The following is a 72,089-nucleotide window of genomic DNA, read 5'->3' on the forward strand; positions in this document are numbered from 1 at the left end:
CCCCAGGTCCAGGTATATTCTCTGATTATCCTGACAGGTCCTGGAGAGCTGGGGAGGTCAAAGGCGTGAAGGGGTCTCGTAGGACATAGCTCTCATATTTTGTAAAGAGAGAGGACAAAAGAAGCTGTGATCCATGGAGTTGTGAACAGGCTGCACTGACTTCCACAAAGGACCATCCACTCAGTGAGCAGCAGAAGGTCCCCAGGGGAGAGGAAGCCTGCGGTGCATTTCTGAATCCCAGAATTTACCCATTTGTAGGAGTCAACTTTTTAAAGGTTTCAATCCACAGAATTCTTACTAATATACTTGTTTTCAAGATGCTTAGTAACAGAATCATGGAATAATGTAACTGGCAGGATTTTATGTGTACATAAATGTCTTAAAATCAGTAAACAGAATTGAATCAGTTCATTCTTTCCTGAGGTTAGTTCTGAAATCACGCTTTTAAATGCAGTATAGAGAAAGGTTAATAGTGATCCTTTTGATGATGTGATATACTCAAGTTACTTTGGGGGATCTTGGTGTATATGCCTGATAATTGGAAAGCCATTTGATGGTAAAATCACAGGTCCAGCTGAAATTATTCTGAACCTATGTGATTAGCAATAGAAATAAATATTAAAAAACAGGTAAAAATAAATTACCATCATTAAAACAAAATTCCTAAAATTTAAATAGAAAATTAAAAACACTGAAATCTAATTCCTCAAATATAAATGATGAAAATGCTTCACAATAATATAATCAGAAAAAAATTTAATAATTTTAAGAATAAAATGTTCATAAATATAAATTTAAATTCAGAAACCATATGCATTTTAGGACATGTAACTGAAAACACATTTAAAGGCAAATTGACACTGAATATACACACATATTTAAAGGTAATCACTAGATTTTGACAAGATAGTGGTAGTTGTTTCCTTCCCAGATAAGACTCTAAACAAAGGGCAATGATCAGTGATCAGATGGAGAAACAAAATAGAGAAGAACGAGTGCAGCAGAGTTAGTGAGACTGAAGACCCAAAGTTAAGAGTGGATGAAATACAGAAGCAAGACATACCAAGAAGCAAACTGCCATAGGTTTTAGTATTGCCCAGAAATAACAGGAGACAGGGACAGTTTAGGTAGGGAAAGCTATCCTGAATCATAGTAATGTCTACAATATTGAGAAAAAATTCATATAAAATGAACAATGGGAAGAATATTCATGGCAACTTCCATGCAAAATAATATGTGGGAAAAAGTAATAAATGCAGTGTAACAGCATTACAAATACATGAAATGTCTTTATCTTGCTGTTATATACTGTAATGAAACCAGTTATGAAAGTCTCTCATAAACCAGATAGAAGAACCTTTAAAAATGATAGTCTTAGCTCAGGAAATCAGAAAAAATAAAATGAAAAAACCCTTGATAAAGGAAATGTAAACAAGAAGAAACAAAGTGACAACATGATACCTTCAGGAAATATAAGGTGAACAAGGGGACAGTATTAAAGATATCAAACATAGTTTCTAAAAGATTGAGAAGAAATGCCAACAGTTGAAGATAGGACTAGAACATCCATTATATGAATGATTGGAGTGCCTAAAAGAGAAACCCAAAACAGAGATATGAGAAAATATTAAAAATTACAATTCAGTTTTTTTCTGGAAGTGAAAATGCTTTAAGCTGCATATATGAAATGGACATTAAGCATTGACTAAGAATGAATAATGGCATGGAATATCTCAATAAAATTACTGGATATTAAAGAAAGAGAAAAATCCTTTGTGCATGTAGAATAAAGCAAATGGCCTAATGGAAATAACATAAGAATCTCATCAATGATTCTGAGAATAATACTTTGTGCCGGAAGAAAATGGATAAATATATTTGTGTAATGGAACTGTGGGTCATGACTTTTATCCCCAACAAAACTGACCTTTATAGTAAGTCAAACAGGCATTGACATCCAAGTAAACTTGTTAGACCTTGTTTAAAATTGTTCCCAATATCCCTTCCAGATAAGTGAGCAGATGCAGGCACAGAAAAGGTCTACAAAGACATTGGCATAAGGACAGATTCTAATACTAAATTGGAGTCATCTGTTCAACAAAGAGAAAATGAAGGTTCTTATGAGAGAGGCAGTGACTTGGTTGTAGCCACAAGGGGACAGCCTTACAATCATTCATTAAGATCTAATTGTGTTCATGGTGCTTTCCTATTTATGTGTTTATTTCATGGAAAAATATTAAGAAAAACAACTACTAGCAGCATAATAGTGTTTACTATACTAAAACACTAAATATAAAACTTATTTCTAAAATTAACACTCAATTTATATGATTAAAAACTAAACTCTTATTTAATTGTTTAAGTAGGGAATGGGATATAAGGGAATGAGCATGAGGTGGCTGTTTCCTTTGGATGGTGTCTGATGCCAACCACCATATGATGTTAAGATGGTTGAGGGCTTAGACTGACGTCTCCAGCTCACAATCATTCCCATTTTCGATAGTTGGATCTGCAACACAAACAAAGGTTCTGGAATCATTGGGGTGGCAGAGATGTTGTTGGAGGAGGAGGCTCACAGGGTTGGGTTGCAGGACCCAGTAGGCACCTCAGACTCTGGAGAGGTGACACTGGGCCCCTGAGTTCCCCAGGAGTGGGATCCACAGGGCATCGAGGCCCCTTTGCTGCTCTGGGCTGAGGGGGTTGTCTTTTGCATAGACTGGCTGTAAATGCTGCTTGGCTGGGCTGCCTTAGGGTAACTTTCCCCTGAAGAGTGAAACTCATGCAGAGGAAAGGGGAGAGCTCTAGAGTCTGGGATGAAAGGCAGATGCCACATACTCAGGCTGTGTGATGAGCAGGAGTGTGAAGGCACAGGGCGGAAGTGGTGACCCTGCCCCTCCACCCCTCCCTTCAACACAGTCCACTCATGACATGTCCACATGAAAAATGCACAGCTTCCCAGAGCTCCTCCTTTTACTCTTTTAATAATCATTTTTCTTTCTAAATCCACTACCAAACTTGGCCTGTGCCTTTATATTTAAAAAAATCATTAAGTTTGATAACAAAAATGAAAAAATTAACTTTACTATATTCCAAGGTATAAAAGTTACAGAAGACAACCCTTCTAAAAGTATAATAAAAGCCATGCAAGCACTAGAGTCCTCTCCTCCAAATTAAGGAGCCAGTGGAGGGCATGGCTGAGCAAGCTTAAGGGGCTTATATTGAGTAGGTTTCTGGTGCCAGGAGAGAGGTTCTCAGAACATCATTCACTTGCCTGCACTTTTTATAACTATCCAGGTCTTGTCTCCACATCCACATTCCTGCTCAGTGGTGGCCACCCCTGTGAGCTCCTCATTAACGCTGATTTTCCTGAAGTGCCAATAAGAAAGTAAGGATTCAGTGGAGTGCATGTGAGCTTGTCTCCCTTCCCCTCTTCCTCCTACCCACTCCACACTCACATTTCCTCTTCTTCATTTTCCTCCTGTTTCTCCTGGTTTATGTTCTCCTCCTTCTGATAGAGAGTGGACAGCTGTAGGAATGAGAACTAACTTGCATGTCAAAAGCCAACATGTGTAGTAACACGCTTGTAAGGGGGAGCCCAGCCCAGAATGAATACACAGGTGTCCCCTCTACTGGGTGTGGCCCAAGGTATGTGACTTGCAGCAGAGCTCCTTCCCTGATCCATTCAGGATTACATGAGAATATTCAAGGGGTAAAGTAGATTTGGAAATCAGGGCAACACTAGAGAAGTAGGAGAGAAGGGTGGAGAAAGTTCTCATATATATTGTCATTCCCATGACCTAAATTTCTTGGTGAGGCCATGACATTCAAGGTGACCATCAAATAAATACAGGAAGATGGTGTAGGGAAGAGATACAAACAGAATCATAGAGATAAGAAACAGAGTGATTAATAAAGAGACTGAAAAAGGAAATAAATTACGTGGAAACGGTCTTCTCCATCAGAATCCTCAGAATCGGTAAAGAATGCCTCCGAATGGATGAGGGCAGTAACCGTGATGGGGCGGCCTTGGAAAAGGAAAGAGTTGAGTTAGAGTTGAGGGGAGAACTCAGCCCTTTTGTTGGTGTCAGGGTGTGATCAGATCCCAGGAAATAATTCTGTCCTCGCCACTACACTCCTCTCCCAGGGCCTTGATCACTTCACCTCTGCCATGAGGGAGTGGGTCTAGGGTCTCCACGTCCCTTTTCTGGCCTTGAAGTACAATAAATGTGGACAGGAACAAATGCCTGTGTCTTCCCTTTTTTCTAAGCTCACAGACACTGCCTCCATATCGTTGTGTGCATGATGGAGCCTTTCTTCCTTCTTTCTCTCCCTCAATACCACCTTGCTTCTCCTTTCCCTCCTAAGTACTGCCCATATCCTTTCTCTTTTCCCACTTCCATTAATCAAATTGTTCTCCAACATGAGATCATTAGAGGAGCAATCAAGAGTATACTGTGAAACTCTCCAATTAATCAAGTGATCAATTATCTGATCCATTGTTACACAGAGCAACTGTCAGAGGCCTGGAATTGAATCAGGTCCTCAGAAGAGAGTGACCACCAACCCCAAAATCAAGTGATTGTCCTGTACCTGGTATACCCTTAGGTTCATGGGAGAAACTTTGTCCCCACAACATCCCTATAGGTTTTCTAGCCCATTAGTGAGGATGAGCACAAAGTTAGAGATAAAGTAACTTTCCCAGATCCCTTTATCTTCAATTCAGACAATAATTGTACAGGAGTTATGATCACTTAAGTCAGTGGAAAATTCCAGGATTTTATCAAGCCATGGAAGAATTGGGCAGGAAGGGCACCTGGACAAGACTGAGGAAAGATAACAGGAAGAGGAATGGCTGGAGTGTGGGAACAGGGCAGAGCTGTCTGGCTGGTTCTGTGGGTCCTGAGAGGAGAAGTGTCACCCTGTCCCTGCTGCCCAGAGGCGCAGTCCTGGGCCTGGTCAGTTCCAGGAGGCGAGGTCCATTGGACAATGTGAGCCAGTGTGGGAAGCAGGCCAGCAGCCCCTTCTCACAGGCCCCCCAGGAACCCTGCCAGGCCTTGGAAGGTATGGAGAGGCCAGCTAGACACAAACCACTGTCAAGTGGAAGAAAATTCTGACTCAGCCCTAATCCCAGGATTTATATTTGGGTCATAACTGGAGACAACAAGTTTGCTCAAGCCTATGCTTCCCAGCACACCTCTCCAGGATATGGGGACAAGGGCAGTCAGCCAGGAAAAACAAAGGCTCTGAGATTTAGTGGTGGTCAAGGCATGAAAAGAACAGAGCTAGTGGGAAAGCAGAGTAAGAAAAGATGAGGGCAAACACAAAACCCAAAGCCCCGGGTCCTAATACCTCTATTTATGTGCTCAAAATATGAAAAAACAAAGCAGCCCTCCAGGTATATTTCCTCTACTTTGAGATTTCTCCTCCCTTTGTTCAGTCTACAGATTAGCAGGTGGAATACAAACAGCAGGTGCTCCTGGACCCCTTTCCCTTTGGATCCTTCCTTGAAAATTGTTACCTACCTGGATTGTCTTCTTCTTTGCTGCTGGAATATATTTTATCTGCCATCCAATCTTTAGGAATGCAAAGATCCACAGAAAATTATTAGAGTGGCACACCCAGCCCTCCGTTATACACTTGAGGCCTCACCGGCCAGTGAAGATCACTGCGCTTTTCCCCTTTGACCTCAGACCTTCCCTGGGCTCTGTGCAGTCAGAGGCCTTCAACAAGACACTGCAAGCAGTTTCCAAATGAGAGGAGGTAAAGGAATCCCCCTCTCAACTTCCCACTTCCCCATTTAGCTGGACCATCACAACACTCGTGTCCTATCTTAGTATGAATTTCTGAGTGTTGTGGACACGCTCTGTGTCAGGTGAGTTCAGTGAACAGACCCAGGGCCAGACTCTAGGCAGCTGCCCAGGAGCATTTTATGAGGATGGAAATGTTCTCTCTACATTGTCAGAACCACAGCTAACTAGTAGAAAAGCCTACTGGGCTTTTGAGAAATGGCTACAACTAAACTGTGCTGCAGATGCCCTGTGTGGTGCTCAGCAAGAGCAATTTAAATCACACTTTCCCCAAACATTAAACACGTGCACATTGGGAATCACATCACACACAATCACATATGGATGCTCACCTCTGACATGTACACACACTCCCGCTGCCTAAACAGAACCCAGATACTCAAGGAATAGGACCCTGGTTCTTACCTGCAATATTGGTTTCCTTCACCAAATCCCAATTCTCATTTCCCCCAGGCAGCTGAAATGGGGAGTGGAAGTGGGGAAGAGCCTCTCTAGACTAAAGCCAGCAAGGAAGACCCACCTTTCTTATCATTTAGGATTGTCCTCAGGAAGTTATGATCTTGAATACCTACCATTTTCATCCATTATCCAGACCACCTGTAATTACAGAAAGGAAAACCATTTGAGAAAGAGTGGTCAACTCAAGGAAATACAAAAGAAGGTGAAGGAATATTTGTGGAAAATACATGAGCTTTTCTTGGATGATGTATCTCTGATCAAGGAGAAAATACTGCTGCTAAGGAAAATACACCCTACCATAAAATATTAGTGCTGCTGCCATTTGTAATTTCCCTCTTGAATCACAGATCAGTCAGTAAAAGACTCCCATTGAACACTGCCCCCACCAAGGAAATTCTATGTATCAGCTATAATGTACATGCTCATATTTCCATATCTGAATTGGATTGAAAAAGAAGGAAACCAAGAAAGGAACAGTGTATCTCAGACAAAGAAAAGCAACCTTACCTCAGAATTCCATGGGGCCTCCTCTACTGCTCTTGCCTGAAGAAGTTCTTCCAGCAGGCCCTCAGGGGGAGCTGGGGGGACACAGATTAACAGTCAGGACATTGGATAACTCAGGGCACATTGCTTGATTGGGACAAGGTCAGAGCAATGTGGAGATGGGTAGTTAAGGGGCATAGAAGGAGCTTCTGTGGGATGGAAGGAGGCTGGCAAAGAGGAGGAGCAGAGAAAATGAGAGGTATTCCCTGGTTTTGTAGCTAAAGATATCACAAAGCAATGAGAAATAGTCTACATATGTTATGAAAATACATGCTATTTTTCAATGTTGGATTCTTATCACTCCTCCTGCCCATTCTGAAGCCCAAGTAAAATGCCACTATCTCCGTGACATTTCTAAGACCATCTCAGCCTCCATAACTATTGTGCTATGAAGGTGGGAAAAAGCTTCTGGGGAAACAGACACACTCACCCCCAACACCATCTTCACAATCGCACCACACCGACTCACATATAGACACTTCCCAATTCCTGTACACACCAAAATTCACCACCTAAATGAATGCAGCTGCTTATGAGAACTGCAGAATGTGACCATTTTTCTTTACCTACAACATAATCACATCCCATCCTCATTCCCACCTGGAAGCTGGAAACTGGGTGCCTCTCCAGCCTAAGGCAGGCACAGGAGCCACGGTTATATTTTTGCTACAAGTGATTCCAAAATACATACCATTTCCACTCGCCTGTGAGTCCACCTGAAATTAGAGAAAAGAAAACCCTCTGAGGACCACAGCACACTGTGCTGTCTTTGCCTTTAGACAAGCAGTTGAGGAACAGTGGTTGAGTCAAACACGCCATAAGCAATTGTAGCAGACACATGTGGGAATGCACAAGTTTTCCCTGTGTGATGTGTCTGTTCTGTTTGGGAATTAAAACATTCTTAACCCAAAGAGGAAAACCTGCTGCTGAGGAAAAGGCCCCATGTCATAGAGCTGACTCCCTACTGCTGCCCTCTTGAATCAGGGATCTGTAATTGGCTCCCAGTAAACATACCCCTGACCTTGGAAATCATATATATTTCTGTAATTACATAGATCTTTCTATCTGAATTCATTTGGAAAAAAAAAGCAGCAATAGATTTCATCTCAAAGTAAGGCAACCTTACCATGGAATTAGATGGCACATCCGCATCTGCCTTGTCACCATGAGGCTCCTCTAACAGGCACTCAGGGGTTTCTAGGACACAGAGTAAGTGTCAGTACATCAAGGGGTAGCTCATGGGTTATTTGGGGAGCAGCACATATCTTGGGAAGGGGCAAGAGAATAAGGAGGCAGGTGGATAAAAAGCCTGGAATGATCTTTTGCTGGGCCATCCTCCTTGGAGGAAAGGATGGCAAAGGAGAGGGGCAGGAAGCAAATGAGAAAAAAGATTCTCTGGTTGTGATGCTAAAGGCATTTGTATGCAACCTGAAATAGCCCATCTACAAATGGTACTTAAATAGATGCTGCGATTCACTGACATAGTCCCATCACTCATCCCACTTCTCTTGAAGTTAGGCTAAGTTTCAGGGTCCTAATGAAATTTCTCAGATCATTGCAAACTCCATGAATCTGAAGAGCTGCTGTGTAGTACTTTTCTCTTTATTATAAGCAACCTTGTTTGCTGGACTGGATTTAATTCTAGGAAAATTGTCTTCTACTGAGTCATTAAAATTTGTGATAGATAATAATTATACAGGTTTCCATACTACTGATGCATTATTTCTTAAAAAACCATGTTCACAACATAATATTTTTCCTTTGTCTTCCTTTTCATTTCCACATGTGTACTCATTGAGTGGTGTGACTCTCCGTGCTCACAGTAACGAGCCCACAGTGGGACACTTCTTAGGACAGAGGAACTGGTTGAGCAATGAGGCTGTGAGGCAGGTCTATGAGAGAGATGCATGACGGTGATGAACTTTAGGCTAATGACTAAGTTGGCATTTCAGATGTTTACTATTTAGGTTCTTTTTTTGTCAGTGACCCTAGTATGTGTCACTCCAGGATTTGATGATCTCCAGTGTTCATGGTGATGATGTCATCAAATGCAACAAATTATCTCCCTGATGCCATCTGCTTTGGGTGAGCGGCTGAACTGTGCCCTGAGTCATGGTTGTTGACCAGGTTCTCTTACATGATGCCACAGCTCAGGATTTTGACCTGATGGAAGTATGTGGACGGTCTCCATGTTGTGGCACTGGAAACTGCCAAAGTCTGCACTAATCACACACTAGCTGCCCTGGGACATGGTACCACTGAGGCTACCTTATCATGATGGATAGTTTTGGACTCTGTACGCTCAGGGAATGCCAAATACATACAGAGATGCTGGAACACCCAATGTATGGCGTCTAGTGACCATATGGCTGAGTGATGAGGGCATCTACACTGGGGCTGCAAGCCAGAGTTCACATTTAGGACCTTTCCCCTTAGCAACACAAGAGCTTGGGCTGTTCATCTCTGCACCACAATTTCCCCATCTGTTTCATGGCAATGGTAGGGAAACCACAGAGACAGCTGTGGTGAAGTTAGAACAAGCTAATGTACATGAAATGTGCAGTGGGAATGGGGTATATTTCAGAAAGTTGTTACTGGCAACTGCACCATGTAAGAAGGACCTATCACACGTGGAAATGCACAGTCACCCCCACAAACTCACATACAACCTCACAGTTACACCACAGAGACTCACACGTAGACTTCCCCAGGCCCCCACACACTCACACCTGCACCACCTAAAAGGAGTCACAGCTGCTACCAGGGACCAGAGAAAGAAAGACAGGGATTTTAATGGAAATTTTTCTGATAAACCCATTCTTCATTCCCCATGACTTGAATCAGGCTGGCTCTCCAGAAAAAAGCTTCTATGAAGACCCCTATTTTACCTTGACTTCTTCCCACAGCAGCTGGATGAGCCCAGAACACCTACCATTTTCACTTACTTTCAAGGTCACCTACAATTGCAGAGAAGAAAACACAGTGAGGCTCAGACCATGCTGTGTCATGTTTGCACAGATCTTGATATTTTATAAAAACAATGGGAAACAGTAGTGAAGTGAATTTCCCATGAATAAGTGCAGCAGTCTAATGGTGGAAATGTTCGAGATTCTCCCAGAAGATGTGTCTCTCAAGTCCATTTTGGTGGTAACTACAAAAGTCTTAATGAGGAGGAAAATGTCTGTTGAGGTAAAAGTCCTCTCACATATGGTTTATAACCTGATGTGACAATTTGTTATGCTCTCTCATACCAGGGATCTGTTATAGGAGGTTTCCCTCCCCCCACACAGCTAAAATGTATATGTACATCATATTTTGAGATCTATACTTGGTTGATGAAAATAAATATGAGAGAGGAACATTTCTATCTAAGACAGAAACAGATGTCCTTACCTCGGCATCCGGCAGGGACTCCTCACCCACCCTGTCACCAGGAAGCCTCCTCTGCCAGGTCCTCCAGGGGAGCTCGGGGGACACAGAGTAACCATCAGTACAGTGGGGTGCAGCTCACACATTACCCAGGAACGTTACTTGGCTCATACAAGGGGCTCCAGTGTATGGGGCTGGTTGGTTAGCAAGTGTGGACTGTGGTGCTCTCAGCCTTCCTTTGTGGAAAAGGGACCAAGGACAGGAACAGGAAAGTGGTATGAAATAGAGTCCTTGGTTTTGAAACTTAACATAATCTAAATTAATATGCAGGATTTCATCTACAAATGGTACTAATATACACTGTATTCAATGACAGAGCCCTAACTCTTCTGTCCGTTCGCAAGCCCAACTCAATTGTTAGTGTCTCCTTGGCATCATCCAAGACCATTTCATCCTTCTCTGATATTTGTCTGCTGTCACTGAATTTCTCATCTGTTCTACAGGGTTTTTGAAAAATGTTTTAATCATGTAAACATTTATATATTATAAAATTTGCCATTTTAACCATTTTATAGATACAGTTAACTCAGTACCCTTAATTGCATTTGCAATATTGTGTTTTCATCACCACCATTTATTTCCAAAACTTTTTCTATAACCAAAACAGAAACTCTATATCCATTACCTACTAATCCCATTACCCATTCCTCCTAGCCCCTTGTAATCTCTGATCTCATTTCTGTCTCTATGAATTTTCTTATTGTAGATATTTATACGACTGGAAACACAATATTTGTCCTTCTGTGTGTGGCTTCTTTTGGGCAGCATGATGTTTTCAAGGTTCATCTATCTAGAGGCATAGATCAGAACTTCATTACTTTTTTTTGGTTTGTTTTTGTTGTAAGTGGTTCACTACCAATTACTAATGAATTAGCTTAATTACTTTTTATGGGTGAATAATTGCTTCCATTGAGCAGATATATCACTTTTTTTTAACCCATTTATCTGTTGATGGACACATAGGTGCTTTTGATATTTTGGCTAATAGGAATGATGCCACTATGAACATTAGCTTCCAAGTCTCTGTTTGGGTCCATGTTTTCAATTCTTTAATATATATACCTAGTGGTTTCATTTCTGATCATATCATAAGTGTATGTTTAGCTTTTGAGGGACTGCCAAACTCTTTTCCATGGTTGCTGCTCCATTTCAATCTGTACCAGCACTGCACAGGGAAATGGAGAGGTCAATGGAAGGGGAATGCATTGGAGAGATATAAGAAGGAAACTGACTAATATTTTAACAGGGTTTGCTCCTGTAAAATAGGCTACAGGAAGGCGAAAAAAGAAATTTAGATATTTATTCAATGGCTAATTATCAAAAGATACTCAAGTTAATGGAAAAGATTTTATAAAAAGTGTAATGAATAAGTGTTTATCATAAAATTTCAGCTCTCTTCACCCTAATTCCTTGATCCCATATGATTGCTGTTCTTATAGCAAGACCCAGTCACAAAAGGTAGAAGTCCATGTGAAGCTGGAGAAAGAAACTGGACTCAGGCAGCTATGAGCCATGGGTCACCAAAGATTGCTATCCTCCTCCAGAAGCCAGGGAAAGTCAAAGGAGAACACCTCCCCAAGAGCCTTCGGAGAGAGCCTGGACTTGTGACATCTTGACTTCAGTCCACTATGCTCCAGAACTGTAAGAAAATAAATTCCTGTTGTTTTTTCCTCAGCCACCAAGATATTAGTACTCACTATGGCAGCCCTAGAAAACTAACACAGAACCCTTCATGGTATCAGGTGCTGTAGTACAAATGTCCATCACTGCTTATTCACCACAGATTTTTCACTGAATACATAAGTCAGGTGGCTGATGTGGTGTAAAACTAATTATAAATGGTATCATATTATGCACAGTGCTTACCTAAGTGACGGGGGTGTTTGAAGAGGTGTAGGAGGGAACAGGTTATACTGTAGTATCCTAAAAGGCATCTAGCTTGATAGAAAAATAAGAGAAAATATAGATTGAAAAGAACAATGAAAGTAGAAAAGGGGCTTGTACTTCTGAGTACCATTTGGAAGAGAACTGAGAAAGGATTAGGAAGCATGTTAAGAAAGATGTTAGCATCCAGTTGGAGGAGCAGCATTCTCAGGACTGTGTTATGAACACAGTACACCTTTCCCATTTTTGGAGAACATGTGAAATGAAGTCAAGGATGACACTCCCTGCAGCCTTCTCTGTTTAGTCACGTAAGTGAAGACTACATGAGGAATTATAGGTAAGGCCTTTAGAAAAATGGTGGTGCAGTGTCTTATACGAACATTGAATTACTAATTGTGGAAAGATATGCAAAAACTTAGCAGTTGTTCCTTGAAAGGCAGAAAGTAGAGGGCTGTGGAACAGGGAAGGACGATGAATCAGATTTCAATGTACATTCTAGAGTACATTTTACCATTTTCAACAAGTGTGTTATTCTTTCTGCTATTAATATGTAACAAACCCTATTTTCAATTACTGGCATAAAATAGCCTTTTTACTTTGTTCCTTTTGCAGCAAGTTTGGTATCTAAATATGGCACAATAGGACCAGCCATTTGTATTTTGTTGTCTGGGGTCTCAATGGGAAGATTCACTGGCTGGAGGTGTCTTGACAGCCAGGAGTTGGAAACATCTGGGCTCACTTCACCCATGTCTGAACGTTGAAGCCAGATTTGGGCTGGAAGTCCTACATGAGACTTCTCCCTTTATTTGCTACAGTAGCACCTCATTTATCGTTACCAAATCCTGTATTGCTTTCCAGTGGTTGCCATAATAAATTGCCACAAATTGGGTGGCTTAAAACAATAGAAACTTATCCTGTCTCAGTTTTAGAGATAAGTCCAAAATCAAGTCACTGGCAGCACCATGCCCTCTCTGAAGACTAGAGCTAGGAATCTTTCCTTACATCTTCTGGGCTCCAGGAGTCCTGGGCTTGGGGCAGCACAACTCCCATCTCTGCCTCCTCCTTCACATGGCCATCTTCTCCCTACCTGCTTCCATCCTCACTCAGCCTTCCCCTCTCTGTGTCTGTATCTCTTCTCTTCTTATAAGGGCAACTGTCATGGTAGAATAGAACCCACCCTGTTTCAGCATGATGTCATCCTGTTTACATCTTCAAAGACCCTATTTCCATATGTGGTCATATCAATAGGTACCATGCAGTATATTTTTTGGGGTACACAAAGAAAACCATGACATACTGTCATGGTGAGTACATGACAAGATTCATTTGTCAATATGCACAAAGCTGTATATCACAAGGAGTGAGCCCTCATAAAAATGTATCAATACAGGCCCTTTAATTGTACACACATAGCACACTAATGTGAGAGTTTAATAACTGAGGAAACTGCTGGGAGGGAATGGAAGGATGGCAGGGAAACATATGACAAATTTTATATTATCTGTTCAATTTTATATGACGATAAAACTGCTCTAAAATTAAAGTCTATTAATTTTTTCAATATTTAGCAGCACTGTTTGGGGAGAGATCTATTTCAGTTGATGTTCAACAATAGACTAACCTCCAAACCTTACCTTGAAATGTTGTCTACCATTAAATGTGAATGAAACTTGATTTGTGAAAGCGTCTTTAATTCTGTGGTTGTGGCACTACTGATTAACTCAGTAAATTAAAATTTTCACATCAGAAAAACTGAAGAATATGTCTTAGTATTTCTAGGGATTTTCCTAAATATGGGACACCGAATAAATTACAGTTGTTATTCTTGAATCATCATCATAATTCCATTTCCAAAGAACCTTCTGTGGAGCAGTTGCCTGTGTTTATCTGACGTTGCTCCCTCTTCTTTGGCCAGTTGGTGACTTCCATGTTGGGGATCGACTGGGGGTGGTGGACCTGAGATTTGTTTGATTCATGAACAAAGTTTATTTTTTATTCTTCAGGCAGGATCCTGGGAAAATCATTCACAAGTGAGAGCCCTTGTCTTGTTTCTGGAAGATCATCATAGACATATTATTAATAATGTTTTATAGTTGAAACTTTGCTCCCCTTATTTTCCAGCTGCCTAGGGAACCCACCTGAAGCAATGTCAGGTATTATGAAGATATTATAGATTGTGATGACACAAAGCACTCAACAGACATGTATGAGGGGAAAAACCATTATGTATATGGGACAGTGCAGGAAGGCAGCACAGCACAGTGAGAGAGCATGGGAGCTGGGGCCTGATGGACTGGGTTCAGATCCTGTCTAGAGGCCACATGAAAGTTATGTCCTTCCTATGTGCTCACTTTTCTCATCTGTTATATTAAAATTTTAATAAGGCCTTTTTATTAGTGTTACATTATGACACTATCAATGAGTAAGTGAAGGTAAAGCCTTAAGGTAAATGTATGATTTCTCATAAACACCCTATCAGATTTGAACTACTAAAGGTGTGGAAAAGTAAGGAAGAATCTCTGTAGTGGTCGCCCCCTGAGAGTGTGCCTGATGGTCCAGACAGGGGAGGATGGACACTGACCTTCAGCCTCTACATGGGTGTGATGTTACAGCTCATGGAGAATACACACGTGCTGCGACCTCACATCAGCCCTGTGTGGTCACAACAGTGATGAGTGTGTGATATGGGGCAGGAAATGTAGTTGATTCCCTGGGGACAGAGACCACTGGATACCTGAGACCTTTACATCACTCCCTGGACCCCTGGAACAATAGCTCCCCCTCACTGCAGTTTCAAAAGCCTCCTGCCCCAGGGATGCTTGGGAGAGAGGTGATGCCCTGTAGGAGGTGCCTAAGACAGGATGGAAGGAATTACTGTCCAACTACAAAATCAGAAGAAACAGTCCTCATAAGACTTTCTGCAATTCAGACACCAGCCACAAATGCAGGAGTCCCCACAATCACCGCAGTCTTGATAATTTGCTAGAACGACTCACAGAATTCAGAGACACACACTTATAAATTGCATTTTTTATAGAAAAATACTCAAATTAGAGCCAATAAAAGTACACACATAGAGTGAAGACTGGAAGGTTTCCAAACGTGAAGCTTCCATCATCCCCAGATATGTGTTACCTTCCCAGCACTAAAGCAAGACTATATTCTGGGAGTATTGCCAACAGGAAAAGCTCATCCCAGGTTTACTGTCCATAGTTTTTTTGAGGCTTCATTACATACATGTGATTGAATCATTTGATGTCTGGTTATATCACCAACTCCTTTCCCTTTGACAGAGATGGTCTCAAAGCCCCAACCCTCCAATCACGTTTTGGTGTTTCCTGTTCATGAGGCAAGTCATTAGCATAACTATCGAGGGGCTCACCCTGATTCTCCTCCTTAGCATAAATGACCAGATGTGGTCTTAGGACCCCATCATGAATAACAAAAACCAACCTAACACTTAGGAAAGTCTAAGGATTTCCAGGTTATCTCCCAGGAGCTGCGGACAAGAGCAAGCCAAACACGTTAGTACAGGGAAGGGAAGGACTCAAATCCTCACCCAGGTTCCTGCCTGAAAGTTCATTCCCAGAGTAAAAAGATGACAGATTCCCCCAAATTAAGCTCCGTTGAAGGGCCAGCAGACATGAAAACTTGGAGTCATCTTCCCCAACAAGTTCACAGTCAGCTGCCTTGTGTGAGCCTTCCTGTGGTACCATTAACCAACCCAAGCAACCAGGAGTCTGCTTGGCTCTCAGGCTGGCTCAGAACCTCTTCCCAAACAACTGCCACATGACAGCTCTGCAAAGAATGAGCTTCACATAAACTGACGAACCCTTGATGAGCAGTTAATGGTCATCATCTGAGAAAGGATCTGCTGGGCACATACTTTCATGGTTTAAGGGATCAGGCTGCAAACCTTTTATCTGGGTCACTGATGAGCTGAGAAACTGACTCAGGAGCCAAGACTGAGGCTGGGCTGAGCATTGCCAGTGACTACCCTGGCACTGAGCATGTCCATTCTGCTTAAGTTCTTTCTCCCCAGAATTCAGTTTCTGCTCTTCAAACTCCTCCTCCCTCCCTATGTCCTGCCCTGGACAGGTAGAGAACCCCTCTAAAGCCACAGTCTGGAGACCCAGCCCAGGATATCCTGAGCTCCCTCCAGGCCCTCCTTCCCTCTGGTACCACTTCTGCATCCACTAAGCTTCTTTCCCTCTACCCACTCTCCCATGCTGCTCTCACTAGCCAGGGTCCTCTCCTAAACTCCCTCAGAAATCCCACCTTGACATCCCTGTTTCTTTCCTTTCTAAATCTCTGGATCCAGATGGCAGATATCTGTTGTGTTTCAGCATCTAAGTCCAAAAGAGTTTGGCCTGTAATTTCCTCTCCTGTCATGTCCTTTGCTGGGTTTGGAATGGAGATTCCCTTGTTTGGATGAAAGTTGGTTCCCCCTGTAACTGTACCTGGAAATGTGTGTATAACTTTGGCACTATTTCCATCTAGAAATCAGAGCAAGCTATCAGGCCCTGGAGTTTGCTTCTATGGACAAATTTCCTTTTTGTTTTTCTTTTGTTTAAATTGACATCCACTTTACATATTTTAAAGCACATATATGGTAGGTGCAGAGCTTGATGGCTCTGTATAAATATAAACAAGTGTATTGGTGACAACCAGATGAATATACAGAACATGTCCAGCCCTTGGCCTCCTCTCATTTGCTGTTTCCCATCAGGAGGCCCCAGAACTTATTCCCATTCTGACCATTATAACCATACTTTAGCTTTGATTTTTTTTTAACAGGATATCAATGGGAACACACAGAATGAACTTTTTTTCAGTTTGGCTGGATACTATATCTGAATATTACAGGAATATCATGTATTAATGTAGGAATCAAAAGTTAAATTCACATTGCCATAGAATTACTTAACATTGTAAGCCTATAGCATGATAATTTTATTGCTTCTATACTTTTATACACTATATTGCTTCCAGGAGGGATACCCAGAATGATACGACTTTGAATGAGTTTGCAGAGGCCTTTGAGGGGACATAAGCATTCATGTCTCATTTAGGTTTCCTGGATCTATGTAACCAGGAGAGTGATTTCTGGGTCAGACATACAGATAACTGTAATCCACACTGGAAAACTGATTCCCAGTATGGCTGAAACAGTGTCCACCCCACAGCATCATGGAAGAGTTCCATTCCTCCACATTCACACCTACCCCTGGTGTTCATCTTTATAATCATGTCACTATGTTGGGTGTCGGAGGCATCCACATCATACAAGAGACACACACCATGTCAGTAAATCTTGTGCAAACCACATAATGTGGTGACAGCTTGTAAAAATGGAACCTGTACCTTGGACACATATGTCAGGAGTATCTTTTTAGACCTGTCTTTTATAGCCTTATAAATTTAATACAAAATTCAGAGAACAAGACTTCCAAAGCTAATGTGTTAACTGCATTTGTAGGCTGGCAATAATTCTATATGAAAAAAACTACCTGTTCAATGAATAAATTTTGTCATGGAACAATCTCGTGTTTAACACTACTAACAAAGCAAAAATAAAAAATAATAATCCTGATCAGCACTTCAAAATGTGATGAGAAAATTGCATGGACTTGTATGTGAATATAGAGAATCCATTAATCAGAAAGACAGTGAAAAAGAACCCTTCCATTTAAGATCGGTATTTATCTTACTTAGCCTGCATTGTTGCCTAACCAATGAAACACCTTATACATCTACTGTGTGTTACTATGGATTATTTTGGTATTTCTTGTTCAAGAGTATTAAACAAGATTTAAACAAATTTGCAATGATAAACACAAAGAAAAAAGTGCATCATTATTGACCAATTTGACAAATACAAAAAGAGAGGGAAAGCAGAGGATCAAGAAAGAAATAAGAAACAGATTCCTCGACTTTCCCACCATAGCAAACTATAGTGACATGAAATATTCAATCTACAAATTGGAGCATACTATAATATACCCTGTGGTACAAAGACTGAGTGTCTTCATTTCTCCTCCCCGTTTGGAGGCTGAGCCTAAATCCCTGTATCTTCTTTACATCTTCCAAGGATCCACATATGTTGCCCCTATGTTTGTCATCTCTTGTATGGGATTTTATACTCTTGAGTGATCTGACTGAATTGTAGACAAAATATGCTGTTGTATTTAAACACTAATCTGTAATTATAAAGGTAATTGTTGAAAATTTGCATACAGTTCAAACCTACTATTTAAAAATATCCACTGTGAAACATATAATGTTTTCTTCTAGTGTTCCTTTCTATTCCATGTGTGTGTTTTCATTCAGAGAGCTGTTTCTCAGTGCTTGTACTAAGCAGCTCACAGTGGGAGAGTTCACTAAGGAGAGCCAGCACTGGTTGAGCACAGAGGCTTCTAACCCAGGTGCACAAGACTGTTCAACAGGGATGACACAGGCCAAAAACCAAGAGGGATTTTGAGTTCCTATTGGTCACTGTCCATAATGTGAGCAACTTGCAAGATTGGAGCATTTCTAGGGCACATGGTAATAATGTAAGTCAAATATATTAAAGTTTCTCCCCAGTTCTAATCAGATACTGGCCGGGTAATGAGGAGTGATCCATCTCTATCAGATTTAGACCTCATTGTTCAAAGTGGTGACTTTGAGTTTGCAGGTCCATGACTGACCTCAAACATGTGGAAGTTGCAATAAGATGAACTGATAGGTGCCCTGGTGATGTGACTACTGAGGTTATCTTCTGAAATGTCCGGGAACTCTGTAAGCTTGGGAAATGTTAGGCACATGCACAGATGCTAGACGTCTAATGTACATTGTCTAATACTCCATGGCTGAGTCGTAAGTGCAGGTCAGTTGTTCAGAGGATCAACATTGGGCTCACATGATTCGGTATATATGTTGTATCTTCCACAAAGAAGCACATAAGAGTGAGGACATCCAAATTTATGCCTTCATTTCCCCATGAGACTTGGGTTGATGGTAACAAAACCCACCACATATGGCTATACTGAGGATTGGATAAGCTGTTTTATGTAAGTTGTGCAGAATGGTATCATTTTCTTCGCATAGTTGACACTGGCAGTTGTCCTGTGGTAAATAGGGTCTCTATGCAGGATAAAGACACACAAGCACTTGCACCCCCCCACACACACACAATCACAATCACACAACTTTGACTTACCGATTGAAAAGTCCCAACTCTAGTTCATGCTAACCTACACCACCAAAAGAGAACCCAGCACCTTCCATGGGTTGTAGAAACGGACAGAGTTTTTACCTTGAAATCAATTTTTCTCACCACAGCCCCCATTCTCACTCCCACATAGAATCAGGAATCACTGTGACTCTCTACACTAAAGCTAGCATGGAAGCCCCACCATACTCATCTAGATTTCTTTCCACTGCCACTGAGTGATTCCAGAATACGCACCTTTTCCTCTTCTTGCTGCCATCTGTAATGAAGGACAAGGAAAATTGTGAGGATCAGATCATGCTGTGCACTGTTTGGACAGGTCCTTTGCCCTCTCAGTTGTCCTGGAAAACTATTTGGGAAACCATGGTCAAGTCAAACAACACAAAAGCAGGAGTAGAAGTCACCTATAGAAAACACAGGAGCTTTCCTAGAGGATTTTACTTTCAAGTTCATTGTGATGGCAGTCACTAAATTCTTAATCCAAAAATTAAAAGAATGTTACTGAGGAAAAGTGTCTACTATACATTTTCCAGATGCTACCAACACTGAAGGCCCTTCTGGAACCAGTTTTCAGTTAGTCAGAGATTCCACAACACCCCCAAACCAAGTAAACAGTACATAAATTCTATAATCAACCTGATCAAGTTTTCAAATCTGAAGTGGCTTGAAAAAGAAAGAAACCAAGAAAACAACATATTTATTTCAAAGAAGGTAATCTTACCTTGGTTTTAGATCATTTCTCCTTATGTGCCTCATCATAAGGAATCTCCCCCAGTGGGTCCCCTAGGGTTGCTGGGAGACAAGGAGTAAGTGTCAGTACATTGGTGGAGCTGCTCATGAATTACTCAGGGAACTTTACTTGACTTGGACAAAAGGCCTCTGTTTATGGATGTTGTTGGTTAATAATCATGAACTGAGTTGCTCCTGGGCCATCCAGTTCATGAATTTTATTACTCTTCTCATCCATGTACTTTAACTATTTTTCTGTGTGTATAACTGTCTATGTACTTGGTTATCTCTGAGTCCCTGGAAGTTCACTGACCTATTTTTCTGTCTATGGCTGTGTGTTGAAGATGGGATCCTCATTTAGTAATTGAGAAAAAATGACTATTTTCCTCATTAGGTGAAATTATACATACAAATTGGAATTTGAGTAAACATTATGTGTGAAAATACATGTTTGTTTTGGTTTATATTTTGACTATAAGACATTCTCATTCTTAAGATCATTTGGAAAACTGGCCCCCAAATATAATGAACTAAATACACATTTCAAGATGAAAAACAGCAGGAAGGTATGACAAAAAGAAAGGCAGAAAACCTTAATTATGTGAAATGCCACCCTACCCATCTCTATCAATATGGATTCACTCCAAATTTCTGAAATTAATCATTTATTATGTCCTGAAAAAGTTCAAAACAGCAGTAAAAGAGTCATCACCATATGCTCCCTAGTGAATGCCTAATGGGGAGGGAGTGAGGGGTGTACGACATCATTAGATAAACCAAATTTTTCTAAATGGAGTTTAATTGTTAAACCAACCACTTTGGTAGAAAAAAGCTAAAGACAAATTAAGGATTAAATAGAACAAAATATAAAACACATCTAAAACTGTTACAAATTTGAGCGCATAAACTGAAAAAAAACAGTGAGAAATAATTTGAAAAGTGTTAACTTAGCCTACTCGGGGGATTGAATTAATTAAGCAGCTCAACATGAGCATACCTCTTGAGCAGCAATTGAGATTTCCCATCTCTATGGGCTGAAGCTGAGAGCTTCTCCATCTGCTACCAACTTTGAATCTCTCTGTGCACAGAGTGACAGAACCGTGAGCCACATGTGCATTGTCAGATACTATTGCGATGGGTCATCACTGAATTTTCAGAGTGCATGCGCTCTCCATATTGCAAGGTCCAACTGCCAACATCTAGACATGTGTATTTTTATATGGACATGTGTCAGTTATGAGGAAATGTTTTATTTTAAAAACTGATTCCTGGATCTACACATTACTATTTTCTGTTTTTGAAAATAACTTATATGAGAGAAAATGGCATGCTCTCCCTCCCAATATAGTCAATAGTTTGACTGCAGGATAAAGAGAAAGAAAGCTCACATGCTCAGAAAAAACAGAGGTTTCATTCTTTATTTGAAATACCACCAATTATCCATTTCTACCATTCCCAAGTCAACAAACATTTCCAGAAAAAATAATATAAACTGTGTTCTGGATTAGATAAAAACAGCATGAATATAAATTCAGTTCAAAAGGTGTTATTTACCTATGAATTTAATTATCAAATTATATATATATTTCTCTCATCATACCTGTATATTGCCTAGTTTTCCTCTTTCTGCAACTAACTATGTACTTAGCTTTCCCTCAAGCTGTGAATTCACTCTATCATTGTGCATGTGAAAGGCTGGCTTTTCACCAAGTAATTAAGAAAACCCTCACTATGTTTTCACTGGTGCATCCATGTTGTGGATGAACATGTTGGATGAAAACATGTTATTAAGTAAATGTAGGATTAGTGTGAGTATTGGCTCATATATTGACATCCAATCATACACATTTTTAGGATCTATGAAAATGAACTAGATGAAGTGATATGATGTGCTCTCTAATATGTGGGGAAATTGAAAATTTTAGAATGAAGAGAAAGCTGCAATGTCTAAAACAAAGTATATACCCCTCATGGTTTAAAATACTACTCTACAAATGACCATCATTGCTGATTCACCTCAGATTCTTAGAATCAATAAATCAAATAGGTCACTCATGAGGTATAAAAACTGCATTATTACATAAAATGTTGTCATATTTTCTCCAGTGATTTACCCAACTGAGGGAGGTGGTTGAACATGTGTGGAAGAGAACTGGTAATGTTATATTGTCTTAGAATTTCAAAGGTCCCCAACTTGGCAAAAATTTATATATGATTTGTTGAAAAACATGACAAAACTAGAAATTGGGTACACATGTGAACATCAAATTAGAAAAGAAAATAAAAATAAATAGGAAACATGTAAGAAAAATGTAACCATTCTTTTGAAGAAGCAGCTTTTGAAAGGAATTCATTCGGGCTTCCCATTTTTGGAGAACATTTGGATGAACATGAGGACTTTCCTTCCTCCTACCACCTAAGTGGCCACATTAAGTGAAGAATTAATGAGTGAAGATAGGCGAGTCCTTAGAAAAATGTCTGATACTGTGTTGCTCCCAGAGGAATTGTCAATTAATATATCTGGATGGATGTGCAGAAATATAATGGTTGTGACTTCCAGAGGCATACCGGGATAGCTGCAGACAGGGAAGGAAGGAACGATGGATTTTAATATCCATTTTTTGTACCTTTTCACTTTCATACACGTTTTATTCTTTTCGCTGTTACCAGTCAAAAACATTACTTCAACTCCTGAATCTCAGTTGAGGCGTTAGATGTTCCTTTGGCTGGGCCATATCTTCGTGTTTCCTGGTGTGGCTTGTGATTTTGTCTGTCTTAGGCCTCTGGTTTTTATGATCGGTTTATTCTGAAAGTTGGTTTCAGGTTCCTTGTAGGTTCTCTTTGAGCTTTATCTTTATTTTGTTTCTCTTACTGGCCAGTTGTCAGATTGGCTCTGCCCACTGACAATATTCACAGAGTATTAAAACTTCAAATTCTGTGTGAGAACAAGAAAAAAATTGCTTCACAAAATAGTAGGATAAAATAACCATTTTACATTCCTCATGGAGGAATCTGGCAGAGCCCAATGGGGATGACCGTTTGTGCTTTATGATGACTGCATTTTGGAGGTGTGGTATGGGATGGGTACATACAGCACAAAGCCACCATACAATGCAATCCCTATCTAAATTCCCATGTCCTTTTCTGCAGAAATGGGAAGTTGATCCTATAATTTGCATAGACTTGAAAGTAATCCCAGATAGCTAAAACAATCTTGCAGAAGAAAACAAAGAAAACTACTTCCCATATCAAAATTTACTCCAAAGCTACAGCAATGAAAACACTGTGGTACTGACACTGCATTGACATATAGATATATGGATTTATGGAATGGATTTGAGAATTCATAAATTAATTTCTACATCTATGGCCAATTAACTTTTGAGAATGTTGCCAAGACCATTCAGTACAGGAAAGAATAATGTATTCAACAAATCAGGCTGGGACTACTGAATATCACATACAAAACTGAAACTGTACCTTTACCTCAAATTTAGACATAAAGTTGTATAAATCTATCAAATCCATAGTATAAGTGCTAACATTACACTCCTCTGGAATGAAACACAGGTGTACATTTTTTCTTGAGTAAAAAAGAGCTTCTAATGTATGACACCAAATACACAAAAACAAGTGAAAAAATAGGAATATTGGATATCAACAAAAAAATTAACTTACTATATCAAACAAAGGGCATGATCAAGAAAGTGAAATGACATATCCCAGAATTGGAGAAAAGGTTTTGAATGTTAATAGTATATTAAACAGAATATATAAAGGATTTCCTCAACTCAATAACCAAAAATAACAACTTGAGTGATGTCATCAACATGACAAATGTAAGATATCTACTGAAGACTTCTCCCCAGAGATTCAGTGAATAAAAGGACAAATCTCACTTGTCCAGCACTGTGTAGGAAGGGAATGACTGCAGAAAGATACCACAAATGCTGAGTCAAAGAATGAGAAAACATCAGGTAGGAAACTTCTGTCCCAAACCAGCCAGTCCTCTTCTCTCCCTGTCACTCTTTCTCACAGAGCTTGGGAACTGCCCAGAGACAGAGGCCAGGATCCCACCCACCTCCCACCAGGGCCACAGGCTATGAAATCTCTTATACGACTGGGACACATCCCACCTCTATCCAGGCACAGAGACCAAGTCCACAGGGACCCATGACAGGTCTCAGGCCACTGGGGAGAGTGCAATACACAAGTTACCAAAGAGGAGTTTCCAAAATGGAGAATTAGGGAGGGAACAGAATTGACTACTTTCCCCAAATCAGCAAGTAGCCAGGAAGAAAGTGTCTATATCAAGTGTTTGTGGACATGGGAATCAGGGAAGGACATTTCAAGGCCCAGGTCAGTATGGAATGAGGGAACTGAGAAAATGTGTGCAGACCTGTAGCTCTGGCCATGGATCCTGGTGCCCACACCCACCTTTGATGGATGCAGCATTGGGAGGCCCAATCCTTGTCTGGGGGATAGCTGCAGACTGGGGCAGCTGCACGAACCTGCAACCCAAGTACAGAGAAGGACACAGCCCAACACTGAGCCACAGCTTGGTTGATAAAGTGAAAGCACAGCAACACTGCAGTTTTAGTCCCACCTGTTCAGATGCTGCTGGCTCCCTCGGTTAAACACCTTCTGAGGATGAATAAGTAACTGAAGAGCACCTTCTGCTGGAAAGTGCAGGGGAGAAAAACCAGGCCTTGTCAGAGCCTCTCCAAATGTTATCACAGGCCCAGTGGAGCTGGTCTACCACCTCTGCATGGGTACTCAGTCATGATTTGGCTGGGTCTTACTGCAGATACCACTGTGAAAGGACTGCCCTAATCCAAATCCAGGCAACAACTAAATTCTTGACAAGAGAGACAAACCAACCTTCAGAATAGACCCATGATGATAATCAGATGACCAGGTAACAGGAGAAATGATAAGGCATAAAAAACACTGGAACTTCTGGGAAGGTGGTGAAGTAGGTGAGGCCGACTGGGTGGAATGGCCATAGCTGAGGAAAACTTCAGAACTTACTACATGACATAAATCTGCAAATGAAAGATGCCCAAGGGACTCCAAATAGAATAAATTCAAATAAACCTACTCCAAGACATATACTGATTACACTGTCAAGTGCTGAAGACAGAGAAACTTCTGAAAGCAACAAGAGAGAAGCAATTCACCATATACAAGGGAAACAACATAAGACGAATACTGACTACTCAGCAGACACCATGGAGGTAAGAAGACAGTGGTATGACATGTTTAAGATTCTGAAAGAGCAAAACTGGCAGCCAAGAATTCATTATCCAGCAAAGCTCTCCTTCACAATTGAGGCAGAGTTTAAAATTTTCACACGCAAACAAATGCTGAGGGAATTTGTTAACAAGAGACCTGCCCTGCAACAGATACTAAAGGGAGCTCTATCAGCTAAGAAAAAAAGAAAGGAGAGGGAGGTCTGGAGAAGAGCACAGAACTGAAGAGTTATTTGTAAGGGTAATTTAAAGAAAAATAAGAGAGAGAGGAAAAAAACAAACAAGTCAATCACCAGCAAGGAGATCCAATTAGTCTTCAAAAATTTACCTACACATAAAAGCCCAGGACCAGATGGATTCACAGGGGAATTTTACCAAACTTTCCAAACAAGAATTCACACCATTCCTGCTCAAATTCTGACAAAGAACTGAAGAAAGAGGAACACTACCTAATTCATTTTATGACACTAATATCAATCTGATACAAAACCAGATAAAGACACTACAAAAAAGGAAAACTATAGCCCAATCTCCCTAATGAATATAGATGCAAAAAGCCTAAACAAAATACTTGCAAATCAAATTCAAAGGTGCATTAAAAGGAGTATACACCACGAACAAGTGGGGTTCATTCCTGGCCTGCAAGGTTGGTTCAACATTAAGGAAATCAGTTAATGTAATTCAACACATTCACAAATTAAAAGGGAAAAATCAAATGATTGTCCCAACAGAGGCTGAAAATGCATTTGACAAAATTCAACATCCCTTTTTGATAAAAACCCTTCAAAAGGTAGGAATTGAAGGAAACTTCCTCAATATGATAAGGGGCATATTTAAAAATCCCACAGCCAGCAGAGTAGTCAATGGTGAGAGGCTGAGATCCTTCACCCTAAGATCGGGAAGGAGTCAAGGGTGCCCACTGTCACCTCTATTATTCAACCTTGTGCTAGAAGTTCCAGCCAGAGCAAGTGGCCAATACAATATAAAAGGTATCCAAAGTGGAATGGAAGAAGTAAAACTGTCATTATTTGCAGATGATATGATCTTATATTTGAAAAATACTAAGAATTCGACCACAAAGCTACTTGAGCTAATAAACAAATTCAGCAGAGTGGCCAGATATAAGATTAATGCACATAAGGCAGTAATGTTTCTATATAGTAGTAATGTCCTAACTGAAGAGGTAATCAAAAAAAAAATTACATTCACAATAGCAACTAACAAAGTCAAGTACCTAGTAATACACTTAAACAGGGATGTAAAAGACCTCTACACAGAAACTTACAGTATTTTACTAAAAGAAACAGAAAAGGACCTAAATATGCGGAAAAATATTCTGTGCTCATGGATAGGAAGACTAAACATTGTTAAGATATCAATTCTACCCAAACTGATCTACAGATTCAACACAATTCCAATCAAATTCCAACAACCTACTTTGCAGACTTCGAACAGCTAGTTATCAAATTTATTTGGGAGGGAAAGGGGTCTTGAATTGCCAAAATATCCTAAAAAAGAAGAACAAAGTGGGAGGGCTTACACTTCCAGACTTTGAAGTCTATTATAATGCTACAGTAGTCAAAACAGCATGCTATTGGCATAAAGATAGACATATTGACCAATGGAATTGAATTGAGAGTCCAGAAATAGAATCCCAGATATACGGTTGACTAACTCTTGATTAGGCCCCTGAATCCACTGAACTGAGACAGGACAGTCTCTTCAACAAATGGGGCTAGGAGAACTGGATAGCCATAACAAAAAGATTGAAAGAGGACCCTACCTCACACTGTATTCAAAAATTAACTCAAAGTGGATCAAAGACCTCAATATAAGAGACAGTAACATAAAACTCCTAGAAGATAATGTAGGGAAACATCTTCAAAACCTAGTAATAGGAGGTCACTTCTTAGACCTCATACCCAAAGCACAAACAACAAAAGAAAAAATAAATGGGAGCTCCTCAAAATCAAAAGCTTCTGTACCTCCAAGGAATTTGTCTAAAAGGTGAAGAGGCAGCCAACGCAATGGCAGAAAATCGTTGGAAACCATAAGAGACTGCTATCTTGCCAACATAAAAAAAAATGCTGCAACTCAACAATAGTACAAACAGATCAAGTATAAAATGGGACAAAGATATGAAAAGATATTTCTCCAAAGAGTAAATTTAAAATTACTGCCTTTACAGTAATAACAGTAAATGTTAATGGATTAAACTCCCCAACTGAAAGCCACAGATTGGCAGAATGGATAAATTAATATGATCCATCTATATGACATTTATTAGAGACTCATCTGAGACCCAAAGATACAAATAAGTTGAAGAGAAAGGATGGAAAAAGATAGTTCACCCAAGCAGTAAACAAAATAAATTTGGGGTACACATGCTACTATCAGATAAAGTAGCTTGAAATGCAAAAAGGACATAACAGACAAAGAAGGACAGTATACATTAATAAAAAGGGAAATTCATGAAAAAGAAATAACAATAGTAAATGTTTATGCAACAAATCAAGGTACCCCAAACTATATGAGAGAAACAATGGCAAAACTGAAGTGAGTAATAGATGTCACTACAAGAACAGTGGTTGACTTCAATACACAACTCACTTCAATATCTAGAACATCTAAACAGAGGATCAATAAGGAAACAGAGAACCTGAACAATATGATAAACTAGAGCTAACAGATATATAAAGAACACTGCATCCCAAATAGCTGACAAACATTCTTCTCAAGTGCTCATGGAACATTCTCCAGGACAGATCATATGTTGGGGCATAAAACAGGTATTAATGAACTTGCAAAGACTGAAATTGTACACAGCAATTTCTCTGATCATAAGCGAATGGAGTTAGAAACCAAGGAAAACCAAAGAAGCATTAATTTCACATATAGGCAGAGGGCAAACAACATGCTCATAAGCAATCAGTGGGTCAAGGAAAACATTATTCAGAGAAATCAGCACATATCTCAAGAGAAATAAAAACGAGAACACTACAGGTCAAAACATGGTATGCACAAAGACAGTGCTGTGAGGACAATTTAATCGCTAAATACCTCCATTAAAAAGGAAGAAAGAGCTAAAACCAACAGACTGAACAACTGGAGAAACTAGTGAAAGAACAGCAAACTAATCCCAAAGCAAGTACAAGGAAAGAAGTAACAAAGATTAGAGTGGAAATAAATGAAAGAGAATAAAAAACATTTGAGAGAATTGATAGAACTGAAATTTGGTTCATTGAGAAGATAAATAAAATAAAAAATACCCTTAGGTAGACTGACAAAAGAAAAAAAGAGAGAGGGTGCAAATAAATAAAATCAGAAATGGGAGGTGGGTATAACCACTGACCCAGAAATAAAGGAGATAATGAGAGGAAACTTACGAATAGCTATGTGCTAGCAAACTAGACAATTGAGAGGAAATGGTCAACTTCCCAGAAACACACGAGCAACCTACAGTTACTTGAGAAGAAATAGAAGATCTCAACTAACCAATTACAAGTTAAGAGATTGAATGTGTCATCAAACACCACCCACCCCCCACTCCAGGAAAGAAAGGCCCAGGAACACATGGCTTCCCAGGTGAATTTTAGAAAGCATTCCAAAAAGAATTAGTGCCATTCCTGCTCAAAACTCTTCCAAAAAATTTAAGAAGAGGGAACAGTACCTAATTCATTCTATATCGGCAACAACACCTTAAAAACACAGCCTGATAAAGGTGCAATAAGAAAAGAAAACTACAGACCAATCTCTCTAATGAATATAGAGGTAAAAATCCTAAACAAAATACTTGCAAATCTGATCCAACAGCACATTCCAAGCATTATACACCACGACCATGTGGCTTTTCTTCCAGGTATGAAAAGGTGATTCAACAGAATAAAATTAATTAATGTAATATGCCACATTAAGAAATTGAGAGGGAAAAACCACATGATAATCTTGATTGACACTGAAAAAGCACTTGACAAAATCCAGCATACTTTCTTCATAAAAACACTTAACAAGGTAGGAATTGAAGGAAACTTTGTTGACATGATAGAGGGCATATAGGAAAACTGCACATCTAACAACGTACTCCATAGTGACTATCACCACTATTATTCAACATTGTGCTAGAAGTTCTAACTAGAGCAATTAGGCAAAAAAAAAAAAAAAAAAAGAAGAAAGAAAAGGCATCCAATAGGAAGGAAGGATACAACTTTCAATATTTGCAGATGACTTGATTCTATATTTAGAAAATCTAAAAAAAGAAAAAGAAAGAAAGAAAAACCACAATGAAGCTCCTTGAGCTAATAAACCAGTTCTACAAAGTGGCAGGATGGATACAAGATCAACAGGCAAAGATCACTAGTCTTTTTATACACAGGTAATGTGGTACTGGAGAAGGCAATCAAGAAAAAAATCCATTTACAATAGTTACTAAAAGAACTAAATATTGAAGAATAAACTTAACCAAATATCTGTAAGACCTGTACATTGAAAACTACAGAACATTGCAAAGAGAAATCAAAGACCTAAATAAATTGAAAGACATTCCATGTTCATGGATTGGAAAGCTAAATGTCATTAAGATGCCAATTCTACCCAAATTGATGTACAGATTCAATGCAATATCAAACAAAATTCCAACAGACAACTTTGCAGAAAAGGAAAAGTTAAATATCAATTGTAGTTGGAAGGGTAAGGGGCCTCAAATAGCCAAACAGAACTTGAAAAAGAAGAAATAAGTGGAAAGATTTACACTTCCTGCCTTTAGGGCATAATAAAAAGTCACATTGGTTAACACAGCATGGTGTTGGCATAAAAATAGACACATCGATCAATGGAACTAAATTGAGAGGTCAGAAATTGACCCTCAGATCTATGGTAAATTGATTTTTGGCAATGATCCCAAGTCAATTCAATTGGGACACAATTGTGTCTTCAATAGGTGGTATTGGGAGAACTGAATATCCATATCCAAAGTATGAAAAGGACCAATATCTCATACCCCATACAAAAATTCACCCAAAATGCATCAAAGATCTAAGTATAAGAACTGGTACCATAAAACATCTAGAAGGTAATGTAGGGAAACATCTTCAAGATCTAGTGATAGGCGGTAGTTTCTTAGATATTACACTGAAAGCAAAAGCAACAAAAGGAAAAGTGGATAAATGGTACCCCCAAAATTGAATACCTTTGTTCTTCTAAAGACTTGGTCAAAAGTGTGAAAAGATAGCTTCCTCAGTGTAAGAGAATGTTTGGAAACCACACATTTGGTAAAGGTTTTATATCCAGAATATACAAGAAATCCTACAACTCAACAATAAAAAGACAAGCGACCAAATTAAAAAAAAAAAATGGGTTAAAGGAATGCATAGATAGCTTCCCAAAGAGGAAATACAAATGACTAAAAAGCACAAGAAAAGATGCTCAGCTTCAGTGGCTCTTAGGGATATGAAAATCAAAACAACCATCAGGTATTATTGCATGCCTACTAGAAAGTCTTCTATTAAACAAACAGGAAAGCACAAGTGTTGGAGAGGATAGGAACACTTATTCGCTGTTGGTGGGAAGGTAATATGGTACAGCCACCATGGAGGACGGTTTGGTGGTTCATCAAAAACCTAAGTATAGAGGTGCCATATGACAGGGCAATCACAAACTGGGTAGATACCCAGTTTAATGAAAGCAGAAATGAGAACAGACATTCACACACTGAAGTTCATAGCGGCATTATTCACAATTGCCAGAAGACGGAATCAACCGAAGTGTCCATCAACAGATGAATGGATAAAGAAAATCTGGTATAAATATATGATGGAATATTATTCAGCATTTAGAAGGAAGACTCCTGAAGCATCTTGCAACATGGATGAAACTTGTGGAGATAATGTTAACTCAAATAAGTCACACACCAAAGGACAAATATTGTATGATCTCACTAATGTGAATTAATTATATTATGTAAACTCATAGACATAAAATCTAGAAGAGAGGTTGCCAGGGCAGAGAATATGGCTAAACAATGAGGAGTTTTTGATTAATATGTGCAGAATGTATCATTAGGTTTAATTTACAGATTTGGAAATGGATAGAAGTGATGTTAAGGTGACTATAATTAAAGGTTCTGAGATGTGGGAGAATGTGATGGAAAGGGGAAGTTTAGACTCATGTATGTCAGCAGAAGGAAAGCTGGAATTTAAAACATGGGAATGTATTATGCAGTGTATCTTGTGGTGGACAATGCCTATAATTAACTGTACAAAAATAGAGTTTTTTAATCAACTAGAACAAATATCTGACACCATTAATTACTGAGAGAATTATGGGGAAAATGTACCTATTGCAAAGAAGGGGAACTACTATTAACAGTAATATCTTAATATTCTTTCATCAACAGTAACATATATAAAACACCAACACTAGGGTCAATAATAGGGGAGGATAAAGGGTATGGGATGTTTTGGGTTTCCTTTTTATTTTTTTGTGGAGTAATGAAAATGCTCTAAAATTGATCATGGTGATGAATGCAAAACTGTGTGACTATTCATTAAGCCATTGATTTGTGTACTTTGGATGCATTCTCTTGTATGTGAATATCACATAGCTAATTGTCCTGGAGCTAGGAAGGTGGAGCGGTGTGAAAAGGGGGAAATTAGCACACCCCATACAGCCATCTTTTCAGCAGGCTGGGAACACCACTACACGGCCCAGTGGCCCAGAACTACCCTCGAGGGATGGCGCACACTTGTGATGTAGCACAGCCTTCCCTCAGCAGAGGCCCTAGAAGGGCACGGCTTGGAAGAGGGACCCACTCGGACATCCCAGAGACCATATGCCAATACCAAGGACTTGTCGGTCAGCGGCAGAGACGATCTGTGGTGAGACTGAACCGAAGGTTTACACTCTTGCAACAGCCTTAAATCTCCAGGAACACCTGGGAGGTTTGAAGATTAAAGCCGCCCTCCCTCCCTTACCACTCAGACACACGCCCCACATTCAGGGCAGACAGCACCAACTACACATGCAAACCTGGTGCACTAATTGGACCTCTACAAGAATCAGACCCCCACAGACCACAAAACCAAAGTTGGGGAGAACTGGCTTGAGGGGAATAGGTGGCTTGCAGATGCCACCTGCTTATTAGTTAGAGAAAGTATGGCACCAAGCTGTAGATCTGACAAATTAGAGGTAAGTTTTTGAATTAGCATACATATACTAAAAGAACACTAACAAGTTAACCAAATGCCAAGAGGCCAAAAACAACAGAAAATTTTAAACATTATGAAAAAAAAAAACAGATGATATGGATAACCCAAACCCAAACACCCAAATCAAAAAATCAGAGGAGACACAGTACTTGGAGTAATTAATCAAAGAACTAAAGACAAACAGTGAGAGCATTGCACAGGATATAAAAGACATGAAGAAGACCCTAGAAGAGGATAAAGAAGAATTTGCAAGGGTAAATAAAAAAAATGGATGATCTTATGGAAATAAAAGAAACTGCTGACCAAATAAAAAAGATTCTGGATACTCATAGTACAAGACTAGAGGAAGCTGAACAATGAATCAGTGACCTGGGGGATGACAAAACGGAAAATGAAAGAACAAAAGAAAGAATGGGGAAAAAATAAAAAAAATTGAAATGAACCTCAGGGATATCATAGATAATAAGAAACATCCAAATATAAGACTCACTGGTGTCCCAGAAGGGGAAGAGAAGCATAAAGGTCTAGGAAGAGTATTCAAAGAAATTGTTGGGGAAAATTCCCAAACCTTCTACACAACATAAATACACAAAGCATAAGTGCCCAGTGAACTCCAAATAGGAAAAAAACCCACTCTGAGACATCTTCTGATCAGACTGTCAAATACTGAAGAGAAGGAGAAAGTTCTGAAAGCAGCAAGAGAAAAGCAATTTACACATATAAAGGAAACAACATAAGACAAAGTAGTGACTACTCAGCAGCCACCATGCAGGCGAGAAGGCAGTGGCATCACGTATTGAAAACTCTGAGAGAGAAAAATTGCCAACCAAGAATTCTTTATCCAGCAATGCTCTCCTTCAAATTTGATGGAGTGCTCAAATTTTTCACAAACAAATGCTGAGAGATTTTGCTAATAAAAGACCTACCCTACTTGAGATACTAAAGGGCGCCGTACTGACAAAGAAACAAAGAAAGGAAAGGAAGATATGGAGAAAGATTCCTTACTAAAGAGATTCAGTATTGGTTCATTAAAGGACAAAAAGAGAGAGAGGGATAAAATATGTCTGACAAACATACACCAAAGGATAGAATGGCTGATTCAAGAAATGCCTTCACAGTAATAATGTTGAATGTAAATGGATTAAAAATCCCCAGTTAAAAGATATAGATTGGCAGAATGGATCAAAAAATATGAACCATCAATATGTTACATACAAGAGACTCAGACACAGGGACACAAAGAAATTCAAAGTGAAAGGATGCAAAAAAATATTTCATGCAAGCTACAGCCAAAAGACAGCAGGAGTAACAATATTAACCTCAGATAAAATAGACTTTAAATGCAAGGATGTTATGAGAGACAAAGAAGGCCACTATATCCTATTAAAAGGGGCAATTCAACAAGGAGAAATAACAATCATAAATGTCTATGCACCCAATCAAGTTGCCACAAAATACATGAGAAAACACTGGCAAAACTGAAGGAAGAAATTGATGTTTCCACAATAATTGTGGGAGACTTTAAGATATCACTCTCTCCTATACATAAATCAACCAGACAGAAGACCAATAAGGAAATGGAAAACTGAAACCATCTGATAAATGAATTGGATTTAACAGACATATATAGAACATTACAACCCAAATCACCAGGATATGCATTCTTCTCTAGTGACCATGGAACTTTCTCCAGAATAGATCATATGCTGGGACACAAAACAAGCCTCAATAAATTTTAAAAAAATTGAAGTTATTCAAAGCACATTTTCTGACCACAATGGAATACAATTAGAAGTTATTAACCATCAAAGACTTAGAAAATTCACAAATACCTGGAGGTTAAACAACATACTCCTGAACAATCAGTAGATTAAAGAAGAAATAGCAAGAGAAATTGCTAAATATAAAGAGACGAATGAAAATGAGAACTCAACATACCAAAACCTATGGGATACAACAAAAGCAGTACTGAGGGGGAAATTTATAGCACTAAACACATATATTAAAAAGGAAGAAAGAGCCAAAATCAAAGAACTAATGGATCAACTGAAGAAGCTAGAAAATGAACAGCAAACCAATCCTAAACCAAGTAGAAGAAAAGAAATAACAAGGATTAAAGCAGAGTTAAATGACATAGAGAACAGAAAAAACAACAGAGAGAATAAATAACACCAAAAGTTGGTTCTTTGACATCAATAAGATTGATGAGCCGCTAGCTAGACTGACAAAATAAAAAAGAGAGAAGACCCATATAAATAAAATAATGAATGAGAAAGGTGACATTACTGCAGATCCCAAAGGAATTAAAAAAATTATAACAGGATACTATGAACAAATGTATGCCAACAAACTGGATAACGTAGAGGAAATGGAGAATTTCCTGGAAACATATGAACAACCTAGAATGACCAGAGAAGAAATAGAGGACCTCAAACAACCCATCACAAGCAAAGAGATCCAATCAGTCATTAAAAAGCTTCCCACAAATAAATGCCCAGGGCCAGATGGCTTCACAGGAGAATTCTACCAAACTTTCCAAAAAGAACTGACACCAATCTTACTTAAACTCTTTCAAAACATTGAGGAAATGGGACACTACCTAACTCCTTTTATGAAGCTAACATCAATCTAACACCAAAACCAGGCAAAGATGCTACAGAAAAAAGGAAAACTACATGCCTATCTCCCTAATGAATATAGACACAAAAGTTCTCAACAAAATACTTGCAAATCAAATCCAAAGACATATTTAAAAAATCATACACCGTGACCTAGTGGGGTTCATTCCAGGCATGCAAGGATGGTTCCACATAAGACAATCAATCAATGTATCAGAACACATTAGCAAATCAAAAGAGAAAAATCAAATGATCATCTCAAAAGATGCTGAAAAAGCATTCGACAAAATCCAACATCCCTTTGTGATAAAAACACTTCAAAAGGTAGGAATTGAAGGAAACTTCCTCAATATGATAAAGAACATATATGAAAAACCCACAGCCAGCATAGTACTCAATGGTGAGAGACTGAAAGTCTTCCCTCTAAGATCAGGAACAAGACAAAGACGCCCACTGTCACCACTGTTATTCAACATTGTGCTGGAAGTGCTACCCAACGCAATCTGGCAAGAGAAAGAAATAAAAGGCATCCAAATTGGAAAGGAAGAAGTAAAACTGTCATTGTTTGCAGATGATATGATCTTATATCTGGAAAATCCCTGAGAAATCGATGATACAGCTACTGGAGCTAATGAACAAATTTAGCAAAATAGCAGGATACAAGATTAATGCACATAAATCAGTAACGTTTCAATATGCTAGAAATGAACAAACTGAAGAGACACTCAAGAAAAAGATACCATTTTCAATAGCAATTAAAAAAATCAAGTACTTAATAATAAACTTAGCCAAAGATGTAAAAGACCTATACAGAGAAAACTACATAACTCTACTAAAAGAAACAGAAGGGGACCTTAAAAGATGGAAAAATATTCCATTTTCATGGATAGGAAGGCTAAATGTCATTAAGATGCCAATTCTACCCAAACTCATATACAAATTGAATGCAATCCCAATCAAAATTCCAACAACCTACTTTGCAGACTTGGAAAAGCTAGTTATCAAATTTATTTGGAAAGGGAAGATGCCTCAAATTGCTAAAAACACTCTAAAAAAGAAAAATGAAGTGGGAGGACTTAACACTCTATGACTTTGAAGCTTATTATCAAGCCACAGTTGTGAAAACAGCATGATACTGGCACAGAGATAGACATATTGATCAATGGAATCGACTGCCCGGACAACAGTCATTCTTGCTCAGGGTCCTCCCTTCCTCCACAGTGGCTCCCTTCCAGCATCACCACAACGAATTAGAAAGTATGAATCAGGACTCAAGATCACTGAATCTTCTTTTCATTTAGATAAACACCCATCCCTCCTATCTCTTCTCCATGATCTATCTGCTTCCCTCCCTGCCCCTCTCATCTCCACCCTCTCCAACCTCATTTCCATAGCTTCTTTCTGATCTTAAACTGGACAATGGCTTTACATCAGGACTTGAGCAGCATGTCCCTATATCCACAACATCAACCCCTGAAGCTCTCCTGCGTTTGTCACCTTCCAGATCACCATGCCTGCTTTCTTTAAGAATTAGATACAACTTGCTACTTCAAAATAAAGATCTTCTAAGCATTGTTTTTGCTTGTTTCTGTTTTCTCAGATAAACCTCACTGGTCAGAGCCAGTGTGTTTCTCTTGAGCACTGCATCTGCAGCCAATCAGGGACAAAAGTTTATTGAATGAGTCAAGGGGGGAGAAGGCGGCTGAGTGTCTCCATCCCAGTGTGAGACAAATGGGGGATTTATATGAGAACCCCAGGTCTAGTGGTGATAAATGGCAATGACCTCTTTTATATGCTTCATTCATCCATTTGGTAACTGGGAGCCTGAAGCTCTATGGCTCACAAGAAGGAAATGACTGTGGGACTTCACAGGTCCACAAAGAAAAGCCAGCCTGACAGCACCACTGTGACTCTGGAGGCACCAGGACCATCCTATGCCCTGCAGTAACAGATCTGGGGTCACTTGAAATGACAGGTATGTGTACCAGACCACACTCCCTTTCATCCCTTTCCAGAGACACAGTGCCCAGTCCAACCACACTGGGTATTTCCCAAGCCAAAGTGATCCAAAAAACAATACAAATAAGATCCCAAAGAAGACCCCTGTACTGGCTTGAATGGCAGGGCTGGGGTCCTCACTTTCTTCCCACTCCTGCCTGATTTCTCCACCAGGGAAGGATCCTCACCCATCTTGCTCTCCCCATCTGTCCTGAAGCCTGACTTTCTTCCCAAGCTCCCACCCTTGGAAGCAGGTGCCAAAATCCAGCCCAGACCAGATCAAATAGGCCTGGTTCCAGCACCGTGGGGCTCCCAATGGATGTGAACACGAGGCCTGATGATGAAGGGGCTCAGGTCGGGAGACCCTATTCTGGTCCCCATGTGCCCCCTCTCCCAGGTCAGCATCCCCTCTAGCTGCACCACCCTGGAACCCACCTTGGCCCACACCCCATGGCACCTCACAAGTTCCTGGCTTTCTGGCCAGGGTGTGACTCTGAGAGAAGAGATTTGTTGGTGAGGTAAAAATAAGACAAGAGACACCTGAAGTAACTGTTAGGGTTGTGGGAGGCTGAGTAGAGCAAGGCAGGAAATTTTGGCTCATGTGGAAGCTTAGGAAGAACAAAAATCCAGGGGGTGGCTGCTCTAAGCGCATCACTGCTAAGAGAGGGGTCTGCCTCTGCTGGGGCAACAAAAATGGGGTAAAGAACAACAAGCAGCGGGTGTCCATGCTGGCCAAGGGTGGGTGACCCCTGGAGGAGGGAGAGGGACTCTGGGATTGGCCCTTGCTCATTGCAGGCAATCTCACTTCACCCCCCACAGACTAAGCCCTGTACCCCAAATCTGAGTGAGAAAAGTGTTCACCAATAGAGTAGGACATATTGGTGGGCCCTGCTCTTGTCCTTTCCCACCTCATCCCAGAGCCCTGCAATTTGGTGTGTGTGGTCACAGGGGGAGGAGCTCACCCCCCAACTCCCAGCCCCCATGCAGGCCCACAATTCATGGCAGTATCAGGCCCCATCCCACACCCAAGGTGAAGCCAAATCCCCTCGCACCATCCCAGGCCCAGTTCCTCCTCCACCTTAGCACCAGCCAAATACTCTCCCACCACCCTAAGCTCAGTTCCTCTCCCATCCCAGGATCAGCCCAGTCCCCTTCCACAAACCCAAGCCCAGGTCCTCCCCAACCTGAGGACCAGGCAGGCCTAGTCCCACCTCACCATCTTCACCCAACATTTAAAAACAAAAAGATTTGGGATAAAAATAAAATTTCTAATCTGGGAGCACAAGTAGAAAAAATTACATGTAAATTCATAATCATCTCAAAATAAAAATCGAAGTAAAAATTTTTTAAAAGTGGATCACAGATGTATATTTAAGACTAAAACTATAAACCTCTTCTGTGGAAACATAGGAATAAATCTTCCTGACCTTGTGTTAGGCAATGGTTTCTTAGCTATTTCACTGAAAGCACAAATGACGAAAGGAAAAATACATAAACTGAACTTCATCAAAATTTAAAAATGTTGTTTCAACAGACATCATCAAGAAAGTACAGAAAATCCACACAATGGGGTAAATATTTGCAAAATTTATATATGTGATAAGAGACTTTTATCTAGAATATATAAGAAACTCTTACAACCAAATAAAAAACATAACACAATAAAAATATGGCTAAAGGATTTGAATAAATAGTTCTCCAAAGGTGACATACAAAGAGTCATTAGGTACATGAATAAATGTTCAGTGTCACTAGAAAACTGTGAATCAAAATCACAATGAAATTCTACTTCATGCTCACTAAATGGGCTGTAATAAAAAAGATGGACAATAACAACTGTTAGCTAGAATATGGAGTAATTGGAAGCCACACAGACAGCAGGTGAGACTGTAATATGGTCCAGCTGCTCTAGAAAAGTTTGCCCATTCCTCAAAAGTTGAACAAAGAGTTGCCATGTAACCCAGCAATATATACATGCAAAAACTTCTATGCAAATATTTTTAGAAGCAGGCTTTATAATAGTCAAAAAGTAGAAACAACCAAAATGTCCACTAATTGATGAATGGATAAACAAAATGGAATACTATTCATGCAATGGAATATTACTCAGCCATAATAAAGGAATGAGATGTGTGCTAGGACATGGGGGAACCTTGAGAACATTATGCTAAGTGAAAGAAGCCAGCCATAAAACACTACATACTGTGTGTTTCCATTTATATGTAATGTCCAGAATAGGCATATGCACAGAGATTGAAAGCGAACTAGTGGTTGTCATGGTCTGGGGGAAAGAAGGAATGGGGAATATGGTAGGTTGAGGACAGTCCCCCAAATCCCTGAAACCTGTAAACATTACCTATTGGAAAAATGGTCTTTGTGGATGTGATTAAGTAAAGGATCTTGAGATGAGGCAATAGCCTCAATTTTCCAGGTGGGCCCCAAATGTACTTATAAAAGAGAGGAAGATTTCCAGAGGCTGGAATAGGAAAGGAATCAATTCTTCCCAAGAGACTAGAAGGAGGATGGCTCTGAGGAAAGATATGATCTGATTTTCTTATGAAAAGGATTCCACTGGCTACTGTGTGAAGAACACAATGTAAAGTAATGGTGGAAGCAGGAAGACAACTTATAAAGATATTGGAATGACACAAAAAAGATAATGGTGTTATCAATAGCATAGAGAAATGGCTGTACAAAGAATACGTAAGGTTCTGAGCCAAATCTTGTAGGTATAACCGACAAAACTGATTGATGGATTGGATTTGGAATGTGAAAGAGAGGAGGTATAACCTTGTACACAAAAGGTGATGCTTAGAAGGTAGATCTATGACACCAGAGTTCAGGCAGAGGTCTTGGATAGGTATATAAATTTTGGAGTCTTATATAAATAATATATATTTTAATATATTATTTGAAATACATTTATTTTAAATAAATATAGCACTATCTAAAACACAAGACTGGAGAAGATCACCTAGGGAAAGAGTTAGAATGAGAAAAAAGAGCCCTGGAACATGCCAGCAGTTAAATGTCAGGGTGAGAAGAAGGAAACAGAAGAGGAGAAAAAGAAGGAACTCAGAGCTGCTGAGATAGGAGGCATCCTGGAACACAAATGAAAGATTATCCTGAAGCAGGGGAAACTGAACTCTAACAAATGCTGTTAATAGATCAAATATTCTGAAAACTAAAAATGGATCACAGGATAAACCAATATGAAATCTGTTGTTGACATTGACAAGAGTGATTTTCAAGAGTGAAAAAAGTATTGGAGACCACATATACAGAAAACCAAGAAATTTTTCTGCAAGCACAAGAAAAGAAAAATAAGCAGGATAAGGATGTGTCATGCAAAGAGGGTCATTTAATGAGAGGTGATATGATAATCAATATGTTTCCTGATGAGATGATCCAGAGAGACAGAATACTTAATAATCCAGGAAAAGAGGAGACTTCACTGAATGATATCCTTGAATAAACAAGATTATTGGAGTTAGTATAGAGGCAGTGGGTTTCACCTTAGCTGGAAACCAAATAAATCATCAATAGTAATGGGACAATGCCTGAGACTTTATGGAGAAATGTTAGAATGGTGAATAAATAGCTGTGGTAGACAGTCCCCAATATGCCCCACCACCACCAATGAATTCCACCTCCTGGTCTTCATACCGTGTGGAGTTCTCTTTCCCACTGTACCAGGGTTGGTCTGTGGGACCAATCACATATGAGAGAAATGATGTCATGTCAATTCCAAAATTAGGTTATGGAAAGACTCTCTGGTTTTGGTCATCTTGGTTGCAAGATCGCTCCCTTGGAACACTTTCTTTTGGGGAGAACATGACAGGAACAGCTCCAGGGAGATGTTCAAAGGGTGAGGAAATGAGGCCTCTTGCCAACAGTCAAGTGAGTGCGCTTAAAGCAGATCATCTAACCTAGCCAAGTCCTCAGAGAGTGCAGACCCAGCCAAATTCTTGTCCATAGTCTCAGGACAGACCCTGAGCCAGAATCCCCCAAGTTAAACTGCTACAGAATCCTGACCTTCAGAAACTCCATGAGATAATAAATGTTATTTCAGGGTTCCAAATTTTAGGATAATTTGTTACACAGCAATACATAAGTACTGAGCTGTACCTTAAATGTGTTGGACAAGTATTCACCTATAATCTCACCAACTGACATGTAATGAATTCAGAAAGCCCCACCCTGTCCAGTTGCATGCAATTACCTCAGGAAACAAAGACCTAAAGGAAAGGTTATAGAAGGAAACAAACTAACCCCATGTGACTCTTTTTGGGTTTTTTTTGTTTGTTTGTTTTTTTGGATTAACAACAGGAATTCGTTGGCTCATGGTTTCAGAGGCTAGAAGTCTTGCTTCCTCTCAGGGTTGATACCTTCTGTCTGGTCAGAATCCTTGGGGCTCCTTGGTTTTCCATCACAACCCCATGTAAATGCTTAAAAAATACACATTTCCATTGAATGAACTACTTTAATTCTTTAACAGAAATCTTAGGGTAAAAACTATATATATCAGCCCATTTTAGCCCCAGAACATGGTAAAAAAAAAAAAAAAAAAGTCAGAGCTTTACTTAGTTTTCATCTTTCTGGTACTCTTAGTTACTCAGTTTTACCCTTCAAAAGATTGGGTGATAGAATGCCATCGTTTTTTTTTTTTTTTAAGGAAGCGACTTAGAGTGCTCTGGAAATATCTGGATCAATGAGTGGCCTGAATTCTGATTCCTACAGGAAACATTGCATAGATAGTAATATTCTAGCACAGAAGCATAAGAGAGGAAAAAACTGAAGAATGGAATGTATAACCTTGTACCTTATTATAAAAACCTCTTTCACCTTACCTCAGGTGTGCACTGACACTTCTAAAGCTCTTTAGATATTTCAGGCAGAAGATCAGATCCTAGAGCCAATCAGAGCTAAGGAATATGAATACTTAACATTATCTGGTGATATTTTACAACACACTACCTAGGTGGCACTGTCATTTGGTTGCTGTAGCAAGCATCTCACACTTAGCTGAAAAAAGAATTGACCTCAGTTTCACAGAAACCTGTTCCTCCAATCTACTAGAAGTCAGTAAATAAAACACTCCACCTTTGAACCACCCACATCAAAACTCTGGTCCTGGGTTGCAAGGGCTTCATTAGGGACGAGGAGGGCTGCACTAGAGTTGGGGCCAATACACGCAGGAAACAAACAAGAAAAAAGAAAAAGGAAAGTATGCAGTTGAGGAAAGAGATTAAGAAATGAACTTTTAAATGTTTTAAAACACATTAAACGGTCTGGGCCAGAAGGGTGCAGAGTGGAGGCCGGAAGGATTATAAAACCAGTTTAGGATTTTTAAATGCATTAAGCCCTTCAAGAGACCACGAGGGGCCCACTGGCTGCTCAGGAAAGCCATCTTTGCGTTGTTCCCCGGGCGGCTCCCCGCTCCCGCAGCCACCTGCACCCCGCGCTGCCGCCACCGCGGACCCAGCACCTTTATCGCCAGAGCCCTGAACTCTCGCCTTCTTTCTTATCCCTTACATCAGATCACGATCATGCCCCAGCATGTCAGACGCAGCCATGGATACCAGCTCTGAAATCACCACCAAGGCTTAAAGGAGAGGAAGGAAACTGTGAAGGAGGCAGAGAACAGAAGAGACGCACCTGCTAATGGGGACACTAACAGAGAAAATGGGAACAGGAGTCTGACAATGAGGTAGATGAAGAGGAAGAGGGTGCGGAGGAAGGAGAAGAGGAGTCAGAAGGAGATGGTGAGGAGGAGGCTGAGGCTGCTAGGGGCAAGCGGGCAGATGAAGATGAGGAGGAGGAGGATGCGGAGACCGAGAAGCAGAAGACAGATGAGGAGGATTAGACAACAAAAAAGGAAAATTAAACTTAAACATAAAAAGGCCGCTGTGACTTGTTCAGCCCCCACTTCCGGCCTGGGAACCGACACGTGCTCCCCCCGGGTGGAGAGGCCGCCCCCACCCCCCGCGGGCAGCGCCCCCCGCAGGTGACGCGCGCTCTCCGCACCCAGCCAGGACCACAGCGGGGATTTGCAACAGGGGAGGAAAACAGAACCGAACCTCCCAAGGCCCAGCTTTTTCCTTAAAAGTACTTTAAAAAGGAGAATGTGTTTGTATTTTTCATTTGCATTTATATTTTCATACATATTGTTAGGGGTCAGCCATTTTTAACGATCTCCGATGACCAAACCACCCTTCGGAGCGTTCTCTGTCCTACATCTGACTTTACTCATGGTGGGATCACGTTCATTATGATCTCAAAGGAGAAAAAAAGCCTTGTAAAAAAAGCAAAAACAACAAAAAACACAATCTTATTCTGAGCATTCCCGTAACATCTTTGCGTATGTACTGAGCTGTAGTGTAAGTAGTTGGCTTGTATGAGATGGTGAAAAAGGCCAAGGGTAAAGGTTTCCTTTTTTACCCCTTTTTTTTTGTTCTATACAGTGGCTATTTATTTTTGGCCCATTTGATGTAACTGTGAAACAAGGTTCTCTAACAATAAACCAGAAGTTTATTTTGTGGAGTTGTTCTATCAAAAAAAAAAAAGAAAAAAAGAGAGAGACCACAAGGGGGTCGGGGCGGGGAGGGAGGGCACTGAGGGCCTGGCGGGACCAGCAGACAGTCCCTTCAGAGCCCCACGGCGGGGACAGACCCCTCGGGCTGCTCAGGACCAGGAGCTACATCAGGACCTGGGGATCTTCGGCCCCGAATCCCTCCTTCCTCCCCGAGGAGAACACTTGGGGCGATTCTAGGTGCCGCACACCCCAGGCCGGAGTCCTTACCGGTCCCCGTCCTTGCCAGTCCCAGAGCTGCGTGAAACGCAGCAGGCCCAAGGCGCGCCCCAGCCAAGCCCGCGACAGGGAAGCCGCCTCAGGCCTCAGGGGTCGCGGTCGCCTAAGCGAGCGCTTCCCGCCCTGACCTCTGATTGGCTGCCAGGTCCTAGCCCGAGGCCAGGCGCGGGTTGGGTGCATGTGCGCGCTCTGGCGCCCCTAGCGGCGACCTGGTGCTGCTGCAGTCTGGCAGCGGGGAGTGGAGTTAGCTGCAAAGACCCAGTGTCCCTGGAAGGGCCTGGGTGGCTGAGGTTCAGTCCCTCCGGGAATACATTTCCCCTCCTACAATCCAGCTCTCATAACCTCAGGTGTGTCACCTTTTCCATAAAAGCAGTCGTGCATGCTCCATGGTTTTGGAGCTTGACAACGCAACTGGGCCTTGAACCCCTCCCTTGAGGTTGCATCTGGGAGCGAATCCAATCCTGCCCCCCACCTGGTTTTGCACAACTTGCAGCTAGTTAAGAATGGTGGTTACAATTTTAAGTGGTTAGGGGAGGAGGTTAAACGGGGAATGTCGTTTTGGTGATGTGAAATTTACATGAAAATCACATTTGTATCCATAAGTAACTTTTTTGTTGGAACACAGACCTGTCCGTTCCCTGCGGTATTGTCTCTGGCTCCTTTCCTGCTACATCACCAGAGTTGATTGCAACAGAGACTGGGCTCACTGCACTCAAAGCCTGAAATAGTTACTACCTGGTCTTTAGAGGAAAAGTTTGCAGGTCATTTGTTTACTTGTACTTTATTTCTTTAATTTATTGACCAGTTCTGCCAAAGGTTTTTCTTAATAATCCTGTGAAAGAACCCGCTTTTTATTTTGTTAATCTTCTCTAAAGCTATTTTCTTCTGTACTTCATTTCTATTTTCCCCATTCTTTCAAATTTCTTTATTCTTGACCCTGTGGGTTAGCTCTGTTGCTACTCTTTGCAACTTTTTAGAAAGAAGTCTAGCTCATTGTTCATAACTTCCTCCCATATGTTGAAACAAAATTGGCTTTAATACTCATTTAGCTTTGTTTCACAATTTTTGACTGTAATATGTTCATTATCATTCAATTCCATGTATTCCCTCATTTCCCTAGTGATTCTCTTGTACCGCAAGGGTTATGTGGTGATATTTTATGATTTTCCAAAACTGCGGGATTTTTTTAAAAGCTATTTCTCTATCAGTTTCTAAATTTGTGGTATTATGGTCACATACAAACCTAACAACTTTTAACATTTCGCTTTTTCAAGGACAAGCCCTAAAAAATATCTTTATTCCCACAGCTGAAAAGAATTTGTTCTTTCACCTTGAAAAAAAAATGAAGTGCTAAACATGGTTAATACGTTACAAGGTGCATAAGAAATGATTAGAAAATGTTATAAAAATTGAAATTTTTCTAACCTTCTTTTGGTCACTAATCTGTATAAGAATAAACAACAATATAGTACTGCTAGTTATGGTTTCAATTATTTTTTATAATGTTCTATGTCACAGAAACAGCCAAATTTCCTCTGTTACATTCTTTGACTCTGATACTTCTCTGAAAGTGCTTGCAGTTAGCTACAAGTCAGAGCTCCATCTTCAAAAATAACAAAGAAAGACTTTTTAAAAGAGGCAAGTATATAAATTATGTTCTACCCATTATCTAATACAACCCTATTAAAATGTAAAGAAAGAAACAGCCCTCTGTTGTAACTGAAGTGCTTGCATGTTCACACAGGCTCCTAGTACTGTGCCTGCCTGCTCTCTCCCCGTCGGAGTTACTGCCGAGACCCTCTTCTGTGGCCCCTAGAAGTATAAAGGTGTCACCCACATCACATGGACATGCTCCAGGAGCACATGGGAACATGCTGTTCCTGAAAACACCTTTTACTACAGACACCTTTGCTCTGCCTGCCAGGAAAGACTCGGTGACTTTGGCCCTTCAGTGTGCACTGCCTCCAGACGGGCTCTGTTGCCTGGTGCTGGAGGGCACATGAGACATTCCCATGGATCCCCAAAGTCCACCGACCTCTTCCCAGAGGACCAACGATGCTGCACTAAATCAACTGTACAAAGAACATACCTCCCAGAGCTGTACTTGCCAGCGTGATGCGGTTGAAACCTAAAAACATAATTAACACTGTTACCATTAGAAAACACGGTTCAAAATAGTTAGGCCCGCCTGATCCAACAAGAAACAGAGAAACAAGTCTCTTTGCTTTGGTGAGAATGTGGGTTTATTGAAGATCCATCAACAAGGAACTGGAGGGAAAAAAAAGCTTTCAAAGACCAGTTCAGAGTGAGAAGACTTATTTGGGCTTTTATAAACTCGAGCAGAAAAATAAATGACCAGAAGCCAGAAGAAAGCAGAAAGGAAAAAAAAAAATAGAAGAGCGAAAGCTGTTTGGTCAGCATCTTCTTGTTCTCTTCAGGTTCCCCCCTCATTCAGGCTTGTTTTTCAAGGTCCTGGTTATGATCCTTCTCATGGTGGACACAACATAGAGATGCTTATAACACAATTTAATCCTCCCCCATGGGTCTTTTCCCTTCTACCCACAAAGGATAAATCCAAACCACTATCTCACGCTGGAATGCAACTTCCAATGGAAGGGCCAGATTTGGATTTGGCCATGAAGGTTGAGGGTGTTGACATTGGATGAGGGGCATTGGTGGTCTATGGCTCAGTATTGAGGCCCCAAGAATACCCAGAACTTTCAGAGCAGAGTCCATACTCTGACCCAGTTGTCTTCTTTAGAGTGTAAAGGATTGTGAGTTCATGAAAAGCAGATGGACTTGGAGTTGCAAAAGTTCTCCCAAACCAGAAAGCTTATAAGTCGGTCATTTTTAACTGTGAGGAAGCACTTGAAAACAAAAAGACAAATTCTAAAGGAACCATGAGTGTTACTGGCAATCTTTGGAAAGAGGTCTCTGAGCTAAAAGATGCAGAGTGTGTGAGCAAGAAAACAAATGGTTGCTGCCAATTTCCCTTCTCAGCTTGGTGAACCCAGGAAGGACAGGATTTAAAGAACATCCTCAAGATCCAGTTCTCCCTCAGCCCATTAGCTGGTGATAAGAAGAATTGGGAACAAGTTCCAGAGGAATCCGAGGGCTTGAGGATGGTCATGCTGAGTGAGGGAGACCTTTAAATCCTTAAGGGTTCCAGCTCACACACTCTGAGTGCATCATTTAACTCAGAGACTTCCCCCAACAGATTGGCAATAACGCTCATGGTTGCTCTAGCATTCAACTCCAGGTGATCAAGTGCTTCCTCACAGTCCAACAATGACTTTCCTACAAGCTTTCTGGTTTTGCAGATCTCTCGCAATTCCAGGTCCATCTGATTGTCACGACCTCACCATCCTATCCAAGCTTTAAATAAGAGAATGCCGATGGACAAAAGGGCTCTGCAGAAGTTCCAGGAGTAGGACAGCAGTGTGGACTGAGTCCCCTGGCCAAGGTCTTCTGGCCAGGGGAATGCCATCCCCTGTGCAGGGTGACTCAGAGGCAGAACTGCACTGTGAACACTTCTGGCCACTGCCAGTGCCTCAAAACTGGTCCCTAAACCATCAATATTAACTAGGTCACCTTGTCCTGGGTTCTTCAGCAGGCAGGTGTCCCCAGAAATCTGGGTATCCATTTTCCATTGGAACAGCAGTGGCAGGAAGATGGAGGATTGTGATGAGGGTTCCAGAGGTGGGAGGAGTTCCATGGGGCATCGATCACAGGTCTCTGGCTGCCAGTGGAACTCTGCGGGCTCAAAGGAATCTTGGGACAGGGGTTCTGGAAGCAGGAGGGGGTCCAAGGGGAATTGGGTGTGGAACAACGGCTGCTGGTGGATCTGTTGGGGCTCAGTGATGGAGGGTTGGGACAGGGGTTCTGACCACAGGAAGGGGTAAAAGGGGCATCGAGTGGAGATCCGTGCCTGATGGTGGATTATCAGGGACTGGAAGGCAGAAACCTGGGTCAAGGGGTCCAGAGGCAGGAGATTGCCCACTGGGTGTGAAATGCAGGTCAGCAGCTGCCACTTGATCTGCGGGATCTTGATGATGGCCAGTTTGGACAAGGGGTCCTCAGACATGGTGGGGATGGAGGCTTGGACCAGAGGTTCTTCAGGTGGGAGGGCGTCCAAGCATTGACGTGTGCGGGTGCGAGGCTGCCGGTGGATTGGTGGTGGATGAAACGTGTTAAATTGCGACATAACCTGAGCACAGTGAAAGTCACCCAAAGGACACTGATCATCAGTCCATGTCTTCAGGATGATCGGTGGCGGCTTGAAGTTGTCCGGTTGACACACTGGTTCCACAGGGAGTGTGTGTTCCAAGCCTCGCCGATTGTTGCTCTGCAGCTGCGGATGTGTTGGCGTCTTGAGAGTGCACAGTATTGATAGCCGTGGTGCACACAGGCTGTCTTCCGAGGACCAGTGTGTGTTGTCCCACCACTGCTGGTGGATCCACGTGGGCTGGAAGCTGGGCGGTTGGGTCAGGGGTTGTGCAGGTGGTTGATCTCTCCAGGGACCTCGATTGTGGGTCCACAGATGTCGGTGGATCATCGAGGACTCAGTGGTGGGTGGTAGGAACCGGGTTTCCCCAGGCAGGACGGGAAATGTCGGGTGTCGAGTGCAGGTCCAGGGATTACCTGGCCCACAACAGGAAGTGACGCGGGATGCAATCCAGGGAGACCCCACTGTTTGGATGGGGATCCTGGTACGGGATGTGTGTGTGAGGGAGGACCCCTCACCTGACCTGAGCAGGTCGGCCAGAAGGAGCAGCAGCAGCAGCAGCGGCGCCATCTCGGCTCACTCAGGCTTTCTGCTCAGCCTCAGTCCTTGGCAACTGCCTGGTATCCAGGCCCCGCCCCCAAACCCACCCACCAATCAGCCGGCAGGACTCAGCTTGCTTCTTGTGACATCGCCGCATTCCCTCCCAGTGACGTCACCGCTCTCCATCCCCACCAGCCCCCTACTCATGCCCTGCTGACTCCCTGCCCAGGGGACCTTCCCCACGACCGTCCTCCCTCCATGCAGGCCCCACCTCCCTCAGTCTGTCCTGGATGTGGCCATTGGGTCGGGGGTGGTGTCCAGCACTCGGCCTTCACTGAACGAACTGTGGGCAGTCTGGGGAGCTGCCACCACGTTTCCTCAGGGACCCGGAGGACTCTGGGATGGGGCAGTGAGGGCGACTTCCAGTAACATGGTGTGGTTTAGCCCAGAGCCCTGCCCTGGCCCAAAGCCATGACCAACTCACTGCAGGTGGGTCTGGGTCCCCAGGGGAACATGCACATCCCTCACCTGCCAGTGCTGCAGCCACTCCCTTTGCTGGTGGAGCTTTGGGCTCTGACACTGGGTCTGTGGACTGAGAACTTCAGGGGAGGGGAGACACCAGTGCAGGGGAGGGGAGACCCTAGGGAGAGGTGGGTGCAGGGGAGGCTCCCACACCAGGAGGGCCTTGAGCTCAGGAAATGCATGTCTGGCCCAGTCCCTATCACCCCTCCTGGGCTAGGCCGGGAGCACTTCGGGGTTGTGAAATTGGCTCCAGGTCTCAATGCTTCCCCCTAACAGCAGTTCACTGGGATCTTCAGGTCCTGTCTAATGGAGCAAGGCCTCCCCACTCCCTGACCCCTCGGGGTGATCATGTGACTGAACCCTTAGCAGAGGAGCTCTGCAGGGTTTCCACAGAAGGTCTCACAGGGAGCAGCAGCCCCATCACTGCTGTTCCAGGGGAAGCTCTGCTGGCCTCTCCCCCTGATGAGCCACTGGGCTCCCAGGAATGGGCTCCTCACCCCCTCACACCTGCCAAGGTCCCTCCTCTTCAGCCACTGGGACATTTTTCCAGTTGTGGGAACTGGGTGTTCCCACCCCCTGGCCAGTCCTGCTGTCATTCGTGTCTCTGTGGTCACCTCCCTGGCCCGAGCACTGGGACCCACACCCATGGCTTCCTCCTCTTTGTCCTCATGACCCCCAGAGTGATGCCTGTGTGTGCTCGTCAGGTTCCTGCCTGCCCTTGCCCATGAGGGGCACACGATCCCCTTGGCCTTCTCTGGGTTCTCTGGGCCCCACTCCTGAGCACGGCAGCAGCACAGGCAGGGCTCAAGCATGTCCCTGCCCCCCACCTTATATGACTCTGCTCCTGTGGGGCCGAGACATTCCACGTCAGCAGATGCCACCCCGATAAAGCCTGGGTCCGACCACTCAGGGCAGAGTTTCTCCCCATCCATGTCATTCTAGTTTTGTTTTGTTCACACTAACACTTGGAAACCCCACACATGTTTTACACTCTCCACACACCTCATCTGGGAGGTGCCACATGTGAAGGGCTCCGTGGCCACCGAGTCATGGCCACAGGACTGCACAGAGCAGGGGAACCCCTTTACCTCCCACACTCGGCTCTGAACAGTCACCTGAACCTCTGCCTTTTCCTCCTGTTTCCTGCAACAAGGCAGCTTCTCTCCAGCAAAACTCAATGGCCAGAAGCTTCCCTGATCCAGGTGATGCCCACAATGGCCCCCTGGGCTTCAAGACTGTCTGACCCATGTCTGCTCATAGGGGGAGCTTCTAACCATTGGAGGCTGTGTGTGGGGTATCAAGCAGTATACACTACACTCACACTCACACACACACACACACACACCTTTAGAAGGTTAAAAACAAGAGTGAACAAGGCGACTGCAGATGTGTGCACAGGGGTTGGCTCAGGCTCCCTGCCCATCCTCCAAGTGGGCAGCAGGCCCCACCTTGAACCCCACAGCCCAGCTGCTGCTCCTGCCCAAGACGGAGACTGGGGTTTCACCCTGGCCCTGCCTGCTGTCCTGTGGTCTCCTCACCATCAAGAAGAGGGCAGTCCCACACGTGGTTGCCAGGGACAGAATGGAACATGGCCTCTGCAAAGGGTGCAACCGACTCCCCAGAACAAACTACCCTCCCCATGGGGGTTACCTGATCACCGTGGGACCATGCCACAGAGGGTACCAGGAGTAGACGTGTGCAGCCCATGTGTCCTCTGTTGTTTGATTTTTGCTGGAGTTTGGGGCTCTGCTAGAAATGTGGAGACACATCAGAGTCACCCTGAAAGAGGACACATAAGGTGACAGAGTCAGTCGTTCAGCGGGGGAGAGGCCCCAGGCCATGCTGCAGGCTGGAAAGGAATCTGAGAGCGCAGTGCCCTGGGCTGCACTGGCCATGTGGGAAACTCCCGTGTCCTGCAGGGAGCCCATCTTGGAGCTCTTATACCTGTGGTTAGACAGGTGGAGACTGGGGCCCAGCTTGGAGCCCATAATCTGGTGGTGTAGACAGGTCAGGGCAGGGTCCCAGCTCAGAGACTATAACCCCAAAGTGTAGATGGGTGTAGTCTGGGACCCAGCTTGGAGCCCAGATACCAGTGGGGTAGACAGGAGAATGCTGAGGCCTGGCTCAGAACTCACATACCCACAGTGCAGACAAGTATAGGCTGGGGCTCACCTCTGAGACCATATATCTGTGGGGTAGACAAATGCAGAGTGGGGCGCAGCCTGGGGCCCATTTACCTCTGGTATAGACGGATGGAAACTGGGACCTGATTTGGTGCCTAAATTCCCACAGTGTAGACAGATAGAGGCTGGGGAATATCTCAGGGTACATATACCTGTGGTGTGAACAGGAGTACATTGTTGCCTGGATAGGAGGCCAAATAGCTGTGGTGTGGACTGTTGGCATCATGGGGCCCAGCTTTGAGCACATATAATGCTGCGGTAGGTGTGTGGAGACCAGAGCCATTCTTAGAGCCCAAATCCCCACAGTGTAGATGGGTGAAGGCTGTGGCCTGGTTCATAGCCCATATACAGCAATGTAGACAGGTAGGGCCTGTGGCTCTGATTAGAGCCCATATATATGTGGTGTAGACAGGAGGAGACTCGGGCATAGCTTGGAGCCCATATCCCAAAGTGTAGATGGGTACAGGCTGCAGCCCAGCTAAGAGCCAATATACCTGTGGGGTAGGCGGGCTGAGGCTCAGACCTGACATGGAGCCAATATTCTGGCAATGTAGATGGGTGGAGACGAGGTCCTGGCTTGGTGCCCTTATCCCCAGTGTAGAAAGGTGGAGGATGGAGCCCAGCTTGGAGCCATACACATGTGCAGTAGTCATGTGGAGGCAGAGGCCGGGCTTAGAGCCCATATAACCAAAGTGTAGATGGCTAGAGGCTTGAGCCCAGTTTGTTGCCTATATCCCTACATTGTAGACAGCTGGAACTGTGGGTCCAAGTTTGGAGCCCATAAACCTGTGTTGTACACAGGTGGGGACTGCGGCCTGGCTCTGAGCCCATATATATGTTGTGGAGATAGTTGGGGGCTGGAGCCCGCCTTGGAGCCCATATCTACAGTGTGGAGCAGCGGAGGCTGAGGCACACTTGAAGCCCATGTAATTGTGGGGTAGACAAGTGTATTCTATGGTTCGGCTCAGAGCCCACATCCCCACAGTGTGGACAGATGGAGGCATAGGTCCCAGTTTCGAACACAGATAGCTGTGGTGTAGACAGGTGGAGACTTGGCCCACTTTAGTGCTCATATCAACAACATTTAGACAGGTGGAAACTGTGGGCCAGTTTGAGCCCATATCTCTTTGGTGTAGAAAGCTGAAGGTTGTGGCCTGGCTGTGAGCCCATATCCAGTAAGTAGATGGTTGTAGGCTGGCAGCAGCTTAGAGTCCCTGAAACAGTGGTGTAGACATGTGGAGGGGGGCGCTAAGCTTGGAGCCCATATTCCCACATTGTAGATGGGTGGAAGATCAGTCCAGGCTATGAGCCTATATTATTTTTGGGTTAGAGAGTTGGGGCCTAGGTTCTGGCTCACAGCCCATATCCCCACAGTATAGACACATGGAGCCTGGGATCTATCTTGAAGCCCATAAACCTATGGGGTATAAAGGTGGAAGCTGGGGCCCACGTTGGAGCCCATAAACCTGTGTGGTAGATAGGTGGAGTCTGGGACCTGGCTCAGAGCCCATATCCCCACGGTGTAGACAAATGTAGACTGGGGCCCAGCTTTGAGCTCATATACCTAAGGTGTAGACAGGTGGAGGCTGGGGCCCAGCTTGGAGCCCATGTGTCTCTGGGCTAGAGAAGTGGATGCTTGGTCCTGGCTCAGAATGCATGTTTCCGTGATGTAGACAGGTTGGTGTCATGGGGCCCAGCTTGGTGCCCATATAACTGTGGTGCAGACAGGTGGAAGGTAGGCCTGGTTCACTGCCCCTATGCCCACATTTTAGACTGTTTTAGGCTGGGGTCCAGTTTGGAGACCATGTACCTGTTGGGTAGACAGGTGGAGGCTGGGCCCAGCTTCGAGCCCATATTCGGATAATGTAGAGGGATGGTGGCATGGGGCCTGGTTTAGAACACAAATAATAGTTGTGAAGCTAGCTGGAGGCCTAGAAACAAGTTTGGATCCCATATACCTGTGGTGTAGATAGGAGGATCCTGGGGTTCCATTAGGGCCCAGAAATCTTGGGGTACACAGGTATAGGCTGCAGCATGGCTCACAGCCTATATGCCTACAATGTATTTGGGTGGAAGCCAGTGCCCTGGCTCGGTGCCCATATACCTGCGGTGTAGACAGGTGGAGGTTGGGTCTGTCTAGGAGCCAAACTAACTTTGGGGTAGAGAGATGGAGGCGTGGGACCAAGCTTGGATAACATATACCTGTGGGGTAGGTTTGTGGAGGCTGGGTCATGGCTTGGAGCCAATATTCCCACAGTGTAGACAGGCAGAGGCTGGAGCTCACATTGGAGCCCATATACCTCTGGTGTACACAGGCTGTGATGGGTCCGGCTTAGAGCCCATATACTTCTGGGGTAGACAAGCTGATGCTGGGGACTGGCTCAGAGCCAATATTCCCACAGGAGAGACGTGTGGAGGCTGGGGCCCAGCTTTGAATCCATATAACTTTAGGATTGAAAGGTGGAGGCTGGAGCCCAGCTCTGAGACAAAATACCTGTGGTATAGACAGATAGAGGCTAGAGCCTGTCTTGGGGCCAAAATAACTGTGTTGTATGCTGGTTGAGGCGTAGGGCCTAGCTTGGGGCCCATAGACCTGCAGTGTAGATGGGTGCAGGCTGGGGCTGGCTCAGAGCCCATATCCACACAGTGTAGATGGCTGTTGGCATAGAGTCCAGCTTGGAACCCATATAACTGTGGTGTAGACCGGTGGATGCTGTGGTCTGGCTCAGAGACCTAATTACTTTGCTGTAGATATGTGGAGGCGTGGCGCCCAGCCCAAAGCCCATGTACCTATGGGGTAGATTGCTGGAGAATGGGGCCTGCATCAGAACACATATCCACACAGTGTAGACAAGTGTAGGCTGGGGCCAACTTGGTTCCCATATACCTGTGCTCTAGACAGGTGGACACTGTGGCCCAGCCTTGAACTGATACACTTGTGGTGTAGACAGGTGGAGGTGGGGGACTGATTAGGAGCCCATATACTTGTGGGTAGATGAGTGGAGGTTGGAGTCCAGCTCAGACCCATATCCCCACAGTGTATGCTGGGCCCAACCTGGGGCCAAGCTTGGAGACCAAGTAACTGTGGGGTAAACAGTTGGCAGCAGGGGGCACGGCTCAGGGTCTATATTCCTGCAGCGTAGGTGGTTGGAGAATGGGGCCGAGCTTGAAGCCCATATCCCTATGGTATAGACTGTTGGTGGCATGGGGTCTTGCTCAGAGCTCATTTCCCTGTGTTATGGATGGTTGACGTCTGGGTTCCCACTCGGTGCCCGTATACCCACAATGTAGACAGGTATACCTGGGGCTCAGCCTATAGCCCATATCCCACAGTGTAGACGGTGGAGCTGTGGCACCCAGCTTGGAGCCTATATATATGTGGTGTAGACAGGTGGAGACTCGGCCCTGGCTTGGAGCCCATACCCCAAAGTGTAGATAGCTACAGGCTGGGGCCCAGCTCAGAGCCCATACACCTGTGGGGTAGACAGTCTGCAGCTTGGACCTGACATGGAGCCAATATTACAGCAATGTAGAGGGTGCAGTCTAGGTCCTGGCTCAGATCCCCAGAGGGTAGACAGGTGGAGGATGGGGTCCAGCTTGGAGCCCACATAACTGTGGTATGGACAGTTGGAGGCTGTTTCCAGCTTGGAGTAATACACATTGGGTAGACGTGTGGAAGCAGGGGCCTGGCTTAGAGCCCATATACCCAAAATGTAGATGGGTAGAGGCTTGAGCCCAGTTTGTTGCCTATATCCTCACATTGTAGACAGGTGGAAGTGTGGGTCCAAGTTTGGAGCCCATAAACCTATGGTGTACATAGGTGGGGACTGGGGCCTGGCTCTGAGCCAGTATATAGGTCATGGAGATAGGTGGGGACTGGGGCCCCCTTGGAGCCCATATCTACACCGTGTAGACCGGAGGCTGCTGGGGCACACTTGGAGCCCATATACTTGCGGGTAGACAAGTGTATTCTAAGGTCTGGTTCAGAGCCCACATCCCTACAGTGTAGATGGGTGGAGATGTGGGGCCCAGCTTTGAGCTCATAGACCTGCTGGGTAGACAGGTGGAGGTTGACCTGCCTCAGAGCCCATAGTCCTGTAATATGGAAGGATGGAGGCTGGGGCCCACCTTGGAGCCCATAAACCTGTGTGGTAGATAGGTGGAGGGTGGGAACTGGCTTGGAGCCCACATCCCCACGGTGTAGACAAATGTAGACTAGGGCCCAGTTTTGAGCTCATATACCTATGGTGTAGACAAGTGTAAGGTAGGCCTGGTTCCCTCACCCTATGCCCACATTTTTGACTGTTTTAGGCTGGGGCCCGGTTTGGAGACCATGTACCTGTGGGGTAGACAGGTGGAGGCTGGGCCCAGCTTAGAGCCCACATTCTGACAATGTAGACTGATGGAGGCATGGGACCTGGTTTAGAACACAAATAACAGTTATGTAGCTAGATGGAGGCCTGGAGTCAGGCTTGGAGCCCATATATCTGTGGTGCAGAAAGGAGGATCCTGGTGTTCCATTAGGGCCCAGAAACCTTGGGGTACACAGGTGGAGGCTCCGGCATGGCTCAGAGCCTATAGGCCCACAATGTAGACAGGTGGAAGCCAGTGTCCTGCCTCAGTGCCCATATATCTGTGGTGTAGACAGGTGGAGGTTGGGTCTGGCTAGAAGCCCAAATAACTTTGGGGTAGAGAGATGGAGGCATGGAACCAAGCTTGGGGCACATATACCTGTGGGGTAGGTTGATGGAGGCTGGGGAACGGCTTGTAGCCAATATTCACACAGTGTAGACAGGTAGAGGCTGGGACTCAGATTGGAGCCCATACACCTCTGGCGTAGACAGTTAGGGATACGTCCAGCTTAGAGCTCATATACCTCTGGGGTAGACAAGTTGACGTGTGGAGATATGTGGAGCCTGGGGACCAGCTTTGAATCCTTATACCTGTAGGATTGAAAGGTGGAGGCTGGAGCCTGGCTCAGAAACCAAATACTTGTGGTGTACACAGATAGAGGCTAGAGCCTGTCTTGGGGCCCAAATAACTGTGTTGTCTAGTGGTTGAGGCATGGGGCCTGACTTGGACCGCATATTCCCACAGTGTAGATGGGTGGAGGAGTGGGGCCTGGCTTGGATCCCATATACGTTGATGTAGACAGGTGGAGAGTGGAGCCTGCCCCAAAGTCTATATTCCCACAGTCCAGACAAGTACAGGCAGAGGCCCATCTTGGAGCCCATATATCTTTGGGGTAGATGGGTGGGAGACTGAGTCAGCTTGGAGAACATATCACCACAATGTAGAAGGATGTAGGTGGGGACCCAGCTTGGATCCATATACCTGTGGTGTAGACAGGTGGAGGCTGGGACCTGACATGGAGCCAATATTCCAACCAAGTAAATGGGTGGAGGCTAGGGCCCGGCTCAGAGCCCATAAAACTGCAGTGTAGAGAGGTGGAGGGTGAGGCTCGAATCTGAGCCCAAATTCCTGCAATTTAGATGGCTCAATGCTGGGGCCCTGCTCAAAGCCCATGTACCTGTGGTGTAGACAAGTGGAGGCTGAGGTCCAGCTTGGATTCCATGTAAGTGTGGGGTAGACAGATAGAGGCAGGGTTCAGGCTTGGAGCCCTTATACCTATGGTGTAGACAGGTGGCTGCTGTGGCCCAGCTCAGAGCATATACAATTTGGTGTAGACAGGTGGATGCTGGGACCCGGCTCAGAGCCCATATCCCTAAAGTGTAGACATGTGGTGTTGGGTCCAACTGAGATCAAATATACCTTTGGTGTGGACAGGTGGAGGCTGGGATCCGGCATGGAGTCCATGTTCCCACAGTGTAAACACATGGTAGCTGGGGCCCATCTTGGAGCCCATATACCTGTGGGGTAGAACAGGTGGAGGCTGCAGCACACATCAGAGCCCAGAACCCACAATGTACATGGGTGTAGGCGGGGCCCCGGCTCGGACTGCATGTACCTGTGGTGCTGACAGGTGAAGGTTGGGTTCCGGTTTGGAGCCCATACATCTGTGCGGTAGAGAGGTAGAAGTTGGGTGTGGCTCGGAGCCCATATCCACAAGTGTGGATGAGTGGGTGTGTGGGTCCAGCTCAGAGCCCATTTTCCTACAATATAGAAAGGGACAGGCTGGAACCTGGCCTGGAGTCCATATATCCGTGGTCTGGACAGGTGGAGGCTGGGGCCAGGATCAGAGCCCATACATCTGTGGTGTAGACAGGTGGAGGCCGGGGCTGAACTTGGAGCCCACATATCTCTGGGGTAGACAGGTAGAGGTTTGGGCCCAACTCTGAGCCCATATTCCCACAGTGTTGACATCTGGAGGCTGGGGCCTGGATCGGAGCCCATAAACCTGTAGTGTATTCTGCTGAAGGCTGGGCCCCAGCATGGAGCCCATACAACTGTAGGGTAGACAGGTGTGGCCTGGAGCCGGCCCAGAGCCCTTATTCCCAAAATATACACAGGAGGTGGCTATGGACTGGTTGGGGCCCATATACCTGGGGTCTAGATATTTGGAAGATGGGGTATACCTTAGAGCCCATATACTTTTGTGGTAGAGAGGTGGAGGCTACGGTCCGGTTCAGGGCCCGTATCCCCAAAGTGTAGACAGGTGGAGGCTAGGGCCCAGCTTGGAGCCCATATTCCTCCAATGGAGACTGGTGAAGGCTGGGTCCCAGCTCAGAGCCCATATCCACACAGTGTAGATGGGTAGAGGCAGGACCCTGGCTTGGAGCCCATATACCTGTTGTGCAGACAGGTGGTGGCTAGGGCCCAGCTTGGTACTCATACAACTGTGGGGATGATAGCTAGAGGCTTGCGCCCATCTTGGAGCCCATATTCCTCCAATGGAGGCTGGTGGAGGCTGGGCCCAGCTTGGAGCTCACGCACATCTGGTGGAGACTGGGGCCTGGTTGGGAATCCATATACCTGTGGGATAGACAGGTAGGGGCTGTGGCACAGCTTGGAACCCATAAACATGTTGGGTAGGAAAGTGGAGGCTTGGGCCCCTGAGGGAGCCCATGTCCCCACAGTGTAGACAGGTGGAGGTTGGAGCCTGGCTCACAGCCCATATCCCAATATGTAGATGGATGTAGGCTGGCGACAGCTTAGAGTCCATAAAACTGTGCTATAGACATGTGGAGGGTGGGCTAAGCTTGGAGCTCATAAACCTGTGGTATAGATGGCTTGAGACCAGGGCCAGCTCAAAGCACATATTCCTACAGTGTAGACAGGTGCAAACTGGGGCCTAGCACAGAGCCCATATCCAGACTGTGTACGAGGATGGCAGTGTGGGGACAACTTGGAACCCATATACATGTGGGGATGATGATTGGTGGCTGGGGCCTGGCTTGACACCATATCCCTACAGTGTAGACAGGTGGAGGACAGGGCCTGTCTTAGAGCCCATATTCAAGCAATGAAGATAGAGAGAGGTTGGGGCCCAGGTTGGAACCCATATCCCCACAATGTAAACAATGGGATGCTGGGACCCGGCTCAGATCTCACATCCTTAAATTATAGATGGGTAGAGGAGTGGGGTCACACTTGGATTCGATATACCTGTGGGGCAGACAGGTGGAGGTTGGGCAGAGCTTGCTTCCAATATACCTGTTGAGTACACAGGTAGAGGCTGGGACCCAGCTTGGAGCACACATCCCCACGATGTGGGTAGGGGAAGGATTGGGCCTGGCCTGGGTGTAGGATTGGAGAGACTGGGTCTCCAGAAGTCCCCTCTGCCCTTGAACCCCACACCCCAGCACCCACTGCTTCCCTTTTCTTTCCCTATAGCCTCTGAGAGTGGAGGCAGCGTGGTCTCCGGCCTCAACCAGTGGGTCCCCTGCTCTGAAAGGGTCTCAGCTGGGGCCTCCTGACCCTCTCCACAGGCTCGGGTGAGTGGGCAAGGCCCACGGGGGCCTCCACAAGCCACCCCCCGTGTGTTTAGGGCCCCTGGGGTGGGGCTCCCCGCCTCCTTACACGAGGAAGAAGGGAGTTCAGGGGCGGGAGAGGGTGCGGGGGACGGCGGTGGACTCCACAAGGAGAGGGGTCCCGGGAAGTTTTTATTTCCTGTTTTGATTGTGCAGGAAACACAAAACGTCAAGATCTAGTTTTGACAATTTTCGACTTCTTCCTGCAGAATACTCTTAGTGGAGTTATTGACCTTTCCCTTTACTTTCCTTTTGGATTCAGTGAAATGATGACTAAAGTTTCTATTTTTCTACAACATTTCCCTACTAAGAGTAAACCTTTGATTTGGCTTGCCTTGATTTGGGCTGGCTTTGACTTTCTTGTTGCAGCAAGTTTAATAAAACTAGGACAAGTGCTCATACATGAGGCGTCTCATTTTTTTGCTTTTTTTTTTTCTTTTTTCCTTTACAAGGGTAAAAAGAGCTCTATCTCCAACAACATTTTATTTTTTTACATTTAAAAATTACATATAAAAACGTTATATATTTTTGTTGCTATATCAATTTTATATTAATAATTTTAGTGATAATAAAAAATTTAAGCTTGCCCTCTGAGGAAATTATTTTTAAAACAAATTTCATGAATGTATTTTTCTGCAGAGAGATTTGAGAGGGTAATATGAGATTCTCATGGATAAAGTCCATCACATTATCATAAAATCCTGTGGGAAAAGTGACTAGAAACAAGATTCGAGGGAGTTAAACCAACAGAATAAAAGTTTTAACATTTAATAAGAGCTCACTGGTGTATTTTTATTTTTGGAAAAAAAAAAAAAGAAGGGTAAGTATCAAACCCTATGCTACTTATAGTCTTTGGATACATTTAAAATAGTGACTTTAATAGTTTTAATGTCAATATTTGTCGCATACCAGGGTTTAAATTTTGGATGTTAACAGCTGGATAAGTGGAAAATACTCAATATAATTCTTTAGCTGGAAAATGCTTAGTATAGTCTTCAAAAGCAACAGGAAAAAAAAACAAAACCTATTTATTAAGATCACTTCTCTCAAGCAGCCTTCAGTTATTCTAACCACGAAAAGCCCTTGTTAAAATAACTTGCTGTTGCTCTAATCTCAACAACAAAAAACTTGCTCTCTGCTCCCAGGAACATTCCCAGCATTGCCCACAGGAGGAAACCACCATATGGTTTAATAAAGAAATGGCTTTTTTAAAAACAAACCTGAATGAGGGGAGGACTTCAGAACTTCAACATAACAAGGAGATGCTAACAGAACAGCTTTCTCTCTTCCATTTGTTTCCTTTCTGCTTTCTTCAGGCTTCCAGACACTTCTTTGTCTGTTTGGGGTTATAAAAGCCCAACCAATTCTCACTTTGAACTGGGCTCCAAAGGTTTTTCTTTCTTCCAGTTCCTTGTTAATTCATCTTCAACAAACTCACCTTCTCACCAAAAAAAAAGAGAACTGTTCCTCTTTTTGATGAGGGATTAGAGGGGCCTGACTATCTGGGACCCTGTTTTCTACCACTAACAATGTCAACTGAAAAAACTTTGAAGATGAACACAACTGCAAAAATGCTTTAGGGGAAAAGAAGGAAAACGGTGACTGCTACAGGTTTAGATCATGTTTCTGAAAGTTCCTCAAATATTAGAATGACTTTGGGACATTTGTTAAACATACAGACTCTAGGTAGTTCACACCTAGGAAATTCAGTTATTCAGAGGAATTCAATTATTCCTCCTCAGTGTTTCAGGAACCCCACCCTGATTTTCAGGGGCTTGTGGATATCCTGGAATGTTAAGGGAGATTGGGAGGTGAAAGCAAGCTGGGGATCTGGGTCTCCACTCACTTGGGGCTGGTGTGCTAGGGCAAGTGGCTACTTACCCAAGGTACTTTCCATGGAGAACGACGAGGTACATTTGCAGATGGGTTGAGAGAAAAAAGCATCTTATGAATTTGGGCCTATAGTCAGTAAGGGAATATGAGCCAGAGGAGAACTAGGAGAGGGACTGTACTCCCCTCAGATCTCTCCACCTGCAGAAACCTCCATAATATGTGCCGTGGGCAGAGAAGCTCCCTGGAGCCAGGGAGGAATGTCTAGTCTTGACCTCCTGAAAGCCTGTAGCCAGAGGGGCTCCCTCCCCACAGCCAGCAGGGGGATGTGCTCCCAGAGAGGGCCCAGCTCAGGAAGTTACCTACCCCCACCCTCACTTTCTCCCATGGGTGTCCACGGCCAAGCAGACCTCCACTGAATAGCAGTCAAGGAGTCTATCCCTGGACCTTCAGATTCTCTCTGGGAACTGTGGATGCGGTCAGCAGAGAACGGAGGCCTCCTTCCGAGTGAGAGAACCATCTTGGGACAGGATCCTCCAGCCCTGTTCAAGCAACCTCAGCTAATATATTTGAGGGTAACCTTATGGGAGGCTCTTGAGCCAGAGCCACTCAGCTGAACCACAGTAACCATGGCAATGATAAATATTTATTGTTGTTTAGAGTCTTTCAGTTTTGGGGTAATTTTGAAACGCAGTTTAATTGAGATACACTCATACACCATATAATCCATCCATAGGATACACTCAATGGCCAAAAGTTTCATCATATAGTTGTGCACTCGTCACAATCAAAATAAACATAAGAAAAAGAACAAACAGAACATCCCATACTTGGGATAATTTTTAATGTAGCAATACATAAATAATTCTTTTAGTTTCTTCCAGCCTCGCTTTCCCTCCTGCCCACACCTGAACCTCCTGCAACCTGACAACACCATGACACTTCCCCGTCTGTCCACCTCTGTGGCTCTCCTGGACTAAGCTTCATGCAAGCCTGGGCCACAACCCTAGCTTGCTCAGGGTTCTCCCTTCCCTTCCAGCAGCACCGTAGGGAGCTATAGAAGATGAATCAGGACTTCAGAAGATCACTGGATCCTCTTTTCATTTAGAAGAACACTCAGCCCTCTCATGTCTCCTCCCCGTGATCTGTCTGCTCCCTCCCCACTCCTCTCACCCCCTCCTCTCCCCTCCTTTCCATGGCTTCTTCCTGTTCTCATACTGGCCAAGGGCTTCACCTCAGGACTTGAACAGCATGTCCTGCTGCTTTTGTAACTTTGCATATCTGCCTGCTTTCTTTCAGAAATAGATATAACTTGCTACTTCAAAACAAAGTTCTTCTTGGGTTTTTTTCTCACTCTGTTTTCTCAGCTAAGCCTCAGGTGTGTTTCTCTTGAGCACTGCATCTGCAGCCACTCAGGGACAAGTGTTTGTTGAATGAATCAAGGAGGCAAGAGGCTGCTGAGTGTCTCCATCCAAGCTGAGAAAAATAGAGGTTTTTATATGAGCACCCGAGTCTAACGGGGATAAATGAAATGACCTCCTTTACAGGCATGTTCTCACTCCATTCATTCATTCATTCCTCCATCGTGTAGCTCAGAGACTAAACTCTGTGATCATGAGCAGGAACATGTGTGGGGGAAGAACAGGGCAAGACCACAAAGAAAAGCCAGCCTGACAATCCTGCTGTGATTCTGCAGGCGCCATGACTGTCCTATGGCCCGAGGCCAAACTCTGGGGTCACTTGAAATAACAGGGACATGTACCAGCCCACACTGCTTCCCATGCATTTTCAAAATCACTGAACAGTCCACCCAGGCTGAGTATTTCCCCAGCTCATGTGATCTAAGGTAAGATCTGAATAAGACTCCAAAGAAGTGCCCTGTCCCGGCTGGGATGACGGGGCTGGGGCTCTCCCCTTCCTGCACCCCTGCCTGTCTCTGCAGCAGGGAAGCCCCTCGCTCGCCTCACTGTCCCCACCCGGCCGAAGCCTGAGCCCCGCCCCCCTCCATGGAGGGGCGGAGGCAGCGCCCACATCTCACTCAGACCGGTTCAAACCGCCCGGGCTCTAGCGCCGCAGCGCCCCCTGGTGGCCACAACCGCGACCCCCGAGGGCGAAGGGGGGCAGCTCGGGGGACCCTGCTCCTGCCCCGCGACCCCCTCCCTGCCCGGGGCCCCTCTGGCTGCTCCGCCCCCGGCGCCCTCCTCGCCCGCGCCCTGCGGCTCCTCACGCATTCGCGGTTTTCCGCCCAGGGGAGACGTGGGAAGAGGTTTAGTGAAGTAAAAAGATGGCCAGAGAACTGAGGGAATTGTTAGGGGTGCGGGCGTGGACAGGGGCGAGTAGAGCGAGGACAGCAGGTTTTGGCTTCTGCAGAAGCTTTGGAAGAAGAAGAGGCGAGGGGGCGGCTGAGGAGACACATTCTGTGAAGTGCATCCCAGGGCAGCGCCACTGGGGAGCGGGGCCGCCACTTCCGGGGCCACAAAATGGGGTCGCGAGCGGCGGGTGTCCCGGCTGGCTGAGGGCGGGCGTCTCCTCTGGAGGAGGGAGAGGGGCTCGGGGCCGACCCTCGCCCATTGCTGGCGAGCTCAGCGCCCCGCAGACCGGGCCCTGCACCCGGAAGCTGAGGGAGGACAGTGGACCCCGGAGGAGTAGGCCTGGGGGGGCCCCGGCCTCACCTCCTCCTTCCTCATCCCAGAGCCCCGCAAACGGTGGGTGAGGTCACGGGGCAGCAGCCCACCCCCCAACTCCCGGCCACCCCCATCCTCACCCCCCACACCAGCCCCTCCCCCGCCTCAGGACCGGCCCCGCCCCCCCCATCCTCCCCCCGTCAGCAACCCCCCACCCGCCCCCACCCCACCCCAGCCTGAGGAAATAAACCCTTTTTGGGTTCCCTGGGCACCCCCTTTCGAGACCCTCAGTCTCCTGAGATTTCACCCCAGAGGGAACCAGAAACCAGGTTTGGCCACACAGACGATGCTGATACTAAACCCCGTGTGCCTTTGCTGCTGAGCTCCGGGGAACCGGCTGAGTCGGAGCCCTTATCCTCTCCCCCCAGCTCCAGGGCAGTGGGAGCGCCCAGGGGACAGGGTGTGATTTGGCCGAAACCCGGGTGAGTTCTGTTCCTCCATTTTCACCTGGAGTGTCTTCGGCCTACACCCCCGTTATCTTCCAGGGCCTCAGGTTCCTTTCTGTAAAACCAGGGTATCACAGCGTTGGGTTTGTTTGAAGGAAAAATGATACCATGTGCTCCCCTGAGATCGGACCCGGGCTTCTGCTAGGTAAAAGTAGCTGCAGTTACAAGTCATTGAACGATCTCATCTGTGTTGATTGAGTGATCTCATTATCTAACAGGGCAACTGCCTTGAAATTAAGTAGCCTGGCCCTAGCAATCCGGCTGTAGTGCCATGCAGGAGGGTGGGGGTGTCAGAATGTGGGGAAATGACAGGGGTGCACATTCACCAAAGGCTTGTTCCTGAAGGGACAGAGAGATGCATCCTGACAAGGAAAGAACAAAGGGGTGGAAGGACAGTGGTCAGTTACTTTTGATGGGGCATAGGGTGTGTCACTCCAATTGTCCCCTGGCTCAGCCAAAAAGGACCTGGGGCTCAAATTGAAAGACAAAGAGGAGAGACAAACTGAAAGGGCAGGGCTGGGTCTCTAGTTTTCAATTTCCTCAGGCCCATTGGCAGAGGTTTTCACAAGAGACTATTGCTTTATAAATGGATGTGGTAAAACCACAGTCTCTTTGTTTGTGGAACATCTTGGTAACTGCACTCTGATTTAGGTGGAAATGGGCTGCTGAGACCATAGAAGACCTGAGAATCAAAGTCTTGGAACACTTGAGGCAGGACTGAGTTGGACCAGAGTGGGCAGAAGACGCCTTCAGGTAAGATGGCCTTCTAAACCATCACTCACTCTGTCCTTGTCACTGAGGAGCTAGGCTGTGTCTCCTGCTGATGCCCGTGACAGGGGAAAGAAACAGGTGCATTTCTGCTGCCATCTCTCTATCTGAAGCAACCACAGTGTATTTAGTCCACTCCAAAGCCTCTGTCATGTTCAGAACTTCTGTTCAGGGTGAAAGAGCGGAGCTGGTATCAGACACCAAAGACTCAACCTTGTGTTAGGGGGCCAAGCAGGGGCTGATGTGTGAGCTCAGGCAGGGTTTGGGCTCACTTCCTTCTAGGCTTGGAGCTCAGTGGGAAGGGAGATGTTTGCAAATGAGCAGTGGGAATGCACAGGCTTGTCCTGTAGCTGCATCATGGGGGTGTCCAAGGAGGCCAGGTGGCCCGACTTGGAGAGGCAGAACCAAGTTGGGACCTGTTCCTGTTTGCTAATGCTGCTGTTAGGCAAAACACCAGAAATGGTTAGGCTTTTATAACAGGGGTTTATTTGGTTACTAAGTTACAGTCTTAAGGCCATAAAGTGTCCAAGGTAAGGCATCAACAGTAGGATACCTTCACTGGAGAAAGGCCATTGGCATTCAGAAAACCTCTGTTAGCTGGGAAGGCATGTGGATGGCATCTCTTGATCCCAGGTTGCATTTCAAAATGGCATTCTCCAAAATATCAGCCTTCAACAGCCATCTTCAAAATGTCTGTCTTTGCGGCAGCTCTCTGGGCCTTCTGTTTGTGAGCCCGTTTCTAAGACTCCAGTGAACTAATCAAGGCCTACACTAAATGGGCATGGCCACCCCTCCGTGGAAACATTCAGAGGTCACACTCTAACCAAAGGTATCATTCACAGTTGGGTGAGTCACATCTCTATGGAAACAACCTAATCCCAGTATCGCACGAGATTGGATTAAAAGGTCATGGCTTTTTTGGGGGGACATAATATATCCCAACTGGTACGGGACCCAAATATTTGAGAACCACCCTGTGGATTAAGACTTTGGGGGCAGCTCCTGGGTGCTGCTGGTACTAGGACACCAGCTTATATCCATCACTGTCACTGACTGCTGCTTCCTGCACAGGAGAGAGTGACCATCTGGCCCAAAACTCCAGATGCTGAGGGATTCTGAGTCAGGGCAGACTGAGGCCAGGACGCTGAGAGGAGGGTACCTGCAGAGAGGTATAGGTCAGGGCCATGACCCCAGGGGAGCCTGGGTAGGAGGGAAGAGAAGGTCATCCCTGGGTGCCCAGAAGGTCCCCTCCTCAGCATCTCTCACCTGTGCAGGGTGAGGAGGGTGAGCAGAGCAGAGCCCAGGCCACAGTGGAGACACCCCAGAGCTCTGCCTCCCGCAGCCTCAGCCCTGGGCTCCTCTGTTTTGCTGTCTCAGATGTGGGAGAGGCAGGTGCTAGTCGCCCACATGTGCAAGCTCTGGCGCCACTGGTGGCCACCCGGTGCTGTAAAGTCTGGCTGCGGGGAGCAGAGAGAGTGGCAAAGACCTGGGGTCTCTGGAAGGGCTTGGGTTGCAGAGGTTCGGTCCCTCCAGGAATATGTTTCCCCTCCTAGAATCCAGCTCTTATAACCTCAGGTGTGTCACCTTTTCCATAAAAGCAGTCGTGCATGCTCCACGGTTATGGAGATTGATGATGCAACTGGGCCTTGATCCCCCTCCCTTGAGGTTGCATCTGGGGCAAATCCAATCCTGCCCCCCACCTGGTTTTGCACAACTTGCAGCTAGCTAAGAATGGTGGTTACAATTTTAAGTGGTTGGGGGAGGAGGTTAAAAGGAGAATGTTATTTTGGTCGTGTGAAATTTACATGAAATTCACATTTGTTTCCATAAATAAATTTTTCATTGGAACACAGACCTGTCCGTTCCCTGTGGTATTGTCTCTGGCTGCTTTTCTGCTACATCACCCCAGTTGATTGCAACACACACTGGGCTCACTGCTCTCAAAGCCTAAAATAGTTACTACCTGGGTTTTTATAGGAAATGTTTGCAGGTCCTTTGTTTACTTGTACTTTTTCTTCCTTAATTTATTGACCAGTTCTGCCAGAAGTTTTTTTATCTTAATAATCTTGTGAAGAACCACCTTTTTTGGTAATCGTCTGTAAAGCTATTTTCTTCTCTATTCCATTTCTATTTTCCCCATTCTTTATAATTTCTTCATTCTTGACCCTTTGAGTTTGCTCTGTTGCTACTCTTTGCAACTTTTTAGAAAGAAGACTAGCTCATTGTTTATAACCTCCTCCCGTATGTTTAATGCTACAAATTTGGTTTTAATACTCATTTGGCTTTGTTTCACAATTTTTGACTGTAATATGTTCATTCTCATTCAATTCCATGTATTCCCTAATTTCTCTAGTGATTCTCTTTATCACAAGGGTTATGTGGTAATGTTTTATTATTTTCCAAAAATGTGGGATTTTTTTAACAGCTATTTCTTTATCAATTTCTAAATTTGTGGTATTTCAGTCAGATTCAAACCTAACAACTTCTAACATTTTCCTTTCTCAAGTTCAAGCCCTAAAAAATATCTTTTTATTCCCAACAGTTCAAAAGAATTTGTTCTTTCACCTTGAAAAAAACAATAAAGCAGCAAAAATGGTTACTATGTTCCAAGCTGCATAAGAAATAATTAGACAATATTATAAAAATTAAAATTTTTCTAACCTTCTTTTGTTCACTGATCTGCATAAGAGTAAACAACAATATAGTACTGCTAGTTATGGTTTCACTTATTTTTAAAATGTTATATGTCACAGAAACAGCCAAATTTCCTTCTCAGTTACATAGTTTTACTCTGACACTTCTCTGAAAGTGCTTGCAGTTAGCTACAAGTCAGGGCTCCATCTTCAACAATAACAAAGAAAGACTTTTTAAAAGAGGCAAGTATATAAATTATGTTCTATCCATTATCTAATACAACCCTATTAAAATGTAAAGAAAGAAACAGCCCTCTGTTGGAATTGAAGTCCTTGCATGTTTACACAGGCTCCTAGTACTGTGCCTGCCTGCTCTCTCCCTGTCGGAGTTACTGCCGAGACACTTTTCTGTGGCCCCTAGAACTATAAAGATGTCACCCACATCACATGGACATGCTCCAGGAGCAGATGGGAACGTGCTGTTCCTGAAAACACCTTTTACTACAGACACCTATGCTCTGCCTTCCAGGAAAGACTCAGTCACTTTGGCCATTCAGTGGGCACTGCCTCCAGATGGGCTCTGTTGCCTGGTGCCTGAGGGCGCATGAGACAGTCCCATGGATCCCCGAAGTCCACCAAACTCTTCCCAGAGGACCAACGATGCTGCACTAAATCAGCTGTACAAAGAACATACCTCCCAGAGCTGTACTTGCCAGCGTGATGTGGTTGAAACCTAAAAACATAATTAACACTGTTACCATTAGAAAACACGGTTTTAAATCGTTTGGCCCGCCTGATCCCACATGAAACAGAGAAACAAGTCTCTGCTTTGGTGAGAAGGTGGGTTTATTGAAGATCCATCAATAAGGAAGTGGAGGGAAAAAAAAGCTTTCAAAGACCAGTTCAGAGTGAGAAGACTTATTTGGGTTTTTATAAACTCAAGGAGACAAATAAATGGTCAGAAGCCAGAAGAAAGCAGAAAGGAAAAAAAAAAAAAAATAGAAGAGAGAAAGCTGTTTGGTCAGCATCTTCTTGTTCTCTTCAGGTTCCCCCCTCATTCAGGCTTGTTTTTCAGGGTCCTGATTATGATCCTTCTCATGGTGGTCACAACATAGAGATGGTTATAACACAATTTAATCCTCCCCATAGGACTTTTCCCTTCTAACCACAAAGGAGAAATCTAAACTGCTAGCTCAGGTTGGAATGCAGCTTCCAATGGAAGGGCCAGATTTGGATTTGGCCATGAAGGTTGAGGGTGCTGATACTGGACAAGGGGCATTGATGGTCTATCACTCAGTTTTGAGGCCCAAAGAATACCCAGAACTGTCAGAGCAGAGTCCATACTGTGACCCAGTTGTCTTCTTCAGAGTGTAAAGGATTGTGAGTTCATGAAAAGCAGATGGACTTGGAGTTACAAGAGTTCTCCCAAACCAGAAAGCTTGTACGTCAGTCATTTTTAACTGTGAGGAAGCAATTGAAAACAAAAAGACAAATTCTAAAGGAACCATGAGTGTTGCTGGCAATCTTTGGAAGGAGGTCTCTGAGCTATAAGATGCAGAGTGTGTGAGCAAGAAAACAAATGGTTGCTGCCAATTTCCCTCCTCAGCTTGGTGACCCAGGAAGGACAGGATTTAAAGAACATCCTCGAGATCTAGTTCTCCCTCAGCCCATTAGCAGGTGATAAGAAGAATTGGGAACGGATTCCAGAGGAATCCCAGGGCTTGAGGATGGTCATGCTGAGTGAGGGAGACCTTTAAATCCTTAAGGGTTCCAGCTCACACACTCTGAGTGCATCATTTAACTCAGAGACTTCCTCCAACAGATTGGCAATAGCGCTCATGGTTACTCTAGCATTCAACTCCAGGTGATCAAGTGCTTCCTCACAGTCCAACAATGACTTTCCTAAAAGCTTTCTGGTTTTGCAGATCTCTCGCAACTCTAGGTCCATCTGATATTCATGACCTCACCATCCTTTCCATGCTTTAAGCAAGATAACACCGATGAACAAAAGGGCTCCGCAGAAGGTCCAGGGCAAGGACAGCAGCTTGGACTCAGTCCCCAGGCCAAGGTCTTCTGGCCATGGGACTGCCATCCCCTGTGCAGGGTGACTCAGAGGCAGAACTGCGCTGTGAACACTTCTGGCTACTGCCAGTGCCTCAAACCTCATTCGTAAACCATCAATATTAACTAGATCACCTTGTCCTGGGTTCTTCAGCAGGCAGGTGTCCCCAGAAATCTGGGTATCCATTTTCCATTGGAACAGCAGTGGCAGGAGGATGGAGGATTGTGATGAGGGTTCCAGAGGTGGGAGGAGTTCCATGGGGTATTGATCACAGGTCTCTGGCTGCCAGTGGATCTCTGCGGGCTCAAAGGACTCTTGGGACAGGGGTTCTGGAAGCAGGAGGGGGTCCAAGGGGAATTGGGTGTGGAACAACGGCTGCTGGTGAATCTGTTGGGGCTCAGTGATGGAGGGTTGGGACAGGGGTTCTGACCACAGGAAGGGGTAAAAGGGGCATCGAGTGGAGATCCGTGCCTGATGGTGAATTATCAGGGACTGGAAGGCAGAAACCTGGGTCAAGGGGTCCAGAGGCAGGACATTGCCCACTGGGTGTGAACTGCAGGTCGGCAGCTGCCACTTGATCTGCGGGGTGTTGATGATGGCTGGTTTGGACAACGGGTCCTCAGACATGGTGGGGATGGAGGCTTGGACCAGAGGTGCTTCACGTGGGAGTGCGTCCAAGCGTTGACGTGTGCAGGTGCGAGGCTGCCAGTGGATTGGTGGTAGATCAAACGTCTTAAATTGTGAGAAAACCTGAGCACAGTGAAAGTCACCCAAAGGACACTGATCATCAGTCCATGTCTTCAGCATGATCGGTGGCGGCTTGAAGTTGTGTGGTTGGTACATTGGTTCCACAGGGAGTGTGTGGTCCAAGCCTCGCCGATTGTTGGTCTGCAGCTGCCGATGTATTGGCGTCTTGAGAGTGCACAGTATTGATAGCCGTGGTGCACACAGGCTGTCTTCCGAGGACCGGTGTGTGTCATCCCACCACTGCTGGTGGATCCATGGGGGCCAGAAGCTGGGCGGCTGGGTCAGGGGTTGTGCAGGTGGTTGGTCTCCCCAGGGACCTCGATTGTGGGTCCACAGATGTCGGTGGATCATCGAGGACTCAGTGGTGGATGGTAGGAGAAGTAAGTGCTTTTTATTTTCAGTTTTCTCAGGACCCTTGCCAGTTCTTTGTCTCCTTGGACTACAAAAGCCCAAGCCCCCTTTTGTCACTTCAAACTGGTCTTGGAAAATTTTTCCTCCAGTTCCTTACATGTGTAGCTGTAAAAAAACATAATTTCACACCAAGTCAAAGAGACGAGTTTCTCTGTTTGATGTGGGATCAGGTGGACCTAACTGTATTCTGATGGTAACACTATTACATTTAATAGGCCTGGAACTTCCATGTATTTCACATGGAACCAAGCACTTGGCTTTCCTGAGTCCAGGTCAAAGGTGCACCCTGAGTTCCCTGCACCTGGGGAGTCTGGTGGAGCTGCTGGTTGTGTCTCTTGTCCCTGAGAGCCTGACTCTGGGTGAGCCCTGAAGTTGCTGCTCCACTCTGAGCAGTGACAAACCAACCTTGTCCTCAGGCTGGAGCCCAGAGAGGCTCAGAGAGGCTGAGCTGTTTCACCTGGAGCCAGAAAATGGATGCAGGATCCCTGGGAGTTGATTGTGGTTTCTGTCAGTCAAGGGCTTGGGGACACAGCCCTGGTCCTGCTCAAGACAAGATGCCCCTTCAGTGCAGACCTTGTTGCAGTTTCCAGAGCAGGAGACCATGGCATCTGAATCAGGTCCTTGAAGAAGAAGGGTGGTTAAACCAACCCCACCTGGGCCACAGGTCCTGGAGGGGCAGAGAAAGGACTGTGGGTCCAGACACAGGGGGCCATGGGGCACAGTTGGGTGTGGGTCTTCAACTGCTCATCCCCCAGATTAGGTGGCCCCTCCTATATAAATAGTTGGGAGGAGGAGAAGACAGTCTGGGTCATGGCAGAGGTTCAGACTCTCCTTCCCAGAGCTCTGAGGGAGGCTTAGCTGCCTCAGTTTCTTTGCATCTCCCAAAACAACCACAAGAAGGAATTGATCCATTTCCATCAGACCTTGTTCTCTCTCTGTCCCTGGGCTCTTCCAGCCCTGGGTCCTCCCAGGTCAGCAGGAGAAAAAGGAGGAGGAGATTCAATGACTCAGGTCCAGTGGGAGAGGAAGCCTGGCCTTTGGGGTCCCCTGAGTCCTGCAGGTTGAAGCTGTGGGTCCATCCCTGCTCAGTGTCCATGAGGTTTGCTCAGGCCCCTTGGAGGTCTGAGCAGTTTCCCTGACAATGAGGCTGTCTCAGGATTGG

At 44.3% G+C, this 72,089-nt stretch overlaps 1 long non-coding RNA gene across 1 annotated transcript; it reads right to left on the minus strand.

Annotated features, from left to right (window-relative positions):
• Window positions 1–17,113: 17,113 nt before the first annotated feature.
• LOC119519621 lies at window positions 17,114–42,045 on the minus strand. Its single transcript, XR_005214056.1, has 5 exons — window positions 41,985–42,045; window positions 22,692–22,999; window positions 20,057–20,127; window positions 19,573–19,594; window positions 17,114–19,229 (listed from the first exon to the last, which is right to left on the minus strand). It is a non-coding gene; the product is annotated as an uncharacterized LOC119519621 (long non-coding RNA).
• Window positions 42,046–72,089: the final 30,044 nt, after the last annotated feature.

This window comes from Choloepus didactylus, chromosome 23, assembly GCF_015220235.1.
Source record: "Choloepus didactylus isolate mChoDid1 chromosome 23, mChoDid1.pri, whole genome shotgun sequence".
Classification (NCBI taxonomy): domain Eukaryota; kingdom Metazoa; phylum Chordata; class Mammalia; order Pilosa; family Megalonychidae; genus Choloepus; species Choloepus didactylus.